Source organism: Schistocerca nitens, chromosome 2 (genome assembly GCF_023898315.1).
Source record: "Schistocerca nitens isolate TAMUIC-IGC-003100 chromosome 2, iqSchNite1.1, whole genome shotgun sequence".
Taxonomy (NCBI): Eukaryota; Metazoa; Arthropoda; class Insecta; order Orthoptera; family Acrididae; genus Schistocerca; species Schistocerca nitens.
In genome coordinates, this window is record NC_064615.1 from 839280931 (window position 1) to 839353019 (window position 72089).

General features: G+C 40.2%; 1 protein-coding gene across 1 annotated transcript; it reads right to left on the reverse strand.

The window, feature by feature from the left end:
- Positions 1 to 9986: 9986 nt before the first annotated feature.
- LOC126235380 (glutathione S-transferase D6-like) lies at positions 9987 to 45138 on the reverse strand. Its single transcript, XM_049944102.1, has 4 exons — positions 45092 to 45138; positions 17935 to 18073; positions 15129 to 15290; positions 9987 to 10133 (listed from the first exon to the last, which is right to left on the reverse strand). Exons 1-4 carry the CDS (start codon positions 45136 to 45138, stop codon positions 9987 to 9989), a joined length of 495 nt encoding a protein of 164 aa, XP_049800059.1.
- Between the last annotated feature and the right edge of the window lie 26951 nt (positions 45139 to 72089).

Sequence of the window (72089 nt, forward strand, 5' to 3'; positions counted from 1 at the left end):
GTGAAACGTCCCCTTTGAACAATTTTACAAGGACTGTGCTTAAGCTGAAACACAATATTTTTAGCGCAACGTAATCTGACTTTCAAAAATCTCTACAAAAGAATAGCCCTGACTAACATTAAACTATACCTTTCACAAATCACTAAATCACTTACCTCACAATAATCTTCGTTTCTCCCACTACTGCAATACAGCAAGCGCCACTACTGCCAGCTAAAAAAAGATTCCAACTACGGAAGGCACTAACTACTGATAGGGATAGTTAGCAAATGAAAGATATTAATAGAGAACAAACAATGTATTTACCTTCATGACAAATTTCAAAACTCCGCCGTCTCTCTCCCCACATCCACCACTGCTGGCGGCTCACCTCCAACTGCGCAACGCTATGCGCTGTTCACAGCCAGCTGCCTAACACTACAATGGCGAGTATTACAACAATGCAAAGCAGCCACAGACTGCACACAGCACAGCCAGTGATTTTCATACAGAGGTGGCGTTACCAATAAAAAAACCTAAACAGTCTACTTACATAGCCCCCATGCTCCCCACAAAAAATTTTTTTGGGCACTGGCCAATACATATTTGTTAAATTTTTTTTCACAATTACAATAACAAAGAAATCAAATGCACACACTTATTGATACAATGTTGGTCAAAAGCTAAAATTTTCTCACAGTCCATAAAGACAGTCCTGATCATTCATCACAATAACATTTCAGTGTTTTTCTCAAAGTCTGAGCAGTAACAGAAAATGCACACGGAAGTAGTGGATTTCCATGCAGTCTTGAAGAAGTAGCGTTGTCCTTCCAACGGAAAGACAGTGCTGACTCTTGACATGCTGACAGGTAATGGGCCACAACAGAGCAAACCCACAGCGGAGTCAGTCGAAGTTTTGAAGAGTATTGGTGGGTAGGTCATCACAGAGCAGACCCACTGTAGTCCTGGTAGAGATTACGGTATTGGTGGGCCACCAGAGGTGCAGACCCACTGCAGTCCTTGTAGAAATAACGGTACTGGTGAGTCAGCAAAGACGCAGACCCACTGTAGTCCTTGTAGAAATAATAGTATTGGTGGGTCATCAAAGATGCAGACCCACTGTAGTCCATGTAGAGACGGCCAGCAGCCATCTGTTGCGACTGTGCAGGTGCACAATCACCATTGAAGAGTCTTGCTGATAATATAGCAAGTCCATAAACCACCACTTGTCCACTCACGAAATTTTTGGAATTGTCCTTAGAACCAGCAATGCTGTTATCCAGTCCCTTGCTGAATTATTAACACACGTGCAAACACTATCAGTCCCTACTTCTCACATATTGTCCATATACTATGACCAACAGAAACGTGTGCAGTGAAATGATACTTAATTTGAAGAACTGGTGTCAATTACAATATTATAACATGAGAATACAATTAGTTTCAACTGTACCATATCGTGCAGGATGAATTAACGAACGAATCAAACAAATGAACTTTGGGTTCAAAATCATCTCGTTCCACTGCTAGCACACATCGTTCATGATTAGGACATGATTGCTGATCCACCACTACCGTCTACACAGTATTCTTTCTAGTGTGCGTTTGACGGAATACTTGAAGCGATGCAAGGTACTTCCTCAAATTTTGCTGCTTGCCTAATACGTTTGCTCATGTTAGTGTCATCTACCGCGTATGTACTGTAACTTTGCAAATTATTGCGAGTTGTCATCTTGCATTGAAAGCGTAACTTGCTGTGGATCCTGGATGAGGGCAGACGTTGGTTCCCACCCTGGCACAGCTGACGCTGTCTGCTGGGCAGAGTAAGCCTTGTACTCCTACTTGACGAACGCTGTGTGCAATCGTTCTATGAATCTGAAGAAGTACTATCATATATTAACCGATCTTTTTCAGATTTACTATACCACGTTCTATGGATAAATAAATCATACAGTAAAAATTTCAAACCAGTTACTTCAATACTTTCAGAGATAGAAAATTTTACCTAGAAGACATAATGACAGTACTGGGATTGTGAAAATGAAATAAGGACTGTAATGCATTCATCTATAGTAGCAACAAGAAATATAACCAAGAGGATAGGTTCATGTAATCTAATTTTCTGGAACTTTCTTTAGTTTCATTACCACAGTTTTCTGACGTAATGGAACATACGTTGGAAAATTATTATTTCACCGTGTTTTGGTTCTGTGAGTGTCTTTGAGAGACTGGAAGAGTATTTGGAAATTTCTGGTAAGGTCTTATGGCACCAAACTGCAGAGGTCATCGGTGCCTACGCACTACTTAATCTAACTTAAACTAACTTACATTATGGACAACACACACACTCACCTTTGCCCGAGGGAGGATTCCAACCTCCGACGGGGGAGAGGTGCACGGCCCGTGACAAGACGCCTCATACTGGAAGAGTGAATGGAGGATATACCTAAAGTAAGAATGTGATAATATGTTAAAACTAAGTGAATGTGTGGGTGAGAAAGTTGTTCTGCAATAGGGGAGTTTTTGACGTATGCCCGAGTGGGCTTGATTTTGTAAAAGACAGCCAGAACGGGTGTGGAGTATTAAATTTATTGGTAACTTATTTTTTTAACAGGAATCATGATTTATTTTCATTAAATTTTATTTATTTTTTAATTACGAGGTTTCTAGTCTAAATTACCTGTGTTAATCTGATTGGCTGCCATTAGAAATACCGGTAGAGATGATCTTATTGGTTGCTTAACACACTTGCCAGTAGGAATTCAGTATTTCCCGTAGGTCACTGTGCCTCAGCTCCATGAGTCGAGATAGTCGCTTGGGAGCAGTCTTCTGGTAAACCTCTATGTTAAATCGCGCTGATCAGATTTGCCTCAAAATGAAGAAATTCGTAGTTCTCGTGTAGCAGCCGGAAATAGGCTGCAGTGTTGAAAATTTTGTGAAAGTTTCAGGAATGTGAGTGGTTTATTTTATGAGATATTCGCGAGTGAACCTTTCATGTCGTATATAAACTCGCATGTCGTGTTTCGTGCAGATAACGAGACATTATGGCGAGCACTTCTTTACAAGAAGCCTACTGAACGAATGAATGTGTTAAGTCGCAAGCAGTCGTGGGTCAGTGGCTGTTTAGGATATTCAAAATATCTCGTTGGACTAAATATCTTCTCGTTGCTTTAGGGTGTGAACATGTTACAGAGACAGTCAGTAACATCGCATAATTGAGGCGGGATATTAAATACGGACTTGATAGCCATTTTTATTGTTTTCAATACAGTAAAACAACTAAAAGGAAATTTTTGACATTCTTTCAAACGACTCATGCATGAATCCTGAATGTTCAATAGTTTAACTTTCAGCTACTACCCATGGATTGGAGTTACGTGACATTTGCGTGGTAAGTATTTAGTCGAATTTTCGTCAACGCTGCTTATGTCGGCTAAACCACTACCATATCTACCACCGCAGACTGAAGGGGCAGACAACCTGAAGCTTATCCAGGTAGGTGGACAGATTGTTTAAAGAACTGTGAGAGAACAACTCACCCAGCCGCAGTACCTTTGATATAAATGTTAGCAGTACTATTTCACTTTTATTCTGAAAAATTTAAATTTGTACACAATGGGAGGATAAAGTCTGACAAAACTACTTACTTCAATAGTATTTTACGTCGAAAGATTAGTTCACGACACCAAGAATTTTCTAATTTCTCCTCTGCACTGTTGTATTCCTGCTGCGGATGCTTTGTGCTCGGCTCGGTACGCGATCTTATTAAATTAGTTTAAATATACATTTTTGTTTCATAGATCCATAGACTGGAGAACCTCGAGGCCGCAGCACAAAATAAGTCATACGCTAATGTCCTCCCATACAGATCATAAGTGAAATTCTCCTCTTCTATATGGAAAAAGTCAAAAGCTCTTAAACTAATTTACGTCTAAAAGGTAATAACAAATTCGTCATAAACCGAGTGCCGGTAAGCGGATCGTCAAAGACAAAATCAGTTAAAACAGGTATCTCAACATGTGTATACAAGTTTCTAAGGATGATTACGAATACTTCCTATTCTAAATTATAGTCAGAACGTCTGACAGGTAGGTCCTGAAAAGACTGCACCTTCATAAAAGTGTTGACTGCATTAATAACAGCTGTGTAGACTCTCAAGCTAGCCTAGATTGGCTGCTAAGTCAATTGCCGCAAATTGCCAGACTGGCCATTGGATTCTACGTGTAATCTGTAACTCTTATACAAACTAGTTTTAATGGAAATATGTTATGACCATCACATACCCAGGTTGCTTGATGCTTTCGACTTCGTGCAACTACACTACAGCCCATCAAAACTGCAATTCCATTAATTTGGGGTGCAATAAACGGCAATCCGACAAGTAGTGCACTACGTGGTTCGATATGCAGCTGATTACGAGTGCAGTCACACAAGGTACATCTACATTCACATCTACAGTTACATCTACGTGATTACTCTGCTATTCACAGGAAAGTTCCGGGCAGAGGGTTCAATGAACCACCTTGAAGCTCTTCCTCTACAGTTCTACTCTCGAACGGCGCGCGGGAAAAACGAGCACTTAATTTTTTCGGTGCGAGTCCTGATTTCTCTTATTTTATCGTGATCGTGTCTCCCTATGTAGGTGGGTGTGAAAAGAATTTTTTCGCAATTGGTGGAGAAAACTGGCGACTGATGTTTCATGAGAAGACCCTGTCGCAACGAAAATCACCTTTGTTTTAATGCTTGCCACTCCTATTCACGTATCATGTCTGTGACAATATCTCCCCTAGTTCGCGATAATACAAAAGGAGCTGCCCTTCTTTGAACTTTTCCAATGTCATGCGTCAATCCCACCTGATGCAAGTCCCACAACGCACGGCAATACTCCAGTATAGAGCGGACAAGCGTCGTGTAAACAGTCTCTTTAGTAGACCTGTTGCACCTTTTAAATGTTCTGTCAATGGATCGCAGTCCATTGGATCGCGGTTTGCTCTATTCACAACACTATCTATGTGATCGTTCCAATTTAGTTTACTTCTAATTGTAATCCATAAGTATTTAGTTGAATTTACAGCCTTCACGTTTGTGTGACTTATCGCGTAATCGAAATTTAGTGAATTTCTTTTAGTACTCATGTGAATAACTTCACACTTTTCTTTACTCAGTGTCAATTGCCACTTTTCGCACCATACATATATCGTATCTAGATGATTTTGCAATTCGATTTGGTCATCTGATGACTTTGCAAGGCGGTAAATGGAGCATCATCTGCAGACAATCTAAGAGGGCTGCTGAGATTGCCTCCTAGTTCGTTAATATATAACAGAAACAATATAGGGCCTATAACACTTCCTTGGGGAATGCCATATATTAATTCTGTTTTACTCGATGACGTTCCGTCTATTACTACGAACTGTGGCGTTTCGGACAGGAAATCACGAATCCAGTGCCACAACTGAGGCGATGTTCCATAGACACGCAGTGTGGTTAGAAGACGCTTGTGAGGAAGGGTGTCGAAACCCTTCTGGAAACCTAAAAATATGGAATCAATTTGATATCCCCTGTCGATAGCATTCTTCATGCATTACTTCATGAGTATAAAGAGTTAGTCGTGTTTCACAAAAACGATATTTTCTGAATCCGTGCTGACTATCTGTCAATAAATCGTTTTCTTCGAGGTAATTCGTAATGTTCGAACACAGTATATGTACCAAAACCATACTGAATATCGACGTTGATGATATGGGCCTGTAACTCAGCAGATTACTCCTATTTCCCTTTTTGCGTATTGATGTGACCTGAGCAATTTTCCCATCTTTAGGTACTGATCTTTCTGTGAGCGAGTGGTTGTACATAATTGCTAAATATGGAGCTATTGTATCAGCATACTCTAAAAGGAACCTGACTGGTATACAACCTGGAGTGGATGCCTTGCCTTTATTAAGTGATTTAAGCTGCTTTGCTACACCAAGGATAACTACTTCTATGTTTCTCATTTTGGCAGTTGTTCTTCATTGGAATTCAGGATTATTTACTTCGTCTTCTTTGGTGAAGGAGTCTCGGAAAACTGTTAGATACTGCTGAGACTGCCTCCCTTCACTTTATTTGAATAAAAGCTTTATGTAACACAATTCTGGCCTTTTGTTTCCTCTGGAAGATAGGACTTGGCCTAAGGAATCGAACAGCATTAGTAACGTTAACACATGTCAACATAGATTGTTCAACCCGCAACTTTTACAACTGATCGCATTAATTAATAAAAGATAAGATTCAAATGTTGAATTCTGAGACTTTCAAAACAATTTAAAACCAAATCAAATTAATAAATTCAAGCAATTAAATACAAACCATTAATTAAGAAAAAACTTTCATGACTTGAATAATCAAGCCTAATAAAGCTAATCAATGAGAAAGAGACTTTAATAACTTTAAACAAAATTTAAAAATAAATTCCTAAGGTTCTCCCGTGGGACGTAATACTAAATAACAGAAACTAACTCCCTGCTCCCCCCACAACTATGAAGGGTGGTTTAAATTTTACAAGCGTGAAAGACACATGTGGAGCAGCGTCAGTCCGACGTCACCTACGAAACTATCGGGACGCCTTACAACGAGGAGGGCAAGCTGGAGAGTACTGAGATCTCCGCCTTCCATAACACAAAACATATGATTTTAAACATCGGGAACATGATATTAGAACAGTTTAAGTTAGATTTCAGCCGAAAAGGGAGGGAACGGCAGAGGCGACGAAACCCAACTTAACCAAACACCATCAAAGAGGAAAACATAAGCAGTACACCTAAAACAATAGGTTAAGCTCCCCACGCGTGAACACACAGTGACTAAGGTGCTGCCTCACGATACCAAAGTTACAGTACACAACAACATGCTTTAATCGTGTAACAGACAAGAAGAATTTACGGTGCCACAATGAAACCCAGATTTACAAAATACCTCTTCACCAAAAATATGTGACTTGTAAAGAAAGATACTTCAGAACAAAATGTAAGCATTAGCATCACTTGACTACAAAAAAGTCTTAAAAGGCCAGGGCATACACAGTAATTAAGCTGAACTGTGCAGACATTAAAATGACAGGCTGAGCAGAGCACCAGTTTTAACAACTACTGCCTTAAGGGAAAAAGACAAAATTATGGCCGGCTAGAGGAAACAAAACAAACTGGTAAAAAGGTGATCCCAGGCGGTAAAAAAATGATCGGAACTCCAACATCAGAGATTCTCCACGCAGTTTGGTCATGTTGAAATTGGCTCACAAATCACAAAACGCTACTCAAAAACCAGCTCGCCATATAATAAGTGCTGGGGCCATTTTCAGACTCACAAATGTCAGCGAAAACACGAGCTGTGGCCGTAGCGGTAACCGACCAAAGACAGAGGCACAGTTGACAGCAAGAGAAGCGCGGCAGACAACGGCTGAAAACTCCAGCGGGGAGACGCTAGAGACGCGAGCCCCCTAGAGGAACTTCTCCTCGCGTACGTAAGAACGTGCCCCGTACGTCTCACCTTAGTAACGGACTCTGTACAAGCCACTGTCATCGCCTCACAACTCTATACAGAAGTTGCACCGCCGCAACCCCCTTGCCCCCCCGCCCCTGCCTCTAAGCCCCGCCAGCCACACACTGGCAGTCCGATCATACTTCCGCCTTCTTGGGCAAAGATGAAATTTAAAGACGTGATGCGACTGTCTATCGTGGCACAGCTCACTCTAATTACGAGTGCTATACAGCTTAAAAGTTCGGCGCGGAAAGGCAACTTCTCTCTGGCTGTGGATATCCTAAGATTGAACACTGCGAACTACTGTAAGACCTCGAATATAGACCAAGTCGGCCTTCGTACTACGGAAAAGTTGGAAAAGAAACCCAGAGACAAACAAGCTCAAAATCACGTCATCGGCGATAAGGTAACAGAGTGACTGTTGCAGGCTTGTAGTCTGAATACGACACAGACTTGTTGTCACTGTCTGGGAAGCTTTACCCCTCACTTAATACTATGGGCGGTGACGTTGTGGTAAGATCACAGCCTGCTGTGAATATGAGGCGCCGCCAGTTCTGAAAGTGAATCAATTGTCTCACTCTCTGAGTCGCTAGCTACTGCGAATATAAGTAACGCCTTCTACAGTCTCTACATAAGAAAAGATCACGCAACAGGTTTCTCATCCAGCAAACGTATCTGAATGTGAGTTACTTGTAAGAGACGTGTTATTCCTCATGTAAGAATGGAAACAATTTCCAACGAGTTTGGAAATTTGATAGCGCCGGCATCGAAGCCTATCGAGACAACAGTTTATCATTCCACAATTTTGTTGGTAGAGTTCGTCAGGGTCACACGTCATGTGGGTAGAGAACCGATAGGTTCAGGAGAGCCATACTAAACGCCACGCAGGATCAAGCGACCCAATACGACTAGCTCCAGAGATGACTGATATATTATTCCAAAAGTCACACATCTTCGTAGAAGCAAGTATCCACACAGTGTTACATCTATTGTGCTATGGACTGTCGGCTTGGCGATCTTTGTTGCAGATTTCTTTTATGCAGCTGCCCAGAGACAGTCTTGGGCACAAGAGTGACATAATTTCGTCTTTTCAGATGAATCCCTGCTGTGCACATAGTTGGTTTCTATACCTTACTGACTATGCGAAAGCAGCTGCTATGTTATTGACGTATAGAAGCTGCTGGTGGTGCCCAATGACTGAGGTCTCCGTGACGTTGATTTTCTGTAAGATACGGCAAGACTGCATATTGTTCAAACTGCTCTGACATACGTACGGAGGGCGGTCGACTGGTACCCTGGCCGCCACGTTCTCTTAGATCCCCAGCTCACTGAAAGCGTTTGGTCACAATTTGCCCAGATAGTAGCATGCAGCTACACGCCAACAACTACGATTGATTTACTACTCTACAGAGCTTGTCTGTCATCCAAGGACATTTAGACTCGATTACGAGCTTCGGTACAGGATTTGTTGCTGATAAAGATGAAAACCATATGTACTAATTTCGCACACTATATCACCCGAATCACCTAAGGAATTAATTATGTTCGTCGCATTACACTGTATCCGCACGCTAAGCAAAATTTCGCTCTTTGCTGTCCTTCCAGACGTAATTGTAACGTCTGGCTGTTTACATAACCAAGAAGGAAGTCTATTACTGGTGTTGACACCGCAGAAAGAGTGCATGGTTAGAGTTTAACGTAAGGACATTGGGAGTGGAACACTGATGAGTTGGACACGGGGTGTCTCGGAAGAAATTGGTCTATCTGTTGGGGAATTAAGTCAAGTTATAACAGATGAACATTAGGGAATTTACTTGTTAAAGTAGATAAACTGCACCTAATAACGGACGCTTGTAAAATCACAAGATTTTTATGTTCGCAATAGCAAGTGTGCACATATGCTTCTTACGTTAAATAGTTTGTACTGCCGCCATAAAAAGTTAAAAACTGAGGTATCTGATGGTTTAGGCGTGTATTGTACTGAGAGGTAGTAAGAAATTTTTCATCGTTTTGTGTTGAGGTCGTTGACGTGGCAATCGTAATTCGCTAGGGTTTGAAATGCTACCTAGAGATGATAAGCTACATAAAACGGAAGAAGGTACTAGAACAAGGGAATACCACGACTACTTTTAGCCATCGACTTAAATACATCATGCAGATGTCGTTTGAAGTGAAAGTGTAGGTACCGTCAAGTATTTCTGTACAAATCGGCGCAGGATTCTAGCTGGTGTGCAGCTCAGTCTACCTCGAGAACAGTAGCACAGTTTCTATTTTAAACACATTTTAATACGAAGTTATTTATTAACGAGTGAAACCATTAACCATTGATTGTTTATCACCAAGTACTGCTATTAAACTACAGCATACTTTCGCCTAAAAAAGTTTATAAGGACAGATTCAGGATTTTAATTAATTAATTAACTCTTAATACAATTTTTTTTGTTTAAATGTATGCAACACAGTGGTTGGTACATATATTATAAATTTTGTTTTTATTTAGGCTTTTCTAGAAAAGCTTGCATGGCTTCACGGAACACTTTCACCTCTTCTACATATGTTTGATTACAACTCTCAATTCGTGAAAGCCACTCAGCTGTATTTTTGTACTTGTATGGATTAAATTCCGTTTTTGGAATAACCTGTAACAGAGAATAACACAATAGATTATTACTGAGTAAATGAACAATTTCACATTTATGTTGGAGACTTTCAAAACAGAATTCCGTAGCATTGCCTCAATGTATTTACAGGGTGAAGAAGCTCAGATAGGGAACATTAAAATCATTCAGACCTAGTTAACATAACGACGTAAAGTTTTCGCTAAGTTGAAACACATGCCTCTGTAGCGAATTTTCTAACGTATACATGTAATTTTAACATCTTTAGCTCTCGAATTGTCACCAACGTTCTGTGAACGTGGAGAAACCTTTATAAGAGGACTTCGACAACTCATCATGTGCGCAACTTGACCAAAGATTAACAAGATGGAACCAGAATGAGATTTTCACTCTGCAGCGGAGTGTGCGCTGATATGAAACTTCCTAGCAGATTAAAACTGTGTGCAGGACCGAGACTCGAACTCAGGACCTTTGCCTTTCGCGGGCAAGTGCTCTACCAACTGAGCTACCCAAGCACGATTCACGCCCCTTCCTCACAGCTTCACTTCTGCCAGTACAAGATGGAAGCTTGTAAATCGCCTTCCCGTCGTGAGGCGATGCCCCATAAACCTCTTCCCTGCTGTACCGAAAGTATTCAGACATGTAACTCGTATGTTTAATATAATGACTATCATAACATGTGCTCGAAGTGTTGACCTTGAGCACATACATTCTACTAAGCTATTATAGGTATAAGTGCTACACCTTGAAGTTTATCTGGAATTATGGTAGCACAAACCTATGTCATATGCCGTTTCTTGTCTTAGGGAGTCGACCAGATTTCTCATGTCTGTTGAGGTTGCAAGATGAACGATGTATCAAACGATATCAAATTATCTGTGTAGTTATGTCTGGCGTGGTCGGAACATCCTTCTTGGGTTGCTTAAGCCCAATGTAAAGTCTTACAATAACTACGGTAGTTTTTCTGTTGCAAACTGTATTTGCTTGTGGCTGTTAGTGTTCCCATTAGTCTTGAAAGAACGCACTAAATGATGAGAGATTGAATTTTCAATTGACGCTTTATTCAGAAATAAAGTATTGCACAGAAACGACGCATAATTTGGCAGTTTTTGTAGACAATATTCGGAAACTGATTTTAAAAATCATTGCAATGTAGCTGTTGATGGAGGAAAATTTGGAAAAAATGAAATGCATTACACTATAGTATTCGCAGGCTTGTATTGTATGTTAACCGGGGGCCTAGTAACGACAGACAGGCTCCATCCCCGCCGCATCCGCAGTGGTCCATAATCACACGACGACTACCGCAGTCCACTTCACCCCTCCGCCGCCCCACACCACACCAGCCCCGGTGGAACCCCCCCCCCCGGAAACGTCTCACACCAGACGAGTGTAACCACTACGTTTGTGTAGTAGAGTAATGGTGGTGTAAGCGCACGTGGAGAATGCCGACATAGTGTAGCTGAGGCGGAATAAGGGGAACCCGCCTGCATTCGCCGAAGCAGATGGAAAACCGACTGAAAACCATCCACAGACTGGCCGGCTCACCGAACCTCGACACAAGTCCGCCGGGCGGATTCGTGCCGGGGACCGGGCGCTCTTTCCTAATCCGGAAAGCCGTGCGTTGGACCGCACAGCTAAACGGGCGGGACGTATTCGCAGGCTTACTCCATCGTTGTTCGGGGATGCTTACCGGAGTCCCTAGGCGTCGATTAAGCCTAGTTACGCCCCTAAGAGGCAGCAGGGTACAGGCACTCGTCGGCATTGTGTGTTGCCTATCGTCCAGTCATCTGCTCTGCTTGGAAGACGGTATGCCGCGGAAGATCAAAGTTCCTGATTCACTTCAAAAAAAATTTTTTTCACCGTTTGGAGACATTGTTATGGATTTTTCGTTGAAAACCACTATATAAATTTACTGGGTTCGTAGTACGCCGGGCATCAGTTTAGTAGACTTTGTTAGTTCCGTGAATTCTTGTTATCCTAGGGCCGTCAGGTACTGAAGTATAACTAGCGTTGCTGTGATTTATCAATCCTAGACGATTCTCGCAAGGAATTTGAAACGTGCTGTGAGATCAGACTTAAAGTACTAAAAACAAAATATACCTATTGTAGATACTTAAGACTGAGTCCTAGAATGATAATGATCGCATTTAATGAAAGGCTGACTGATTTATATACTACTACAGTGCCACGCTAGACGCTCATCTCTTGAATCATAATGCTTATGTCGACGACGAAAACTGTATTCGAGTATAAACTGAGCTCTCTTTCCCCCGTTAAATTTTAGTTTTTTAAGTTATTAGGAATTGTATAAGAAATGACATATTACAAAAAACATAAACACGTGAAACAAGAAGTAGAATCTTATAATATAATTAGTGGAAACCAAAGCATTTACATTGATTCAGAAGAAACGTAAATGAGGGAACTCATAGCAGTAAAGAGGATTCTGTCTTAAGAGGCGTAATCTAATACAGTAAATCAAGAGGAATGAGGTGGATCTAGCAGTGTCAACATGGCAATTTCAATTCTCTTATAACAACCATGACATTAAAGTATTACCTATTGTACAGTCCAGTCACATAACGTGACCACCTATCAAACGCCCGAATGAGCATCTTTTTCAAGACGTACCGTTGCGAGACCTGCAGGAAGATTGTCAATGAGCCTTGGATGGTAGCGACAGGGATGTGGAGCCATGCCCGTTTCGGGCTCTTCGGTTGAGGATTCAGGGCGAAAACAGTTGATCGAGGTGGTAGCTTAGATTCTAGACTGAGCTGAAACCTGGGAAGCTCAGTGGCAGGGAGGTACGGTAACTTCACCCTGGTGCTCTTCGGAACGTGCACATAACTCCGAACTATGTAGCACGTTACGTTGTTCTACTGGTGGGTGCCATTGTGCCGAGGAACAAACTGCATGTAGGGATTGACATGCTCCCCAAGGATAGCTGTATATGTGTGTTGATCCATTGTGCCTTCCAGAATGACGAGAGGACCCACGGAATGCCACAAAAACATTCCCCAGACTATTGCACACTCTTCCTCTGATAATTGGTGCAGGGTCTTTGATTTCAGACATTTCCTCCGCAGACTCCAGCACCCATCTGTCCGATGGAACATAAAACGGAACTCTCCTAGAAAGGCTAGCTGTCACCAGTATGTGGACGTCCAGTTGCGGCACTGGTTTGCAAATTCCTGCCTTCGTCCCCAATGAACAGCAGTAATCAGGAGTGCATGAACCAGGTAGTTGTTGTGGAGACCCATACGCAGTAACGTTCGCTAAATGGTCGTTGAGAAGACACTTTGGTAGCCTCTTGGTTCACCTGAGCAGTCAGTTGCTCCGTCTAGTAGCACGTCTAGTCGCCTGTACACCTATTCCCAACCGTCGTCCACCCCTGTCATCTATGGCCCGCGGTGCACTACAGTTGCCTCCGCGCCAGTTTGGATAGTGCTATTTTGCCTTCCATGATGTACTTTAAACACGACGGATTAGAAACAGCCGTCTCGGAAATGCTTCCATGTTTGGCCTGAAAGTCAATGATCAGCCGTTTTTGACATCAGATAAATCGCTCCGTTTCTGCACTGCGACAACAACATGCTTTGTGTATCCTCCGCTGAGTAACACCCCAATTATAGAACACACAATGAACGCCATTTTGTTGCAAAAAGAAATAGATAAATCACTCATCCTGACAGTGATGACAGCTACTGACAACAAAATTTACACTCTTGACAGTTTGATTAACAAAAATGTTTTTTCACGATAAAGGATGACAACCAAAACAGTTGCAGGATAAAAATTTATTAATATTCTTGACCAAGGTTTCGGTACATATAAATATACCTTCATCAGAAGTAAAAAATCTACAGTTACATCATGCAATGGAGATTAGTAAAACAATTGTGCCAAAGGCGTCGTCAATAATTAAGACATCTTCTCCATTTGTACAACATGACCATGGGCACGGGGTCAATGCGAACAGTTTATCACCAGGACATTGCCTATGAACTATCGAGATACTTGATATATGTGACAGAAAAATAACTCGTGTGATTTCTGATTTGTAATGGGACTTAGCCTTCGTGATACTTAATAGTCACGAACATCAAAGGACACAAAAAGAGACTCATCATCGAGATAAACTCAATTATTAGACTTGAGTAGGCAACAGATAAACGCAATCACGAAGAACTTACAATTGCGCCGTGTTGTCAGAAGCTATCGTCAAAGTCAGTGAAAAGTGATTTAGTGACAATTTAACTGTCAACAGCAATAAGTGTACATCGAAATACGACGCATTCTCAACATTGCCCAATGGTATGTTATCTCTGGAATTACGTCGTGTAGTAGTTGAATACGCGATGCCTTGAAGAAGGAATAAAAATCAACAACTCAATATCCTCACTAAATCATGATGTGGCATCGGCTTGGATGAGGGATTGATGATTCAAGACATTATATTTTCAACGTTTGAATACCCATTCTCAAACCGGGCATAAGAACTACAGTCAGCAAGTTCGCGTAAACTGAAAAGTCTGTCGCAAACACCCAAAGGACTTTTTGTTATCATTTAAGATCAAGGGAGTCATCGCGTTATCGAGTGGTGCAGTCGCTATATTTATAAGTGGAGAAGATCGTTAGACATCGAACACCATTGCTTTAATTACAAGCAAGGGCGACGCACACACTCCGGCGTGCTGCTTCGTCGAAACGTTGATATCAGTTTTGAGAGACAGTATCTGAAAAATAACCAAACCGTGCGAGTAGTTTGTTTTTATAATAGTTACAGATTGGTGTTGTCGTGATCGACAGACGCCTTTCCAAATCTCGACTGGGATAACTATCACCATCGAGCCGAGACAAAACGTCACAGCTGCTAGTGCCGTCACCTGCCGTCTGTAACTGGTTGTTGTACTTTGACGTCGAAAATAGTCGGCGGTCATATGAATGTGACTGGACCTTTTACTTTTGCGTTCACTAATAGAGACTAATTGCGCCTAAACAAAACAACATTACCTGAGTTGTTGTCACGACTACAGCAGCAGAGTAATCAGCCAGAGTCACATCCTCCCCGGCGAGCCATTGATTTCCTTCAAGCATTTTGTTCCAAGTTTCTAGCCCATCGTTTATTTTATCCACATGTGTCTGTCCTGGTGGTTTTCCAGACATAACTGAAACCTGAAGGCAAAAAATTATTCACAGATCTTAATTAGTAATTATAGAGGCAAATTTAAGTGAAAAGCTTCTCATTATGACAAAAACGTGAAAAATAAGTGAAATTGTACATTACATTTTTATAGTTTGATAAACTGGAGCTACTTTGCACCAGTTTTCTTACATATGGTTAGAACATTAATAAAGAGACTCATTTCAGATCTTATCTGCCACAGGTAGGAAGATGGACAACTAATTACAAAACATTCATTCTGTTACGCGTTGTAAAAATCAGCAGTATCTCAGTGAATAATATTGGCTCAGAAACGTGAATATCAGCATTCACCCTTTCAAGAAAGTGTCTAGCATAAATTCGTCAAACAAAAAGAAAAATAGCTTGCCATCATGCTCAGACATTCGATCAAGAGCTGGATAAGACTTCTTGGAGATTTTTAGGTGCATTACTCTAGACAATACACGTCCAAGTTAATCTTCAAAATTTTGTAGTGTCATCTTCACACCTTCGGATTTAAGTTGTCCTCTCCCGTCTAGTAAAATAACAAACAACTTCCTCCCTACACCCCTTAACCACTCACTTGACAAACGGTTCTGCCCGTCATATAGATTACATTAAAATCGTTGCTGAGACTTCCAATCCAGACTGTCGCCTGAAACATTTGTTTCCTTTCTCTCCCAGAAATTCCTACAGTGCCTATCTACATTATCCAGTGGGCAATTCTGTTTTATAAAATTGATTCAAATGTTTGAAATGGCTCTGAGCACTATGGGACTTAACATCTTATGTCATCAGTCCCCTAGAACTTAGAACTACTTAAACCTAACTAAACCTAACTAACCTAAGGACATCACACACATCCTTGCCCGAGGCAGGATTCGAACCTGTAACCGTAGCGGTCGCGTGGTTCCTTGAAAACTGACGTACTGCGAACTGGTAGTGCGCAACCTCTAATTCATTACAGTACTGCAGTGCACGTGACGTTAGGAAGAACGATACGATGCTCCTCCGAACATACATGCATGTCCGAGGAAATACTGCAACATTCTTCTTATCAATACAGGTACTGCTACATCCCATTCATCTGCCGATACCAGGCAGTGACTTTCAGTGTTCTATCCTGTATTACATAATGCGTGTACAAGTACAGACGCAGGAACAGACGCAGGAACTAGAAACATGGAATTTTGGGTCTGGTCGTGGCTCGTACACGGATAGCCAAAGCAGCCGGCACGGTAGCTATCCTCTGTACCAAAAAAAAAAAAAACCCTGAATGAAGTATTCAATATTCAATAATGAACTTGAAGGGGTGTCATGTGACGTCCACCCAGACCAAATGATTTGAATAATTACGAAAAAAAAAAGATGCAGTTAAGGCGGCTGCTCGCGTAAAGTAGTATATCCTGGTTCAAGTCCTGGTCCGACACTAAGTTTCATTGCTCTCATTCCCTTATACAAACTATACAACTGATGGTTGTTCGAATTCACAACTGCGAATACATTTCAAGCACTTAATATGTTTTTCTATTTGCTTGTTTAGTCACCTATCGCCTACGTATATTTCAATTAATCACTTTACCGATTTAAGCTTAGCTGTTATCTTCATATGTGTTTAATTCATTTAAAAAAGCTTCGTACTGATGTATAAACATATATAGTTAAGCTCTTTAAATATCATGAAGTCATTTAACGTATTTCTATGAATCTACATATCACAATGGTAAAAAAGACTGAATTCAGAATACCACATTGTGCTATTATATAGAACGTGAGGGAGGGTGTACAGGAGAATGAGAAAGGCGGTGGGAGAAAGAGGAGGAAGACATAGACCAAATGGGTGAACAACAACGCACTATGCCTCTACTTATTTTACTGTGGTCAGTCATGTAAAACTGGTATTTTTAAAAATATAGGCAAGAGCGCAAATGATTAAAGACAGGAAACTTTTAAAAAATCGTAAATACTGAAAATGATAAATTTTTGAAAAACTATGTAATAAATTAAAGGCTTATGCACACGTCAGCGGCTACAGTGGAACCGTAAAAAGTATATACCCCTTTTTCGCGTCATTTAGCATTCTAAGCATATATTCTAGGAAATGTTACACTAAAATCAGTGCTCATATTAAAACACAAACATGTGTGTAAACAAATAATTGACAAAAGTGTGGAGAAGTACATTTTAAATGAACATTTGTCATTCATGAAAAAACAGAGCGGGTAACCTCTTAGGAGATATAGAAGATGAAGATAAGGGAATGAATTTCTCAGTTGACTTGATAGTTACTGATGAAACAGCGCTGTATCGAAGCAATTAACTGCTATAATTCGCAATAATTGGGATAGCCTGTGGGAGATATGTAAATAATTAAAACAAAACCATTGAAAATTACAATTTCTATTATCGATTCCTAGCTCATCACCTGTTAGCATGCGGTATGGTTTCAGGCTAGTGTTTGCGTTCCTTCGTTGTGTTTGAAACTTGCATTACATAGTATTGGACAGTGTAACACCAGACGAGGTGCAAGCAGACAGAAATCAGTAACGGCAGTAAAAAAAATAATGAAACTGTGAATTAACAGGTTTTCATTAACATGTATGAGCTTTTCACATACTACAACATTATTGTAGCTAGAACCATCGCAACACTTACCCAGATATTTTCCACAGCTCCATAAATATCAAAGTCAAAAAACAACTTCTGATCAACAAGAGCTCGCTTTTGAGGCTCCCTTGGGTATAGAGAATCGTCCTTCCCGTATTTTGATGTCAGATACATTGCAATGGCATGGCTGTAAAAATAAAATAATAATAATAACGTCCAGAAAACAGAACAGCCATGGAGAGTATTATAAAAATCATCAAGCACTAAGAGACAAAATATAATAAGTAAGTGGTAGGAGTGATGAGACGATACTAAAGTCAGATTATCTGAACTGCAATATATTAACTGCAGAAATACAAGACAAAAGAACTAATAGTACAATCCCACTATTCATTGTTATAAGCCTATATTTGGGACTGCTCACATATTTGGATGCAATCTGGAAGACAGTTTAGCAGTCCTATCTTAGCTACATTTCTGAAGTGTGCTCAATACTAAAATTTCGCTATTGGGTCAGAGTAGTGTTCCTTCCCGATGACCAAAATTCTGTGAAGGCACAGACTGAGAAATGCTGACGTTTCCCGGAGTGACAATAGACACTTCTCCGGCAGATTTGGAACTTGTGGAAGTGGAGTGACATTAAAAGATTGTAAGAAATTTTTACCTTGTTGTGTCTATATTGCACGAAATCTGGAGAATCTTTGGTGTGATGATCTAAAGAGATACCGAGTGGGTTCATTAAACGAGACCATGGTCACATTATTTCTTTCTTCATTCTTATGCTCTTGCTTTAATAACTTCGATATCAACGGCACGTTGAATTCCAATCTTATTTGCGTTAGCTAGATTCACAACACAATTTCTTAACTGCTGTGTATAATCTGCGAGGCAGCCTCTTATGCCGTGTTGGAGTATCATCTACTCATTTAATGCTTCTGCATGAAACGATCCCATGGCATCAACGGCCAGGTGGCCCAGGCTGGGATTATTCAGGATCCTGATGCAAGTCTTTCTGTTTCACACCACTTCGGCGACTTGCGCCTCCTTCTGATGCAGATGATATGAAATGATTGGGACAGACACCTAGTCCCCAAGCGAAGAAAATCTTCGACCCGGCCGGGAAATGTACTCAGGACCCTACAATCTATGACGCAAACCACTACTCTACACCACAAGCTGCATGTGATTTTTACATGAGTTAACAACGCTACAAGTTGCTCTCGTTATCATACAGTGAGATGGTTAATTTACTGTGGTGGTCGTTACGCACAAGTTCATGTAGAAACTTTTCATATACTCTTCTTTCAACAGCTCCCTCCAACATATTTTATGCTTCGACTACAGCTGTACGAGTAATCTAATTCATCTTGAAAACAGTTTTACAGTAAGCCCGATTTAAAAAGGGCATACGGCACGGGTAGAGTCTCTTCTACTGTTCAACCTGTAGATCGGAGAAGCAGTGACAGCAATTAAAGAAAGGTTAGGAAGTAGAATCGAAACTTAGGATGAATGGATGTGAAGAATAATATTCTCTGATGACATTGCTATGTTCAGTGAAAGTAATGAAAGGCTGCAGGAGCTGCTGATTGAAATGAAAATATCCTGAAAACTGAATACGAATTGAGAATAAGCCAAAATAAAATGAAATTAGTGATAAATTTAACACTGAAATTGGGGACCACGTAGCAGACAAAGTATAGGAATTGTGGTATTTTGGATGCGAAACAACTCGTGACGGAAGAGGCAAGGACGATATAACTACCAGACCAATCAGACTAAATACGGCTAAAAACAGCATTCATTACTGAAGAGGTTTACCAATAGAGCTTTATTTCGGCCAGTAAGAGCCGAAACGCCGTACTCACAAGGGAACCTCCCCATCGCACCCCCCTCAGATTTAGTTATAAGTTGGCAGAGTGGATAGGCCTTGGAAAACTGAACACAGATCAATCGAGAAAACAGGAAGAAGTTGTGTGGAACTATGAAAAAAATTAGCAAAATATACGAACTGAGTAGTCCACGTGCAACATATGCAACTTCAAGGGTGGTATGCGTGACTAGCTGCGGAATAAGAGGTCCACGGTTTAAGTCTTCTCGCGGCTGAAAATTTTAATTTTTTGTTTTCAGACAATTATTATCTGTCCGTCTGTCTTTTGGGAGTGATAATCACATCCACAAGAAAACCTAAATCGGGCAAGGTAGAAGAATCTTTTTACCCATTCGCCAAGCGTGCAAGTTAGGTGGGTCGACAACATATTACTGTCATGTGACGCACATGCCGTCAACAGTATCGTATAGAATATATCAGACGTGTTTTTCTGTGGAGGAATCGGTTGATCTATGACCTTGCGATGAAATGTTTTCAGTTCCCATTGGAGAGGCACGTCCTTTCGTCTACTAATCGCACGGTTTTGCGGTGCACTCGCAAAACACAGAAACTAAACTTATTATAGTGAACAGAGACGTCAATGAACGATCGGACAGATCATAACTTTGCGAAAATAAAGAAAGTAAATTTTTAACTCGGGGGAGGACTTGAACCGTGGACTTCTTGTTCCGCAGCTAGTCACGCTAACCACAAGACCACGGCGCTCCTGGCTGCATGTTAACCTTGAAGTTGCATATGTTGCACGTGGACTACTCAGTTCGTATATTTTGCTAATTTTTTTCATAGTTCCACACAACTTCTTCCTGTTTTCTCGATTGATCTGTGTTCAGTTTTTCAAGGCCTATCCACTGTTCCAACTTATAGCTAAATCTGAGGGGGGTGCGATGGGGAGGTTCCCTTGTCAGCTCCAGAGATTTAATAAAATGGAGCACGTCTGCAGAAGCCTCCTCTTGCTAAGGCCCCCCTCCCCCCCACCACGCTCCCTTTTTCCCATTGTGGAAGTCAATTTACTGGACACACGTTCACCTAGCAGCTACAATGAAATGTTGTGGTTTTATTGTTTTGATTATAAAAAATTATCTTTCACATATTTCAATTCCAGAACAGTATTTTGTGAAAAAACTGATTTCTCGTTGTAAGTTTTATCACAAGTTTCCAAAAATCGATATTTGTGATTTTTATGGCTGTTGGTGGGGCGAGTGGTGAAGTTATATGATTGAAGTGATGAATTCTGACATCTAAAAGTTTAGAAATTAAGCATTAATATCCTATTCAGGAATCGATTTGAGGAAGTAATTTCGAAATTTGTGGTAAGTTCCTATGGCTACCCCACGCGGGAGGAAGTAATTATTGAAAATGTACGTCTGGAGCACAGTATTGTATGTACTGTGGGGAAACCGGAAAAAAAGAGAATATAGGCGTTTGAGACATGATATTACAGAAGAATCTTTAATACTGAACGGACTAATAACATCAGAAATTAGGAGATTCCCCGCGAAAGAATAAATGAAAAACTCTGACAAGAATAAGGGACAGCTTGATGCGACATACGTTAAGACTTCAGGGAATAACTTCCGCGATACTAGAGGGAGACGTAGAGGACAAAATGTTGTGGAGAGATAGAGTATAGACTATAGCCAACAAATAATTTAGAACCTCGTGGTGTAAATGCTGCTCTGCAAAGACGAGCTTGGCGGTGGAGGGTAATGTGGTAGTCCACATGAAACCAGTTACGAGAATGAAAGTTGATGACAACAGAAAATTAACTTTGTACCAACTTAAATGCAATAATGCCTTTCAAACACATATACACAGTTTTACATTCAAAGTATGTTATAACGACTCATTATCATGCAGGTACAACAACATACGACAAACAAATTGTCACTGCAATGTGCAGAATGGCTGATTTCGGGGAGGTCACCAAACAGCGATGTCGCCGGTGCCATGGGATTAAGGAAGGATGGGGAAGGAAGTCGGCCGTGCCTTTCAAAGGAACCATCCTGATATTTGCCTGAAGCGATTAAGGGAAATCACGGAAAAATGTTCTAATGTGTGTGAAATCTTATGGGACTTAACTGCTGAGGTCATCAGTCCCTAAGCTTACACACTACTTAACCTAAATTATCCTAAGGACAAACACACACACCCAAGCCCGAGGGAGAACTCGAACCTCCGCCGGGACAAGCCGCACAGTCCATGACTGCAGCGCCCCAGACCGCTCGGCTAATCCCGCGCGGCAATCACGGAAAACCTAAATCAGGATGTGGCTAAGCCATGTCTCCGCAATATCCTTTCTTCCAGGAGTGCTAGTTCTGCATGGTTTGCAGAAGAGCTTCTGTAAAGTTTGGAAATAAGAGACGAGGAACTGGCAAAACTGAAGCTCTGAAGTGGGGACGTGAGTCGTGCTTGGGTAGTTCAGATGGTTGAGCACTTTCCCGCGAAAGGCAAAGGCCCCGAGTTCGAGTCTCGGTCCGGGACACAGTTTCCATATGTCAGGAGGTTTTTAAATCAGGATGGCCAGACGCGGGTTTGAACTATCGTTCTCCCGAATGCGAGTCCAGTGTGCTAATCATTGCGCCACCTCTCTCGGTAAATCAGAATGTCACTCTCATCTATGACGTTATGAAACACAGAAATTTTCTCTTTTTCCATATGGTAAACATAGTGAGAAAAAATAAAAAAAATTAGTTATAAAACCCAAATTTTGGTGAATGAGTAGCCTGTGAGGTATGAAAACCCTCGATCGAATTTAGAACTAAATTCTCTTATTTTCCCTTTCCTTTCCCCCCCCTTTCCCCCCCTTTCCCCCCCTTCCCCCCCCTGTAAAAACTGAGTCTTACTATGATTTAACGTTAGTTTATTTTCTACAAGCCATGAACTGAGGTCATGTACTGCTCTACTTGAAACGAGTCAATGTTGCACCCAACATCCTTTACTACCAAGCTAGTGTCATCAGCAAACAGAAATATTTTAGAGTTACCCATAATACTAGAGGGCATATCATTTATATAAATAAGGAACAGGAGCGGCCCCAACACTGATCCCTGGGGCACCCCCCACTTGACAGTACCCCACTCAGATCCCACATCACAGCCGTTATCAACATTGTGAATAATGACCTTCTGCTGCCTGTTGCTAAAGTAAGAGGTGAACCAATTGTGAGCTACTCCACTTATTCCATAATGGTTCAACTTCTGGAGCAATATTGTGTGATCAACACAGTGAAATGCCTTTGTTAAATCAAAAAATAGGCCAAGCGTTCGAAACGTTTTGTTTAGCCCATCCAGTACCTTACAGAGAAAAGAGAATATAGCATTTTCAGTTGTCAAACGACTTCTAAAGCCGAACTGTACATTTGATAGCAAATCGTGTGATGTAAAATGATCAATTAACCTTACATACACAGCCTTTTCGATAACTTTTGCAAACACTGATGGCATATAAAAAGGTCTAAAATTATCTACATTATCCCTTTGTCCCTTTTTATAAAGTGGCTTTACTACTGAGTACTTTAATCGCTTAGGAAACTGACCATTCCTAAAGGAAAAATTACAAATATGGCTAAATACAGGGCTAACATGTGCAGCTAACATGTGCAGCACAGTACTTTAATATTCTACTAGACACTCCATCATAACCATGAGAGTCCTTAGTCTTCAGTGATTTGATTATTGTCTCAATCTCCCTCTTGTCTGTATCACAGAGTAGTATTTCAGACGTCAATTTCGAAAAGGCATTTGCTAAGAAATTTATATGGTTTCCTGTAGATACTAAATTTTTATTTAATTCACCAGCAATGCTCAGAAAATGGTTGTTAAATACTGTACATATATCTGATTTGTCAGTAACAGAAATATTATTACTGCAAACTGACTTTATATCGTCAAACTTGTGCTGCTGACCAGACACTTCCTTCACAACTGACCATATGGATTTAATTTTATCCTGTGAATTAGCTATTCTATATGCATACCACATACTTTTTGCCTTGCTAATAACATTTTTAAGCACCTTACAATACTGTTTGTAATGGGCTACTGTAGATTGATTGTGACTACTTCTAACATTTTGATATAATTCCCACTTTGTTCTACATGATATCCTTATCCCACTAGTCAGCCAACCGGGCTGTCCATTACTGCTAGTACCCCGTTTAGAATGTTCTAATGGAAAGCAACTCTCAAAGAGCATGAGAAATGTGTTATGGAAAGCATTGTATTTATCATCCATATTGTCGGCACTATAAACATCTTGCCACTCTTGTTCCTTGACAAGTTTTGAAAAACTCTCTATTGCTGTTGGATTAACTTTCCTACGTAGTTTGTAATTAAATACATTGGTTAGAGTACAAATACCTTTTAGTGTTAAAATTTGTGCATCATGGTCTGAAAGGCCATTCACCCTTTTACTAACAGAATGCCCATCTAGTAATGAACAATGAATAAAAATATTGTCTATGACTGTGCTACTATTCCCCTGCACCCTAGTTGGAAAAAACACAGTTTGCATCAGATCATATGAATTTAGGGGATCTACCAACATCCTTTTTCTTGCACAATCATGTACAAAATTAATATTGAAGTCACCACATAGAATTACTTTCTGGTACTTTCTACAAAGTGAATCAAGAACCCTCTCTAGCTTAAGCAAAAATGCTCTGAAGTCGGAGTTAGGGGACCTATAAACAACAGCAATTAGAAGTTTAGTTTCACTAAATTCAACTAATGCTGCACAACATTCAAATATCTGTTCAGTGCAGTATCATGATACGTCTATGGTCTCAAATGAAATACTGTTTTTTACGTACAGAGCCACTCCCCCACCCCGCAAGGAACTCCTTGAGAAACAGCCAGTTAATCTGTAGCCTGGTAAAGGAAGCCTCTGAATTATCAAATTATTTAAGTGGTGCTCAGATATACCAATAATTTCAGAGTTAGAATCTATTAGCAGTTCACTAACTTTATCTCTAATACCTCTTATATTTTGATGAAATATGCTAATTCCTTCTCTACTTGGAAATATTATATTCTCTGGAGGTGAGCCCTTAGTTAGAGGCACTTCCTTTAAGCAGGTGTACTTATCAGCTGACTTCAGTCTACAAAAGGTGCAGCTCTAACTACTATAGGAATTTTTCCATGAGTGATACCACCACCACCACCACCACCACCACCACCACCCACACCACCACCACCCACTACACTGTCACCTATAAGCTTAGCCAGCCTCCCCTTCCCATACCTATTGAGGTGCAGGCCATGCCTAGTGAAACCCCATCTACTGATAGACCCAACTGGCACCACTGAGAGGTGATCCATGCCCTCCGCCATCAGTGCCCTCCCCAGCCCCACATTAACGCGCCGAACAGCCACATTAAGGTGAGGCCAATCATGACGCTGAAACAGTTGCACGAAATGCACATTAGTACCACCAGTTTGAGTAGCTATCTGAACCAAGTCACCACTGACATCATATTCCCCGTCTGTATCGAGGCTGTTCCCTGCACCACCCACTATCATTACCTGATCCTCTTTCGTAAAATTCTTACATAACTCCCCCATGCTTTCAGACGCCTGAGCCAACCCTGCACTAGGCTTCACAATGCTGGTGACCTGGTACTCACTCCCCAACACTTCCTGCAACTGCTGGCACACACCTCTACCGTGGGAACTACCTAGCAGCAGAACCTTCTTTCTGCTAGACTTTGCAACTAACCTAGGCCTCCTAATAGCCGAGGACTGCTGCAAGTTACCTACATCTACGGCTACACGAGGCTTCTCTCCACTCAGCTCTGACAGTTGGTCGTATCTATTGCAGGTATGCAAAGTAAAACTGTCTGAGTGCCTCCTCTTCCTAGCTACCTTCTTGCTAACTGCCAGTTCCCATTCCCCACCACCCTTCACCCTCCTCAACCCACCTAATTCCTTCTTTGCGCATTGTAACTGCACCTGAAGGGCACAGATCTTACGCTCCTGCTCCTCTATTAACTTGTTTCTACTACAGATTCTACATTCCCAGGAAAGGATCTCCCTAAAATGACCACTGGCTTCCCCACTGCATTCCCCCCAATGAAAATACTTTGAACAAATCCCACACCGTAATCCACTACTTACAAACCTACGACAGAGCCCACACTTTTCACTCATGGTAAATTTTACAGTTACTGAAAAAAAACTATACGTCTAAGTTACCAAAGTTCAGTTACACCAGTAGAACTATTTAAGAACTAACAATAATGGTCTCGAAATTCTCTGCCTACTAAGAAAGCAGCTACTTGTATTAATACTACTACAACACAGCCAATACCAATACCAGCAAAACTTCACAAAATTATTAGCTACAAACAATAAATTAAAACTACCACTGTAACACTAAGCGAAGTTAAAACACTATATGAAAATTTTACTGAAATATTTCACTAGAAAGAATAATAAACGTCAGTTGAAAACTAAAGCTGTAGGTAGGCTGTTTATGTTTTCTTATTGGCAACGTTACGTAGCGCTCTATATGAAAATCACTGGCTGTGCTGTGTGCAGTCTGTGGCTAGTTTGCATTGTTGTCTGCCATTGTAGTGTTGGGCAGCGACAGCTGGATGTTAACAGCGCGTAGCGTTGCGCAGTTGGAGGTGAGCCGCCAGCAGTGGTGGATGTGGGGAGAGAGATGGCGGAGTTTTGAAATTTGTAAGACTGGATGTTATGAACTACTATATATATATGATGACTTTTGATGACTATTAAGGTAAATACATTGTTTGTTCTCTAGTAAAATCTTTCATTTGCTAACTATGCCTATCAGTAGTTAGTGCCTTCCGTAGTTTGAATCTTTTATTTAGCTGGCAGTAGTGGCGCTCGCTGTATTGCAGTAGTTCGAGTAACGAAGATTTTTGTGAGGTAAGTGATTTGTGAAACGTATAGGTTAATGTTAGTCAGGGCCATTCTTTTGTAGGGATTCTTGAAAGTCAGATTGCGTTGCGCTAAAAATATTGTGTGTCAGTGTAAGCACAGTCTTGTATAATTGTTCTAAGGGGACGATTCAAAGCATGAAAATTACTAACGACTTCAACACACTGAAAACTCTCTAAAACACAGCGAGCGAACGATACAAACGGTTATTAAGTCGTTATTTCGCCACAAATGGCACGCAACATCGCTGAAATCTATTAAATTTAATAACTGTATTACAGAGCACAAATAAGTTTGTCAGTACATAGCTTATAACCGCTACAGCTGCAGTGCACGCCGCAAAATGTAAACACACTACTGAGGCGCGAGGCTTAGACGAACGACGAAAGCAGACTCACAAGTAACAGACCACTCGAGTCAATAACACAGGAAGAAAGAATGAGATTAATGAAAATCCACTAATAAGTTACTTTTACGCAAGTATTAAAACAAATTAACTTTAAAATAAGTAAATGAAGTCTAAAATTTATAAAATATTAACGAGCTATTTCAACAGCAGTGAAGCACACGTGACGTCACACCAAATGTCTTTAGTATGTCCGTCGATAGGGTCTCGCCGCTCTTTTCAGTTCTGAACGCATAATGGGCATGTAAAGATTTCTGGAAAACAGCGCAGCCCTCGTAGATGACGCCTGTAACACATTTCGCGTTTGTGTTACCTTCCTCATGATAGTTCTCGGCCACAAACTGTAGGGACAGTGAGATCACTCCTGCAGCGTTTTCGACGGAAAGTGTTTGATCACCCATAATACAACCAGGCCTTGGCCACCTCTGATATTCATCGCTGCTCACATGAACTGCTCGCTATGAAAACAACGTTTTGACACAAACAGCAAGCTGCAGATCAACGCAGAGACTTGGCAGAAAGAAGAGGCGGCTGCCTTCTACGACGAGGGTGCTGGAAAGTTGGTACACTGTGGTTTGCATTTCGCGACCAATCGGATCTTGCTTTCCGAATAGCCCTCGTACTTACACATAACGACATGAACATTTAAAGATTATGATCTGACATGAAAAGAGATAGCCGCGCGCATTAGTTAGCCTCTTCAGGGATTCGGGGATGTGTGTCAGCCGCGGATCGAACACACCTGGCGGATTAACGATGGCCCGCATCTCGTGGTCGTGCGGTAGCGTTCTCTCTTCCCACGCACGGGTTCCCGGGTTCGATTCCCGGCGGGGTCAGGGATTTTCTCTGCCTCGTGATGGCTGGGTGTTGTGTGATGTCCTTAGGTTAGTTAGGTTTAAGTAGTTCTAAGTTCTAGGGGACTGATGACCATAGATGTTAAGTCCCATAGTGCTCAGAGCCATTTTAACCATTTTTTTTTTTATTAACGATGGAGGCCGGAGTACCAGCGAGACCGAGTGCGGATTCTAGGCGGTTTCCCACATCGGACTAGGTGAATACCAGCTTAGAAACCATGTTCCTCCTCAGTAACATGATTCGCAGACGCTTCGAAAACGTTCACACACATTCACATTGGATAACACTAGACCTTACCTAAGGGGAAAGGTGTGGCACCAGGAAAGGTGTCCAGCCACCATCTTCTACAAACATTGCCAAATCTAGGTTAACATGCCGATTCTTTGACGATACGGAGTAAGGCCAGAGAAAAGAAGGTGAGAAGAAGGGATGGTAACTGGAGTTCTACAAGTGAAAGATTCAAAACCCAGTGAAGTTAGACGCGGGTTAATATGCTTTGGGTAGTTAGGAATGACGTATCATGGCCACACTATCAGTTTAAATTATTGGTTACGCTCTGAATCACATACTCATCAGTGAAAAACAGAGAACACATTCTCCTGGGAATCAAAGCAACAACCCGACCAGCGCAGTTTTCAGTCGTTACCAACACAGAAGCTGACGATTTTTAATAACGAGTCAATCTGATACAGTGCTTATTGTTTTGTTGGATTCCATTAGTTTTCTGGTTCTAGAAATTCTGCTGGCCACGAGATAATAAGGCATTTAACATCAAAATAATCATTTACGCGACGTCAAGATACCAGCAGGAAACAAGAACATACCGTACACAGAAGCGACGCCCTTTGGAGACAACAACTCTGAACAGCTACGGCGGCGCGATGTGTGTATGGGCATTTCAGCCAGCAGTCCTTATCTTGTATGCGGTAGATAGCTCGCAGAATGGCAGACAAGTCAGCAACGACTGTTACGCTAAGCCAGACTACATCACACATACTCATAAACTTCATTGCGGAGTGCCATCGTGATTTCAAAAAGAAACAGCTCGTGACATGCTCTCTGTTTCTAATTTAGCACCCACAGAATTGTGTTAAGACAAAACTTCGTATTAGTAAAATCCCGAAGTTTATTTGGGGTAAGATGCTAAACACCTGTTCTCTAGCCACACCGATTGACGTAATTGATGATTCTAATGTATCCGCAATACCTATAATTTCTACTTTATTTCAAACAGTCTGTGATTTCGCATGTCCAAGTTCGCGAAAGTTGTACCGTGTGCCCCTGGGAATGTCAATTAGTAAAATAATTAAATAAAGATTAGTAACTATGAGTAATAATGAAAAATGTAAAAAGACATTCTGCAATTACGTTGTCGACAAAGTGTGGCAGCGAATCTTATTTACAAATGTACATTTTTTACAGCAAGTTGCTTAAAAACTGCTTTACAGCTTCCTGCACGAGATACGGCTCCGAGTACGACATATACGTAATCTACAAATAAATTTCAAATATAGCAATAACAGTTGTTGTAAAAATATCAAGAAATTCAACCAGAACTACAGTTCAGTGATTTCTTTAAGCCGCTTCTCGGCCGATCTTTTACTAATACCTTTTGAAGCATTAAAGAGAAAGACCACTAAACAAAGAAATATTAACAGTTGCATACAATATTCACAACGCGACTCCACGATAATTTCTCATGCTTTCCATCTGTGATAAATCCCTGAGGTAATAATTCTATTTGTTATATTGTTACGTACGTAGTTACGAAGCATACACCTAGATGCTTCACACTGAATCGTAAATAATAAGAAAGATGTATTGATCGTGAACAGTATCTAAAAGAGCCCAATTCACATTATTCCATTTACTGATGTATAGATACGAACACAATATAAAAAACAGCTAACAAAAAGTACTTCATACACATTTGAGTTTCGTTCTGACTGCACGCTACAATGAAACTACGTAGCACTTTAGTGCTGGTATCTGACCCGGCCTCGGGCAGAGACCTTTGATCTGTTTCTCCCGAAAGGGTTAGAAACTGACAGCTTCACATAATTTTAAACGACGAATTATTTGCTTAATGCAACTTAAGGATTCTAGTAGCATAGGTATCTCCATAACTGTAAGAAACTGCATTCTCCGCGTTATCTAGTAAAAAGTTTGCGAAGATATCTGGAAATCTGTTGAATCTGTGTTCAAAGACTGACTGCACCTGCTTGACAGGTACTGCTGCCACTTTCCGCAGAGTAATGACTCAATGACGAAGTGTCGTAATACAACGGGCGTGTAAGAATTCTTTGAAGTGCAGGATTACAGAAAAGCACAGATATGTCTCAAACTGTTCGCTGTTAACGTATTCTCGATCTGCAGTGACAGTTCTGGCAACTTTCCTATCCTCATTTGTAAGAATGTAATCTTTTTATGTACTACTTCCTTGTGTATTTGTCGTGGGAAAGGATTCACCTCAGATGAAATTGTCCGCAGCCCGTGGTCTAGTGGCTAGCGTTGGTGCCTCTAGATCACGGGGTCCCGGATTCGATTCCCTGCCGAGTTGGAGATTTTCTCTGTCCAGGAAGTGGGTGTTTGTGTCGTTCTCATCATTTCATCATCATTATTGTCAATCGTGACATTGGCTGCATTGGATTATGTAAAAAAAAACTGGACTGTGTAAAACTTGGGACATTGTACGGGCGCTGATGACCACGCGGTCGAGCGCCCCACCAACCTAACATCATCAGATGAAATTATATCTACCGAAGCATAAGTCGTTTCCTTAACCGAACTTCTTCGGGTTATCGACATTGAAATGACTAACCACTTTAATATTTGCCTCCTTTTTGTAACAGGTGTTTCAAATTGTTCTACCTACTGAATGTTTTTAGTTCGTAATTTATTAAGTGTATGAACAGCAGTGAGGTGCTAAGCAGTTCTGTTATGTCTTCATTCTATGCAGAAGCCTCCTAATGTCTGCAGTTTTTTATAAGTAACGTTGGAGAACCGCTCTAAACACGTACTAAAGTGTGCGTCTCTTACGAGGGCTATTCCGAAAGTAAGGTCCGATCGGTCACGAAATGGAAACGACTATGAAAATCCGATAAAGCTTTGCACAGATGTGTTGGGTAGTGTCTCTAGTATAACCCCAGTTAGCATCACGTCGCTCTTCTCATTTCTGAGCTCGCAGTGAGTGCGTAAAGATGTCTAGAAAATAGTGTCTGCCGCCAAGTACGGGGGCCTGGTGAGAAATTTCCCCTGAAGCTATGCAGCTAACATTACATAACTGTCGTGCTGTTTCGTCTTCAAGACAATTCTCAGCCGCATTCTGCAGGGGCAATGAAGATGCTCCTGCATCGTTTTCAAATGGAAATGTGAGATTACCCACAATACAGCCCGTAATTGTCTCCCTCTGAGTTTCAGCTCAGGTCACATGAACCGCTGGTTATGAAGACAACATTTCGGCACAAGACAACGAGCCGTAGGCCAGCGTAGAGAATTGGCGGAGAGCACTGGCGGCTGCCTTCTATAGCGAGGGTATGGGAAAGTTGGTACAACGCTACGATACACGTCTAAGTCGGGTCGGCGACTATGGAGATAAGTAGCTGCAAGGTGTATCTAACTGTTGCAAATAAAACATTTTTGATTTTTACCGTGGTTTCCATTTCGCGACCTATCGGACCTCACTTTCGGAATAGCCCTCGTATGACGGCGGCCGAGTTTAGGTTCGTTCTGCGCATCTGACGTCACAAAACACAGTCAGCCAATGAACAGAGAACGACGTTGCCAGAACTCGACTGCAGTGCAGAGCACGGACGAGTGTCTTCAGTTTTCGAAACGTTCAGTCATAAATAAAGTAATAGAACAAAAGCAATGTCTTGATAGCAGACTTTCTTTTATAGAAAGTTTGGAAAAAGCGTTCTTTATACCAATTGCTTCATATTCTATTAATTAATTAAACCAAACAAGCAATAAGCCTCCTAATTCAGGCGATAGCAAGGAAAAGTGTTTGTATCCTTCTCACTAACTGCTTTTTCGCAATAAAGAACAGCGGTAATTGTTTATTTCCTATTGTACTTCATAATCATACCAACAGTGTTGTCGGTATTTTGCGTAATATTTTAAAGTCCTCTGGGAGATATATTGAACGACAAGTTGTGTTAGCGTAATTGTTACAGGTTGTGGCTGCTGAGTGAAAGGTTTTGAGTTCAAACCTTGCTTGTTGCTTAATATTTTCTTTATTTTAAAAACAATATCGAAGTGTCTTACTTCATGAATTTTATTCGTTTGAATGTAATTTTTTGAAATTTCTAGTGGCAACTAAAATCGACCATTCGGAAAGTATACGCTATGGACTTTTAACTTTGCAAATTCTTCAAAATTTCGTGCAATGGTTTACCACATCTAATGCTGCACAATAACTGAACATCGAAATAAAATTAAGTGCTTTATGGGGGGAAGGTATCAGTCAAGAAGATGTGAAAAAATCAAATTTTTTGGCCAAATAGTTTTTGTGAAATCGAATGATAAAGTGTGTCAAAGCAGTCGAAACACCGTGTGTCTGCACAGGCGAGCAGTGCAGTGATGACAAAATCGCACACAGCGCGGAATGCGGGGAGCACGTCTCTGTAGCAGCGAAAGGGTTAATGCGGCCGTGGTGGCTTTACTTCATTAACTGCGCCCCCCCCCCCCCCCCTCGCTAAACGTAAGTTTGCGAACTATACTATGGCGCTGCTTCTCTTGGTGCGTACAACTGGCAACGCAGCAATCTCCCGCGTTTGGACGGGCATGCGCGAACCGCCAAGATAAATCAATTGAACTATAGTGTGGGAGGACAACTTGCTTTTAAGAAAGCTGTCCATGTGAAGCGAACCGTCAAGGCTAGAAGGCTCGTTTTCGCAAATCAATCCTATGTACATTACAAAACAGAGGAACCACAATGATCGTAGGAACATTGTGGTTCCTCTGTTTTGTATTGTACATACAATTGATTTGCGAAAACCAGCCTTCGAATCGAACACTGATGGTAGATTCCATGTACCTCTCTTTGAGGCCATTGCGCCAACACCATTTTAATCCTATAATTTCTGAAAAAGCTGACAATATTCGTAGGAACATTGTCGTTCCATCAGTGTTCGATTCGAAAGCTGGTTTTCGCAAATCAGTTGTATGTACAATACAAAACAGATGAACCACAATGTTCCTACGAACATTGTCAGCTTTTGCAGAAATTATAGGAGTAAAGTGATGTTGGCGCAATGGACTCAAAGAGAGGTACATGGAATCTGCAACCAGTGTTCGATTCGACGAACTATGTCAGTGCTATAAATTGGTCCAAAATGCATAATGGTGAATGAAAACTGAAATTAGCTCACTTTGAATTATGGAGGAGACCTGCCACCTTGATACACAAGCACTAAGAACATCTCATATGGTAACGAGCGTACTAATTAGTCGTATGAACGAAATAAGTTCATGTTAATGTTTTGTAAGTGCTGAAATACGTTATTTTAGTTGTCGTCTTGTAGAAATGATGATGGCTGTAAAGCCCAAATCGCTTATCTTTTCAAATAAAATTAAATCTGATCTACACTGTGAATTCTACGATTTATTTCAACAGAAGTAACAGCAATGAAACCTGATAATTGACTGAAAATATTTTTGGCGTAGATTAACTGAATTTGTCTTGGTGTTTGACAGACTGTGACGTGAAGCCATATTTTCTGATTTGTTATTTTGATTGACAGTAGCTATACAGAAGTTGTTTCACTTATAAAATTATCATATGATAAGATTTTTATGCCACTGGCTAGTGTGTACGCAGCTTCTATTTTAGATAATTCCACGAACTGCAGCCTTTGGTCACTACTGGCACTTAAAATTGCTGCACCAAGAAGAAATGCAGATGGGAAACGGGTATTCATTGGACAAATATATTTATACTAGAACTGACATGTGATTACATTTTCACGCAATTTGGGTGCGTAGATCCGGAGAAATCAGTACCCAGAACAACCACCTCTGGCCGTAATAACGGCCTTGATACGCCTGGGTATTGAGTCAAACAGAGCTTGGATGGCGCGTACAGGTACAGCTTCCCATGCAGCTTCAATACGATACCACAGCTCATCAAGAGTAGTGACTGGCGTATTGTGACGAGCCAGTTGCTCGGCCACCATTGACCAGACGTTTTCAATTGGGGAGAGATCTGGAGAATGTGCTGGCCAGTACAGCAGTCGAACATTTTCTGTATCCAGAAAGGCCCGTACAGGAGCTGCAACATGCGGTTGTGCAATATCCTGATGAAATGTAAGGTTTCGCAGGGATAAAATTAAGGGTAGAGCCACGGTAGTAAAACATCTGAAATGTAACATCCACTGTTCAAAGTGCCGTCAATGCGAACAAGAGATGACCGAGACGTGTAACTAGTGGCACCCCATACCATCACGCCGGGTGATACGCCGGTACGGCGATGACGAATACACGCTTCCATTGTGCGTTCACCGCGATGTCGCCAAACATGGATGCGACCATCATGATGCTGTAAACAGAACCTAGAGTCATCCGAAAAAATGACGTCTTGCCATTCGTGCACCCAGGTTCGTCGTTGAGTACACCATTGCAATCGCTCCTGTCTGTCATGCGGCGTCAAGGATAACCGCAGCCATGGTCTCCATGCTGCTGCAAACGTCGTTGACCTGTTCGTGCAGATAGTTGTTGTCTTTCAAACGTCCCCATCTGTTGACTCGGGGATCGAGACGTGGCTGCACGATCCGTTACAGCCATGCGGATAAGATGCCTGTCATCTCGACTGCTAGTGATACGAGGCCGTTAGGATCCAGCACGGCGTTCCGTATTACCCTCCTGAACCCACCGATTCCATATTCTGCTAACAATCATTGGATCTCGACCAACGCGAGCAGCAGTGTCGCGATACGATAAACCGCAATCGCGATAGGCTACAATCCGACCTTTACCAAGTCTGAAACGTGATGGTACGCATTTCTCCTCCTTACACATCACAACAATGTTTCACTAGGCAGCGCCGGGCAACTGCTATTTGTGTATGAGAAATCGGTTGGAAAGTTTCCTCATGTCAGCACGTTGTAGGTGTCGCCACCGGCGCCAACCTTGTGTGAATGCTCTGAAAGTTAATCATTTGCATATCACAGCATCTTCTTCCTGTCGGTTAAATTTCGCGTCTGTAGCACGTGTAGCAATGTTAATGGCCAATAGTGTATTACAACGGTCAACAGTAACTGAAGACCTCAAGTAAGTAGTCTTTTTCTGGTACGTCTCACGGTTGCAGTATCAGTCAGTCATATTCTTATTGGGAAATTGTTAGCAGCCAGAACAATTTCCTAAAATTCAGAGAGCTTGAATTCCTATTCTAGTCAAAAAAGGTAACCTATATCTGGCATAACACGAATGTTAAATTAAACGAATCCGGGCGAATGCAAATGGTACTGACACTTTCTTCACACTTACCATTCACAAACGGAACGTGACAGGAGCCAGACTGTACAGTGGCTTAAGGAGTACAGAGCTAGATGTAGTACAACTTGGAAACGCTAATAGTGTGTTACAGAATTCACGCCACGCAAAATGACGCCCTCAGTAGTATCGGATTCAGACACTACACCGCCCAACATACGTTAGTAAGTCACTTGTACTTAAACTTTCGTAGCAAGCAAACGCAAGAGTGAAGCTGCATTTCTTTCTTCATCGACTACATCTGCCGACTGAAGATCCCACTGTTAATTTGAAAAAGTGGTACCATCTGGAAGGAGGAAGTGTTTTTTTCATCTGCCGGTGATAAACTGAGGAAAGACCGATTTTTACATTCACCCCTGTCAAAGGATCCCGCCTGGTAACGTCAACATTTAAAAAACATCGTTTACCTCACCATATCCTTTTTCATGTCGCCCTCACACATATACGTAATAGAGCAGCATGCATTACTACGTTACACACAGAAATCAAAATGCTACTGAGCAGTGAAACATAGCAAACTAAAATTAGGCTAATTAAGCAAAAATCCGCTGCATGTGGTTTCCAACTCGCACTCACAAACAAAATTTTCAAGAAAGTCATGAAACGGATAGAGGAAGCAAAAATAAGAACACGAAACAAACTCACATCGATAAGGTATGAATTATATACTTTGGTGCGATTTTACATATATTTGCTGCTGTTTTCAGACCACAAAAAGTAAGTTTCGTTTCCCAGTAGGCTTCATCACAACATAACAACTAACAAAGAAAAATATTCTAAGAGGGGATCGACAATATAAAACATATCGAGTGTCCAGTCGAGTGTGTGCGCAGACTGGACGAAGTTTCCGAACCAGATTTAAGGAACATATAAATCTATTTAGGTTCAACAACCCGAACAAAAGTGCCTTAGCTTTCTGCGTAATGATCCAAGGCATGTGTTCACTTCATAAAAGACACGAAAACCACGAAATGAATACCTTTCAAGGTTTCGAAATTTTCATTCATATTGATAGAATGTACTCGATGAGATGGTGACGAATATTAGAAGCTTCTCGATCATATTAGGCGACACACAGTAAATTCCTTTTACTCCCATCTCCTCCTCAATTATTCCAGTTAAGAAAAAATATCTGTTTCACAGAGGAAGACTGCACTGTAGTTCCTTCTCTAGATTGTCGCACAGATGACAAAATGGTAGATATCGAAATAAACGACAGAGAAATAGAGAAACAATTAAAATCGCTCAAAAGAGGAAAGGCCGCTGGACCTGATGGGATACCAATTCGATTTTACACGGAGAACGCGAAGGAACTTTCCCCCCTTCTTGCAGGGGTGTACCGTAGGTCTCTAGAAGAGCGTAGCGTTCCAAAGAATTGGAAAAGGGCACAGGTCATCCCCGTTTTCAAGAAGGGACGTCGAACAGATGTGCAGAACTATAGACCCATATCTCTAACGTCGATCAGTTGTAGAATTTTGGAACACGTATTATGTTCAAGTATAATGACTTTTTCTCGAGACTAGAAATCTACTCTGTAGGAATCAGCATGGGTTTCGAAAAAGACGATCGTGTGAAACCCAGCTCGCGCTATTCGTCCACGAGACTCAGACGGCCATAGACACGGGTTCCCAGGTAGATGCCGTATTTCTTGACTTCCGCAAGGCGTTCGATACTGTTCCCCACAATCGTTTCATGAACAAAGTAAGAGCATATGGACTATCAGATCAATTGTGTGATTGGATTGACGCCTTCCTAGATAACAGAACGCAGCATGTCATTCTCAGTGGAGAGAAGTCTTCCGAAGTAAGAGTGATTTCAGGTGTGCCGCAGGGGGGTGTCGTAGGACTGTTAGTAGTGTAGGTTACAGTACACTTGTTCGCCCACTGCTTGAATACGGCTCACCAGTGTGGGATCCGTACCAGATTGGGTTGATAGAAGAGATAGAGAAGATCCAACGGAGAGCAGCGCGCTTCGTTACAGGATTATTTAGTAATCGCGAAAGCGTTACGGAGATGATAGATTAACTCCAGTGGAAGACTCTGCAGGAGAGACGCTCAGTAGCTCGGTACGGGCTTTTGTTAAAGTTTCGAGAACATACCTTCACCGAAGAGTCAAGCAGTATATTGCTCCCTCCTACGTATATCTCGCGAAGAGACAATGAGGATAAAATCAGAGAGATTAGCTCACACACAGAGGCATACCGACAATTCTTCTTTCCACGAACAATACTAGATTGGAATAGAAGGGAGAACCGATAGAGGTACTCAAGGTACCCTCCGCCACACACCGTCAGGTGGCTTGCGGAGTGTGTATGTAGATGTAGATGTAGATCAGGATGATAGGACGATGATGGGGACAGCACAACGCCCAGTCGCTGGGCGGAGAAAATTCCCCGACCCAGCCGGGAGTCGAACCCGGGCCCAGAGGATTGACAATCTGTCAAGTTGACCATTCAGCAACCGGGGGCCGACGAATGTAAGTTGGTAATGTTATTTGACATTCAAGGCACTGTACGACGTCTGGTATGTCTTTGTTTTGTATTTACGTTCAACATTGAGTGAAACAAATGTGTATGTAAAATGATCTACAACGTGTTTTTCGCCGGAACATATTGTAGCTTTGTTATACATATATTTATGATCAACGATTCACATGAAAACTGGGCATAAGCCACTAAACCGTGTCGTGCAAGAATATAAAAGTTATTAGCTATATCTTGTCTGTTAATAATACCCAACATGAATATGGGAGACGGACCACTTTTCCGAAGATTGTGATATGTTGTCATTGCTGCATAGACGGACTTGAGATGTTGATTAGTTAATCTTTCAGCTGATTTTAAGATGCGTTATTGATTATCTATATCTTTCACAAGAGTCTGTTGTATCCATACCTAGCTGATAGGAAACAAAACGACGAAGAAACAGATGTACGGAGGAAACAGTATCAACGCATCTGGCTGCCATAGTAAGGATCCGGGTACAATTCCAGGTACTGTCGGAGGTTTCTTTTTGACGGAAGGACTGTGAAGTGTTGTCCCCAGTCTCAGTAGACTATTTGAGAAATTAGTTGAATGACGAGTGGCGGCTCCAAGTCTGAGAAACCGACAAACAGCCGGGCGAGCGTTCTGCTGATCCCACACCATGTCGCAACCAAATGACACCAATGACAGATGATGGCACCGCTACCAGTAGACATTGAGAGCTTCGTCAGGGCCGGACATGAAACTGGTAAGCTGTAAGGGGCGATCAAACAGTTTCCGTTTGAGGGCGTTGCTGGAGCGTATACGTATCTTGGCGCGACTGCGATGCGGGTATATAAGCACCGACATGAAGATAAGAAATTAGTGTAGTACGAGTATTCGCGTCTTTCCAACAGGCGTGCGGTGAACACGGAAACGTGAACTATCGCATCGTTATTACCAAATGCGGCCAAACAGGACCAACGTGCAGCTAGTCTTTTCTTGGCTGCCAAAGGTCAACCACCGGTAGACATCTGTCGGAGAAGGAAGAACGTATATGGGTCATATATGGTTCACCATGTTTGTCAAAAACCAGCGTTGTGGAATGGTGCGCCAAGTTCCATGTTGGCCGTAATTCGACGCAAGATGCTGGCCGAGCCGCAGAGACAACCTGATCCGTTGCAGACCAACTCAAGTGGGATCTACTAGAGCACCCACTCTATGATTCTCATGTCTCCCGATGCGATTATCACTCTTTTGGCTCCTTAAAAAGGGCCTGGAAGGGTCGACGATTCCTGTCAGACAAGGTGTTTTACCATATTGGTATCTTCAAACCGATACGTCGATGGGATGATTGCCTCAGTGCTCATGGCGATATTGCCTAAATGGCATACCAATTCCGAACTTTGAACGAAAACTTTTTGATCGCCTCTTATATGCTCTGGTTTCTTAATTATATCTATTTTCCGTAGTTTCTTAGTTACTTCAAAATTCATGGAGATGTACACGGTGTTTATAAATGAATATCGAAGTTTTAACGATTTATAATATTTATTACATTAAACTTCCAGTTATAAATGATATGTCAAATGAAAGAGCAAGTCAAAGTTGTGTTTGGCACCAGTGCACATGCGTAGTGATAAATGTTTCCTCCGCAATCCGCTAGACAGCGGTAGTAGCGGAGATAGCGACTAGTGAACAGAAAGCGTTTTGTGTTTTGCAGTTTGTAAAGACCGAATCTGTAGTTACTATGCAATGTGCATTCCGGGTGAAGTTCAGTTGTGATCCTCCAAGTGATGATAACATTCGTAGATTGTATCATCAGTTTAAAGGTACCGGCTGCCTTTGTAAACGGAAGAGCGCAGGACGACCAAGAGTTAACGAAGAGACTGTTGAGCGAGCCCAAAGAAATCAGTCCGGAAGGCTAGTCGTGAATTATAAGTTCCCATGTTGACTGTTTGGAAAGTTTTAAGAAAACGCGTACAACTGCGTCCTTACCGTTTACAGTTATTACAGGTTTTAAAGCTGGCATACCATGGATTATGTGCCAGCTTCGTAAACGATACGTTGCGTCGGGACAATGAACTTTTTCTGGATCATGTTGTCTTCAGTGATGAATCGACCTTTCACCTTAGTGGGCATGTTAACATTCACAATGTGCGCATCTGGGGCTCAGAAAAACCTCACGAGGTGGTACAAATGCAATGAGATTCCCATAAAGTAACTGTGTTTGTGCCGTATCCCGGCGGAAAAATTTATGGGCCTTCCTACTGTAGCTGACACTTCTTAACTTGATACACTAGAGCAATGAATCTTCCCTGAGATGGAAGAAGATGAGTCACAGAACTTCATTTTCCAGCAAGATGTTGCGCCACCTCACTGTCATAGCGAAGTATGCGATTGGTTGAACTTCACTGTACCCAAGCACTGGATAGGCTGCAAGGAGCCCAATGACAGGGCTTGCTTTGCATGGCGTCCACGTTCACCCGACCTAACGCCATGCGATTTTTTCCTTTGGGGCTTCATCAAGGATCGTGTGTACGTGCCTCCGCTACCAGCAGACCTCCCTTAATTAAGAAACCGGCTTGAAGCAGCTGTTGCTACAATCACTGAAGACACACTTATCAACGTTTGGGAAGAACTCAGCTATAGGCTTGATGTGTGCTCACATTGAACGTTTATAAGGTTCTTGGTAAAACTGTTTCAGTTGCTCTTTCATTTGACATATGATTTATAAGTTTAATATAGTAAATATTATAAAACGTTAAAACCCCGATATTTATTTACAAACAGCCTGTATTTGCGACTAAAACAAAACTAACTAAACTAAAAAAATAGTATCAAAGACTAAATACCTCTCCATGAATATAATGTATTTCATCTACAAAAGCATTTAGTACGTTTCGATAATGCTGCTAGATAGTTGACTAAAATATTTACTAGATTGCGTGCAGAAATTAGATCTTTCCGTTCCAGGAGTGATAGTACCTATAAAGCTGAAAGTTAAGATTGGAATACGAGTGTGATAGAAATCTTTAATTTGCTACAAAATTTCATTCTGGCGTAAACTCTGCTGTCGAGTCACGTTTCATATGGTTTTTGTCTTCGAAAATTATGTCATGGCCCCGACTCACGTCGAACATTGCAATAAGACGTACACTGTACGTAGTGCGGCCCAGATACTGTCATTACTTACATTACACTGGGTGAAGATTGCACCACTATAATATTTTACTCGCGTATCAAGTCTCACAGCCGTACTGGTTCTTGACCGAAGCGGTCAGAGCAGCCTTTAGCGCACGATAAGCTCGTTAAATAGTAATGGTGACAAACAATTTCTTTGCAGAATCGGTGAGAACATCTGTTGTGCGTGATGAACTGTCTGCAATCACAGTGAATCGTCTGAGAGCATGGATTACGCAGCACAGAATGACACGGCAGTCTGTGTCGGCCTAGCGACAGCAACAAGAGATAACGGCCGAGCTGAGGTAGGAAGCGCTCCACTGAGCTGTTTATGAATAAACCACTTCGTTCCAGCGGTGCTGTGTACAGTAATCAACATCGAGAAGCGTCGTCTGTGTTAACAATAAGTGTGTTCCTTGCCTGCTATTATTTTATACGTATAGTTATTATGTTCACAATATGTCAATAACGAGTTCTTCCTCGTGAATTCTTTCCTAGTTATTTTTCTTCTATGGCTCATACTGCGAAATTCCCACGTTTATACAGATGTCAAATCTGACCCTCGATTCTTTAACAGTCCTCTGCAAATAAATTTTTATTCGTCATTGATGTCTTTTCACTTATTATTCTTTGTGTCCATGAGATGTGTAGGCACTCTTCTCCAACACTATCAGTCAAAACCATGTAGTCTACTTTTGTTCTGTTTTTTCACTAGCAATAGGAAGGCAATCCTGGCGTTTAAGCTAACAGTGTTCGACATTAGTATAGAAGTTAGCAGGCTTGGAGGGAGTTAAATTGTAATCCCACCCTAGTATCTCTATAAATGGATGAATGCTCATCCTCCAGTACAAAGTACACTTAAAGGGAACAGCATCTGTATCGTCTTGATGTCAGCGTCCAATTACTTGGTTGCTTCGACGCTTGCTAGTCGATAGCGGGTGAAGGTGACGTGCCAACAGAACTTCTACGCTACGTAGTTTCTATGAGCGCCTCAACCACTGATATAGCAGTGCGTATGGTTGTCTTAGCACCTAAGGATACTGTAGCCCTGCTGCTCCGCTTTCGCTACTACACGCCGTAAACTCTTAACAGCTTAGAGAGGGAGGTGGCTAGCCACACGATAATACAACTTAAAACGTATGGTGATTCAAAGTAGATGAACAAATACTAAATTTTCCACCTTCCATTTGTGTAACAGGTATGCTGACTATAAACCGCCAATCGTATTCAGAAATCAGTTGCTGTCACATAACCCATTTCCAAGACCCTGTGACCCTGGATCGCTCCCTAACATATAGAAAAGACCTAACTGAAACAGCCTCAAAAATAAGGGCCAGAAACAACATATTACACAAATTATCTGTAACAAGGTGGGGAGCTAAGCCGTCGGTTCTGTAAACAACTGCCCTCTCACTTGTGTAATCAGTTGGTGAACATCGCTGCCAGTATTGTTGAATAGTGATCATACAGACATGGTTAATACACAACTGAATATGGCCTTGAGAAGTATGTCTGCAAAATAAAATCTGTACCCAGTGAACGGCCACCTGCTCTGTCTAATATCGAACCACTGAAGATACGACGTCAAACTGCATTGAAAATGGAGTGGGGGAAATTTTCCAGAAATACGGAGCTGCTGCTACACCGGGCCTGTGATGCCACTCAAAGGCAACGACTTGGGTGTAGGAAGCCCTTCTGGATTTCAGCCAGAAACACTGTGGGCGGTATTTGTGGTTCGCAGCCAATCCTCAGTGTGAAGATCACATTGTCGACACTACACAAGCCTGTATCCCCACTACCCAGGAGGTTGTGGAAGAATCTAAATCGCATACAAACCGAGCACGGAAGATGCCAGAATTTGAAGCACAAGTGAGGAATCGTTGAAAGTGCTAAATGTGACTGCGGACACGGCGACGAACAATACACCACACAGTCACAAAATGTTCTCTGAGGAAATATGCTGGAACCCAGTTCAGCATACATGAGGTCTCTGAGGATGCAGGCTCCTGGATGGATTCAGCTATAACAGATTCCCTGAAAATGTGTCAAGAACTTTCCTGTCTATTACTATCTTAAACTTAGATTGTCTATTGTGTTTATAAAAATTAACTTTATTTTTTATGTGTAATTCATCCAAATGTTTTTTTTAATTTATTGTATTCACATGGATAATGCTGTCTTATCGACTTAATCTAAGACTTTCCTAATTAAGAATGAATGTAATTTATTTTATCTGTACTTAATGTAAATTATATTACCATTAACACCACCGCTGTTCAATCTAAGTAATGTATTACCGTTAACACCACTGCTGTTCAATCTATGTAATGTACCCTTGATGCAATATTGTAGGAAGCAGCCTACTCACGCCATATAAAATCCATATGCTTCCCATTGTGTGTCAGCCTAGTCTGCTGTAACCAGCAATGACGTCACGAATGTTGCACAATACCTTAAAAATAAAGTAAATAATTTGAAAAGCTAATAGCATGTCAGGAGTGATGCTAAAATAATAATGTGTCAAGCTTCAGTTTATTAACTTTAACAGTTTTCGAAATTTGGACGTTTTACGTTAAAATCATCGACGCAACAGGAAGGAGCTAGAAACTTCAAAATTTATATTCAGATTACTTTTTCATTGTAATTTAATGGAAACAGCATACCAGATCTCAAAAATTAATATTTTGGTTTTAAATTCATGATTTTCAGTTTTTGTGTCCAGAAAGTTTGGAAGCAAGATTGATTAAGTAAGTGATGAGATAAAGCTAGGATGTTTAGATTTAGGTAGAATGGAGATATGCTATAATAACAAAGATGACAAAAAGGTAGCTATAAAACTATAGCTGTAGGGTCTCTCCAAAGGGCAAGTCCAGAGCTCAGTTATTGCGTTCAGTACAACTAAAATAATTCTCTCGCCAAAAGTATTTAACCTAGCCACATTAGAATTTTATTATAGATACTTACCTGTGTGCTGATTGCAAATTAAAACGAGAGCTTCATTGGCCATCAGCGAATGAAGCAATTAATTATTTAGTAAATTGAAGTGGTGTTTTCCTAGCCCAGCGGCTAGTCAGTAAGGCAAATGTTGTCCGCTGGATGCCCTATTATGTAACTCGATATGCACATAACAGTGAGTTCGCATTGGGGTAAAGAGTTAACGGAATGACTCCATTGATTTATTCTCAGTTTACGTATGTCGTATTTTCACGTGTCGCTGCAAGACAGACTTTCTACCGTTACTAGCGTGGCGTTTGATGAATATTAACGTCAAATTTTGGCGAGCATTCACTTTCAACATTTATATCGTTAACGATTATTGAACAGTTTCGTTATCTAGGGATCATAGGATCAGCGCAGTAGATTCTGAACACCTCTGATAGTACAATAACTGATATGGGTAATCATTTTTCTGGAATGTTACGCTTTAAGTTTTAAGAATATAGTGAAAATTGTTATAGTAAAGCTCATTTTCTATTAATCCCAGACATCATCCTAAATCCTCAGAATAATGAATTTCAATAATCAATAACTTTTTTTTCCTCCATCAGAGTGGGTACAGTGAACTCTAATTACAGGCATCACGTATTTGTTAATCACTTTCTGGTTGCCAACATGGTAGTCAGAGAGCCTTTTTGAGAATGGCAACAAATAATAGAAATAATTTTTTTTATTTTCACGCACTGCCCCACAACGAAAGAAAAAGAAGTAAAAAAACAGCAGAAATTATGAGGCATATACTCACTAGGAAGAAACTATCCAGACGTTAGCCAGAATTTGACTGAAAGCGTTCTACTATAAGAACTGTGAGCTTAAAAGGTATAAAACTGAACTATAGTATTAAACGGCAAATCGCACTGCCTTACGGATTGTTAATCAAAGCTTCAAAACGAAACTCTTGCTCACCTGAAGATCCTAAAACTGGACAGAGGGTCGGGACTTAATACTTTCTCACGTGAACATTTGGTCATAGGCGTGAGCGAAGAATGAAGCAAATATGAAAATGTGTCAGAATCACTTACCCATTACCATGTACCAGGATCTTGGCTAGAGAACGCGGACCTATCATCGTTGTAGATAACTTTACAATAAAAATTAATTTACAAAAAAAGAATTCAGAAGTCACTGTCTATAAGACAGATTACTATCGTGTAACTTTTAGAAAATAGCTATCTCTATCTATTATGAAGCTACTTCGAACACTCGTAACGCGTCCAAAAAGCCTTAATGATTATGTAAGTACTTTGTTAACTCATAGACTAGCGTTCTTGCGGAGTGATAATATACGCGACCTTACTCCATTAAGGAGACAGGGTACTTAGAAATGGTGGAAAAATCTATTTTTTTATAATTTTATTAAATTCTATAGTCTTTCCTGATTACATTCAGATATACATTACAGGGTTTCAAATGAAAAGTGACATATATATACCAAATTTTAAAGTTACGTCCCTTTATTTCTGTTACTGAAACCAGTATTATTTCGAAAAGAACTGTGAACTTTCTGTTTCCAGCGATTATAGGTATGATACATTGTATATGTTGGTAACAGTATAGGTTTCTAGTGTCTGTAAATGGTTGTCTTTGCTAGTATTTACTTTTATTTCGCTGAAGCAGTTTGTTCACGTGTTACTGAATGTTAGTTGCCCAAGTGCTACTTATATTTGTGGAAGTACATATCCTCTAATGTGTAATAAATACGAACTATGCCACGCATCAAGAATTTCAATAAAAGGAAATTCCGTGGTAACCAGTTTACAAACAAAGCAAGCTACACTGTTGAAAGTAACCTACGTATCAGTTCTTCAGGGGAGAAACTCCCAAATGGTATGCCTCAAGGCGATTCAAATTTTCGTGTAAAAAATGACCCTGTTTGCAGTGGATTTGTTGTTGTTGATGTGGGCATCTTATCTTCTTTGATAAAGGAAGTGGCGAAATGTAAACAATGTAGTAGGCTGTCTGGAAATAACGGAACAAGAAAGTAGCAGGAAGGCTTCAGCGTCAAAATTAGTTGTTTTGTGTAGATCCTGCAATAAATCTACCTCTAAAATGACTTTGAACATGGTGCATAATTCATATGACGTGAATTTGAATTTAGTGCATGCAATGCGTGCAATAGGAAAAGGAAAAATGGCTGCTCAAACGTTTTGTGGTTTGAGGTACCTTCTTCTTCCTCCCAGAAGGTTCAGCAAGTACATAAAAACACTTTTAGATGCCTTGACGGTTGTGCCTAAGACATCTATGAAGAACCTGTAAATATTAGTGGAACCAGGGACATTGCTGTTGCACTTGATGGGACATGGCAATGTCGAGGACATCGCTCCTTGAATGGTGTTGTAAGTGCTACTTCTCTGGAGAATAGAAAAGTTGTTGATGTTGAGTGCTTATCTATGTACTGCCACCAGTGCCACGGTAACACTGAAGAACAAATTGAACATCAGTGTATTAATAATTATGATGGCTACAGTGGAGGTATGGAGTGTGATGGAGCTCTAAAAATAGTTCAGGGGTCGGTGTCCACTTGTAACGTTAGATAAACGAAGTACCTAGACGGTGGGGACTCTAAAAGTTTTCAATACAATTAATGACTTCAATGTTTATGGTGATACCTTTGTAACAAAAGTGGAGTGTTGTACACATGTGCAAAAGCTGATGGGTGCTAGATTGAGGAATCTACGAAGAGAAATGAAAGGAAAGTTGGTATCTGATGGAAAATCTCTGTTTGGACGAGGCACATCGACAAAAACTGAAATAGACTTCTTCAGAGTAATTATGGACCGGCCATTAGACAAACTGCACCTCTGAATGATGTTGCAGCAATGAGAAAATCTATATGGGCCACCTACTTTCATAAGTTGCCCACAGATGACCACCCTGTTTACGGATTTAGCCCTAAGAGAGCAGATTCTTGGTGTCGTTACCAAGAAGCAAGAGAAAGTGGTCAAATATACCATCATAAACATTCTCTACCTGAACCTGTTATGAATGAAATAAAACCAATTTTAGATACCTGAGTGACCCTGTTTTGCTTAGTGAATGTCTTCATGGCGGCACTCAAAAGTACAAATTAAAGTTTCAACTATTCCATATGGGAAAGATTACCCAAGAATGTTTTTCTAGGACTAAATACATTAAAAGTTGCTGCACTAATGCAGTGATATGTTTCAGTGAGGGAGTGATAGGAAGGTTGGAAGTCCTGAGAAATTTAGGCATAAAATGTGGCTCTAATATGGAAGATCAATTACTTGCGTGTGACGGACAACGGATGCATGAAGTCGAAATATTCGCTCTTCAAGTTACCACAGAAGCAAGAAGTGCTAAAAGAAATGCCAAGAGGAAGCTTGAAGAGGAAGAAATGCTGCAGGAAGAAGACTACGCTTCAGGAATGTTCTGAAGCACAGTTTAATTGGACTCATATCTTCATTCGCAATTTCCCACAAGTTGTATTTTTCAGAATTTAGGTATAAATATTTCCTAAAGTTTATAAATCATTGCTTTAATTCTTTTCTGTAACTTGCAACAGTCCCTTCTTATGTAGTAGACCTAAGCGTTATTGCAGATTCAACAAATTATAGAAAAAATAACATTTTTACTAAGATAAAAATTATAAAAATTGAAATGTAAGATGTGATATTTTTTATCCGTCTGATATACATAACATGTGGAATTAAACAGGTCTAGTACCTCAGCCATCATGTTATGCATATCTGGTAAAAATTTCGTCTCCTTCAAATGTACAATATTGGATTAAATGGTACCTCAATTTAAGGAAGCATTTTGGAAAAATAATTGCGTCAATTTCATTGTAATTTTTGTGATAACACTAAGCAGGTTCAAAAATATTCAAAATATTTCTAATTATTTTAGACAGTGTGCTTCATTACCTGATATCAACAAAAAATCTGTAAAATATTTACATTATAACAGTGCCTGAAAGAAATCGTTCATTTTTACTTAATATTGACTCGGAAAAGTACCCTGTATCCTTAACTTCCGGTTGTGTGCCCTCGCCAAGAGCGCACCAATGCTTAAACCGTCGCCCTTCCCCACCTTCTGCGCCATAACACACATCAGCCAACTGTAATGTATCCTCGGTATTGATTTTTGTAATTTTTAAATACATATTACTAAATTCCGTCCAAATAGGTCTCGAAAGACCCGAACGGTACTGAACGACCGCCATGTCATCCTCAAAAAAAAAGAGGTGGAGCCCCTCCACGTCCACACCGGCATGATGGCCAACACAAAATATCTGCTATCTCTGCGTAAGGGTTAGTTTTCATTAAAGTGAGGTTTCGCAGGACGTGGGTACTGTGATGTTTGCGTACGTCTGGTTAAGGTTAACCATTAATACGCGCTCATCTGGAGATAGATTGGGTCAAATTTGAACGTAGTAAAGCAGTTTAAAGGGCAGAGGGGTAAAAAGTGCCAAACCAAGAGCACGGGAAAAAAACCTCTGCGATAGTTGGGTCGGATTGTAAGAGCAGTAGCGGTTTTCTTGCTGCCTGCGACAGGTCATGAAAGGGCAGGCTTTGTTAGTAGTGGGTTATATGAAAATGTGCGGTTGTGTTTGTTAGTCAGTGGCTGCTGCTGTGTGCCGGTGTTGGATTCTCGGTCAGCGTCAGCATACCTGTAACAGGTTCATCATCGTTTAGTCTCCGGTAGGTCATATATCGGATGCAGTGTGGGGTAGTGTTGCCGATTTGTAAGTGCGTTAGTGTGTGAGCTTGTCGGGTTCCCTGGCCTATTGGCCTAGTAGCAGTTGGCATATCCAGTCAATGTTGCTCATTTGCAAGGGCTTGCCAATGTTGACGCTTTTGGATGTACACTAAGTGATCAAAAGAACCCGGAAAACCCCCAAAACATACGTTTTCCATATTAGATGCATTGTGCTGCCACCTACTGCCAGGTACTCCATATCAGCGACCTCAGTAGTCATTAAATATCATGAGAGTGCAGAATGGGGCGCTACTCGGAACTCATGAACTTCGAACCTGGTCAGGTGATTGGGTGTAACTTGTGTCATACGTCTGTACGCGAGGGTTTCGCACTCCTAAACATCCCTAGGTCCATTGTTTACGTTGTGATAGTGAAGTAGATGCGTGAAGGGACACACACAACACAAAAGCGTACAGGTCGACCTAGTCTGTTGGCTGACAGAGACCGCCGACAGTTGAAGAAGGTCGAAATGTGTAATAGGCAGACATCTATCCAGACCATCACACAAGAATTCCAAACTGCTTCAGGATCCACTGCAAGTGCTGTGGCAGTTAGGCGGGAGGTAGGAAAACTTGGATTTCCTGGTCGAGCGGCTGTTCATAAGCCACACATCACTCCGGTAATTGCAAACGACGTCTCGTTTGGTGTAAGGAGATTAAACATTGAACGACTGAACAGTGGAAAATCGTTCTGTGGAGTAACGAATCATGGTACACAATGTGGCGATCCGATGGCAGGGTGTGGGTTGGCGGATGCCCGGTGAACGTCATCTGCCGGCGTGTGTAATGCCAACAGTAAAATTCGGTGGCAGTAGTGTTATGGTGTGGTCGTATTTTTCATGGGAGGGGGGGGGGGCGCTTGCATCCCTTGTTGTTTTGCGTGGCACTGTCACAGCACAGACCTACAATGATGTTTTAAGCACCTTCTTGCTTTCCACTGTCGAAGAACAGTTCAGGGATGGCGATTGTAGCCTTCAACAGGATTGAGCACCTGTACACAATGCACAGCTTGTGGCTGAGTGGTTACACATACTTGTAATGGACTGGCCTACACAAAGTTATGGTCTGAATCCTATAGAACACCTTTTGGATGTCTGGAACGCCGACTTCGTGCCAGGCCTTACCGACCGACATCGATAGCTCTCCTCAGTGCAGCACTCCGTGAATAATGGGCTGCCATTCCCCAAAACACCTTCCAGCACCTGATTGCATGTATGCCTGCGAGAGTGGAAGCAGTCATTAAGGCTAAGGGTGGGCCAACACCATATTTAATTCCAGCGTTACCGGCGGAGGGCGTCACTAACTTGTAAGTCATTTTCAGTCAGCTGTCCGGATACGTTTGATCACAGTGTATGTTTGCTGCCATAAGTTGTTATGCCGTAGCTACGACAGCCTTTGGCCGCTTATGTTTCCACCTATAGTTGTGATCATATCCCCAGACGGGAGGTGCGTACGTCATCAGAGGTCTAATTAGTCATGTGTATGGACTTTGACACCTTCCCATTCAGTGTCCTTTCCCTGTTGAGCAGTGGTAGAGTTGTTTGAGTCTCACGTGCGCTCTGTTTGCAACGTATTCAGTGTGATGCCCCCACGTAAGTTTCCGATCCAGATAGACACCGAGACATCCGACTTTCTCTCGGAAACGTATTGGGAGTGTAGGCTACAGGTCTCACTGGATTCGGATATGGAGGGGCCTGAGGTCAGCACGATCTCTAGGCCGCTGTCAACTTTCGTGACCGGAGCCGCTACTTCTCAATTAAGTAGTTTCTGAATTTGAGTGACAAGGGCTGAGTGCACCTCGCTGCCAACAGCGCTCGGCAGACCAGACCAGATGGTCACCCATCCAAGTGCTAGTGAAGCCCAACGGCGCTTAACTTCGGTGATCTGACGGGCGTTACATAGGTGAGAGTAAAATGCTACCGAAGAACGGATGCAGCTCATTCCCAGTAAGAACGAAAACAAATAATTACAAAATTAGAAAAAAGTTACATGTTTCCTCAATCTGTTACTCAACCGAATCTCATTTCATTATCACAGAATAGTTAGCTGCAGGCCAAAATGTCGCTGGAAAGCAGCGAGCTTGGTGACGCAAGACCGTGTTATTGTTAATTGTCGATGCAGTGAAATAGTTTGAGTGATAACAAAAGTAGCAAGCGATCTTTGTTAAAAACATATACTGTTAGCTGGACTTAGGAATATCGAAATGGGAAAAACGATAGCGCGCTTATAGCGCCCGATCGTTGCGTCGCCAAACTGAAAACTTCCAACTAATTTACTAGCCGATAGTTAAAAGAATACGCTTCATTAGTACAGGAATGAAAGGTTTCGTATTAAACTACCAAAAACAGAGAGAAAATAGTCCAAATAACATCATTATTTAACACAAAATACAAGTTACAGGAATGATACAATCTTACATTATTGATTATTTTAACAAAAAAGTATGGAAAATATGCCTTTCACAGATACTTAAGGTTCAAAAATTAACTTGATTCTCTGCTTAAAATAAAATGTTTTACTACACAATCTGGATAAGTGAATCTATATTAAATACTTTTTTTGGAAACCATATAATTAGGCTTTGTCCTCTCTTCCCTGCTTTATTATTAAACGATTAGCTGAAAACTCAAGGGATAATAAACTATTGGAACTGCTTTGTGACAAAAACAGTATTTCGATTTATCGCACAGTAGACCTCATTCAAGCATTCTCCTCCGACAGAGTTGTTTCGCGCGTTTCTCGTGCACAGCGGGTCTACATACGGTAAGAAACACCTAGAAAATCTCGATAAATACTGATTTCCTGCTCATCGGAAATTCACATCACATCCGACCAATTGTGATAGTGAAGTCTTGCTTGCCTGTAGTGATTTATACTCCTCAATATGTAACATTTGTAATTATGCCTGCGTAATGTCAGATCCTGTGCTCGTTACTGCTTTAATATCTTTGTGAAGCGTTTAATTGATTGCATTGTTAACAGAAATTATTAACTACAATTTTGAAACAAAAAAGAAGAGATAAGGGGAGACCTTTACACAATACTGGTAACGTACTTGCTATGTTACAAGTAGGTTCTTTTCCGGAATGATTGCTTTTTTAGTTGACGAAATTCTTCATTTAATCTCCTGGTACGATCCTCCATCCTTCGTTATTCTGTGCTGTGGATCAGTTAACGTGTTTCAGGTTCCCTCCATACAGATTTACTTTCGTGTCGGTCGATACTTCGTACATACCAAGCTTCTCAGTTTTTCCGTTTTATGTTACATGTTTTCTGGAAAGTTCTTGTCCATGTCTTCTAGGACCTCTTGAAGTCTGTATTGAGATTGGGCTTAAATACCTCTATTGCCTAAAAATTTGATTTTTTTCAGCATGCTCAGCTATTCCCATACCACATCTCCACATCCGTATATTACCTATTCGTTGGAAATATTTAATAGTGATAAAATTTGTTCATCATCATATACAGTTCGTGCGCCTTGGTTTCATTTCAGTGAGACATCAGGCAGCTAGTCAGATACGAATTACATCAAACAGTTACAACTTTGTATCAACAAAACATAGTACAAGACTTACATGAAGTTGTTCTGAAATAAAAAACTTACTAACATAAACCGGTACATAATATTTACGCAAGATCATGAACAAATTGTTAATTATTTGAATACATTAAATAGATCAGCTGTTTTATTGGAAATCCGTTTTCCTGTTCTTTTAGTCTTGTAGGTCTGTTTATTGTCCATCAACCCACATGTTAACTTATATTGATTTAAATTATAATCTTTTACTCTCGTCTGTACGGAAGTCTAATAAATGTCGATTTCCACTATATCCACCAGATGAGTGTCTTTGTAAGGCTAAGTTTCAACATTAGCACTGCACAGTTTAAATCAGTAACAGTCACGCGTCCAGCATTTCATGGTGACAGTCAGGTAGAGAGTAGACTGTACTGTCTCCTACAGTGAGCGCAGATACAATGGCGCTTTATTATTCCCTCACACTGACCTCGTGTGCGCTTTTTTACGTAAATCAGTTCATCAAATTAGTCTGAAGCTGAAGTCTCTCACTGTACCACGAATGTGAACACATCTTAGCACGAACTCCAGTAAGGAGAGTGAGAAATTACAGTATATTTATTTATACACTGGACCTGCCAACACTTGTTAACATCACTCAGATGAGTGTCTGAACTGTTCGGTTTGCAAAGCTTAAATACAGGCACTTATACATAAAATTCGTAACAACAACAGTCTTTCATATCTCATTTTCTGTAATCAGATATTTTAATATTGTCACATTGATCATATCTCATGATACACAGTACAACCAAATTTATTTACATTGTACTTACACGTTTTATAGGAAACAAGAACTCTAATCAACAATGATTCACTTATCTATAAGACTGTGGCATCTTGACCTGAACTTTACAGATATGCGCACCGTCGCAAACATATTACACACTATCGGGGTATGAAATAATTACACTCACAGATCAACAGCTCAAGCGGTTAAGAGGTACCAGGTACCAAGCGATGCTGAAACACCCATATTACTACGTGCTGTAGCCTCCGTTGGCGGCAATGCAGGACATGTCTCTGGCATCCAGTCGATCGTATAGATGGGGAATACTGTCCTGGAATACGTTATGCCCTGCCTGCTCCACCTGAACAGGTAGTTCTGTAAAAGTTGTTGGTTGACGAATCGCACGAAACACTTCTCGTTCAATCACATCCCACATGTGCTCGCTTGGAGACCCCATAGCCCCACTCCTAGTAAATTGTTCGCAGATTTTCAGATTGACGTGTCTGGTGTCACAAGCCATCTTATCTGTGCTATGGTAGATGTACGATCTGCCACTGCTACCCTTACAAAACGACGACCCTGCTGGACACTCATGCTGCGTGGACGTCCAGATCCTCGGCTACAGGTGTGAGAATGTCCACGTAACCACTGTTACAAGCATCGCTGCACAACAGACGCAGCACGTCCAACTTCTGTGGCAATTCTCGGAAAGGGCCATCCCGCCACTTGGAAGGCAACAATTCGGCCCCTTTCAAACTTGTTCATTTGGCTGCAGGAGTTACGAGTGCGTCTCCGTGGTGTAGTTGCCTGGTTGCTTCACACGTTTGCACCACTCTAAGCTTTCTGGGTGGACACAGACAGCGCTCTGGCAGCTATGCCTCTACGCCGTCTGCTGGCGGGCGACGTTGAAACCATTATCAAAACATCTACTACCCGCTAGGTGGCATATGCCGTCATCGTATCAAAATAGACGTAATCGTTTCAGGCATACTAACTTTTTTTCCGAAAGTGTATGTACTCAAGGTTGTTCATTTTCAAAAGTATGGGTATCTGCACCTATATCTGAATACGAGAAAGAGACTTCATTTAGTATGAAGATAAAAGCAAACTTGGGCTCAAGAATGAGTAAATTAAGCAATTGCTGACTATGATCTAGTGTCAGTTCGACAATACGTATTAATTATTACGCTTACTCACACACTTATTACGTATTTCTTTGCGTAAATCATGAAATTAGGTATTTCTTCCATGTTATAAAGCAGCCAACTCATGTATAACTTAGTTCGTCTATGTGTATAAAACTTAAAATTATTTTATATACTAGTTTAAGTCCTGGTGAGGGTACAACGCTTAATCTTGTTTGATTCTAGGTAAGCTAATAGGTAGCTCTCTTCATGAAGTATCGTAACGATTTTAAATGAACCTTGTAAGACGTATGCGTAGCCGGCGATGGGCGAGGCATGACAGAGTCTCTGACCAGAGAGTAGTATGTCGTTAGTTGTTGCTTGTCGCTAGTCTGCGCTTGTCTGCGCGTGTCGACGGTAGTCTTGAGTAGTCTGTGTGAGTCGGCGGGAGTCGGCGCGTGTCGGCTGTCTGCTCTGCTCGGGACTCTGGTCAGGACTCTGCAGGATGAGTATTGTTGTAGAAGGTAAAGAAGCAGCCTTGCGCATATCTAGTAATGTATATTAATTGTCATTTAATTTCTTTAAAAAAAATGCCCCAATAATAATTTTTATAATATAAAGTAACTTTTTAAAGAAAAGCATTCATTTTAATTTAAAGAATATTTCCAATGCATGATCATTCCTGCCAAGAATCCAAAAAATATATATACGCCAGCATTGCACGAAGCTGTGTCGAAAAATTTCTACATAAGAGCAGATATATTTGCAGTTTTTATTAATGTAAGAATTTTTCCTTTTTTTTTATTCAGAATACAGGGCCGAAGAGCAGCGCTGCTGTCCTCATAAAACTTACCGGGTTACTGAATATTTTTTGTTATTTCCGGATTTACGAATTGAATTTTGTGGTTACATTAAATGTGAATGCATTTCTGTACGGAGACTATAAATGGGAACTAATTTTGTTCAGATGTTACAATATTTTTAAAAAAAATTCATTTTTTTTTTTTTTGTGGGGACTTGGTTAATGGTTTCATATAAAAATTTTGTGGGGAGGTTACACTTGGCGACATCCGGCCAGGATCGTATTTCTTTGTGAATCTTCTGAGAAGTGGTCATATATCTGCTCTTATTTACTTAAATGTAGTTTGCATCTGGCGCACCACATTTACTAATTTGTCACTCTTTCTTTCACAGATCATCGGCAAGTTGTTGCTCTTTGTTGTAATTGTGTTTGTAGCATTTTGCATTGTCCTTGTTTCATTTGTGCTTAATTTTGATTAGTGAAAATGCCGCGAAAAACTGTTAACAGTACATCGCGAATAATGTAATGAATGAAATAACCGACTCGAATAATTTGACCGATAATATTTGCGACACTCAGTGTAATGATGACAATCAGTACGTACCGACCACTAGTAATGATTTTGATCCTAATGATGAACAAATAAATTCAAATGTGTGCTCTGTTAATTTAACGACAATTGATGACGCGGGACGTTCCCTTACAATGAACGCTGCCGTTTGACACACCCGGTAGTTTGCAAAATTTACGTAACGAACAGACAAATTTTTCTAACGAAAATGAACAGTGTACTCAAAGTACGACAGATTTATTTGATTCCGAGGTAGTAACTAACAGTGCACATCCGATTGGCAAACCTTTTCAACAATTACAGAATGACCAAATGGTTATAGAAAAAGCGACAAAAGCAGATACACTATCACACAGCACAGAGAATACAGTAGCTAATTTTGGGAAGGAACGAGTCATAGCACTAATGCTACAACTTAACGAAAATCTCAAACAACAACTTAATGAAAACAATGATAAGCAAGACAACAATTTCAGACAACTTAATGAAAAACAAGACAATCTTAATGAAAATTTCAAACAACTTAATGAAAAACAAGACAACCTTAATGAAAATTTCAAACAACTTAATGAAAAACATGACAACCTTAATGAAAAATTAGGCAACAATTCCAGACAGCTTAGTGAACGGATTACAGCCGTTGCCGCGCAGTTTCATGATACTAAGGAACAATTACATGAGGAAATTAAGGCTTGTGCTAGAAACAGTAGTGAAGAAATTAGATCTGTGGCACAAGAATTGAATAATAGACATGCAGATACAACTAAATTACTTAGAGACGAAATTAATGCAGTCGGTAAACAATGCTCTGAAAACGCAACACAGTTACGCGACGAATTTAAATTAATGTCAGCAGAACTTTCGCGCACACTGGATGCAAAGGTAGACGCGAAATTCGACCAACAGAACAGCCAAATTGACGAACGTTTTAATCACCACCTACAAAACAGTGAAACGCGTTACCGTAAATTAATACAGGAACAAAATAAAGTAAAACGACAAGTCATGGAAACAATTACCGCACAGAGACAGGATGATAAACGTAAATTGTTTACGAAAGCAAAAACATTCGTAGACAACAATATTGCTACAGTATCAGACGAAATTAATACTATCAAACAGTTGAACACCGAATTGCGTGATGAAATTTCCGATCTTAAATCAAAAACACACACACACACAGTAGACTTTCAGACAGTGACCGACAGACTTGGACAATTAGAACTAATACAGGATCCCGATGTCATCAAAGCAGACGTTAAAAAATTGAACGAAACCACACGTAAAATACAAAAACAGATTAATGCTTATGACACTAAAAACGATGATCAGGTAAAAATACTGACTGAAAAATATTATGAATGGGCCAGTCGTATTGACGTTATTGAAAGTAATAATGACAACAAATCAGACGATAGTTCACCGATTTCGTTTAATCAAACACCTGAATTCCAAAATTTACAGCAGACCATCAGTGAGATAGATTGGTCGAATAATACATTACGTAGAAAATTGTCAACTTTACAGCAAGAAGTGACAGAGATGAAAAATGTTTCAGTCAATAACACGTCACAGCATACGGCACATTCCGAACATTTGTCACACTCACACAGCCAGTATAATTTAGGTAATTTACAGAGAGTACGTGACTTTGATTCCGAACAATCACAGACAAACAGATTCTCATTCAATCCTGAACCTGTTCACACATTCAGAGACGATAACGTTGATTACGAGCAATTTTTATCCTTAAAAAAATCTAAGGTATTTAAAAATGACAGAGCACAGGTATACGCTTTGAACTGGATACGTCGATTTATTTTTGTACTTTCACCGCCATTGCGTGTAATGCAGAAACTAGCATTGGCTTGTATACAACAATTTGCTTTCTAATTTTCACCGGCATTGTCTGTAACACAAAAGCTAAAATTTATTTGTAGCGCGTAATAGACCTCAGGGGATTCATTATGCTTTAATGAATATGTGCCGTAGCGTGCACAGGGCCCCGAGCCGTAGTAGTGCTATTTCATCTTTAGTTTTCTGCACTGCTGCCTTCTCTTCTGCTATACTTTATATCTATTAAAACAGCTCTTCAACTATCGCTCTATCTAGGATTATGAATGAGTAAAGAAAACCCGATAAGACAAGTTTTACCGAAAGTGACAATTTTTCATTAGACACTCCCGAAATGACAACTACCAGCCTAATTTTAATATTAGAGAAAATTTTAATCATCAGTATGTACAAAATTTTCGGCAGTCGCAAACACATTTTGGTAATAACAGACGTTTTTCTCCGCAACAGCATGAAAGCCAACCGGTTAGCATACCTAACCAACAATGTAATGTACAAGGTCAACCAAGCTTTAATGTTTCGCCACGTGCACGTATAGCATCAGCTCCAACAAATAGTAACGCACAGCAACAAGGGAATCAGTATGTACAGAAAACACACTATTTCAATTCCTATCGAAGTGCACCGTATAGAAATGACTATCATGACAGACGTAAAAATAATGAGCACAATTATCAGTGTACATTCAATAACAGTCGGTCTTATTAGCAGCAAGAACATCAGCAACAACATATTATCATGAATGAACCAGACAGTAGATATCATCCCGAACGTAATACGTCAGGAAGAAATAACAGAACAGTACAAATAGTGGAAATGCCACAGCATCCTCCCGAAAATAATAGCACATCAGATAGAATTTGACTAAATACAGTACAGGTTGCATCTTCCAGTAACGTAAGCAATACTTCAGATACGCAGAATCTTGTTCACGAGAATGTTATTACTTTTGACGACATCCGAGACACTCTTTTGCAGGAAAGACCACTTGTTCAAAAAAATCATTTCACACCCTGTCATCGAAGTTAAAATTGGATCATCGAAATTTTCAGCAGTAATCGATTCTGGATCACCTATGTCAGTTATAAATGAAGAAACTTTCAACGAGTGTAACAAAGAGAATACCTACCCTACGTTACCATTAGGCAAAACGAAAGTAAAAGGAGCAGTATCTAGTAAAGGAGTAGATGTAAAATTACAGACACATTTATCATTTTGTATTGCAGGTCATACATTTCACTCAAATTTTTGGATTGTTCCCTTATTGACAACATACGTTATTTTAGGTACGAATTTACTGGTACAACACGATGCAATTATTGACTTACAAACCTCCTATTTAATGTTAAAGGATGAAAATGTACAACTGGCTTTAGAATTTCAGCACTCTTTATCTGCAGAAGAACAAACAACTAATCGTACAGAGGTCATTTCCGCATCACGGAACATAGACTGTCATTCCACATTGTTTACAGATACGTATGTACACAACCATAATACTCCAGACGAAGCCGACTATGACATTATACAGATGATTTCTGATAAATTTAAACAGAGCAGTGCAAACACAGACGACGAACGCACACAACTAGGCAAAATTCTTTTACAGCAAGCTCCAGTTTTTGGCAACGTTCCTGGTACTATGTCCGGTTTTATGTATGAATTTCAAGTTAAGCAGCACAACACATTTAAAGCCAAAGATTATCCCATTCCGTATATTTACAGAGAACAAGTTAAGAAAGAATTGCAAGCTATGCTTGACCAAGGAATTATTGAACCGGCAGTTAGTCCGTACATAAACCCGCTCCATATTGTTAAGGAAAAGGATGGTTCACTTCGACTCGTGCTTGATGCGCGTCACATCAATGACATTATTATTAATGAAACAGATCGCCCACAGACACTAGAAGAACTTCTACAGAAATTTCATGGTACTGCTATTTATTCCACATTAGATTTGAAATCGGGATTTTGGCAAATTCAACTCCATCGGAAATGCAGAAAGTACACGGCTTTTCTCTGTTTTGGTGACTGTTATCAATTTTGTAAATTACCATTCGGTTTAACTATTTCTTCAGCAGCTTTTATTCGCGGTTTGAATACAATACTTCCGACAGAACTGAAAGACAGAATCACAACGTACGTAGACGACATTCTTAATGTAGAAGCTAACTGGTCTGAACACAATCTGATTCTTGAACAACTGTTACAAACTTTTCGTGCACAAGGACTCACAGTTAATCTCAGTAAATCGCTCTTTGGTAAAACTTCTATAAAATTACTTGGACATGTAATTTCAGCAGGGGGCATTACGCCTGACCCGGAAAAACTTCAAACTTTACGTGACATTACTGTTCCAACGACGAAGAAACAACTACGCAGTTTTTTTGGGTTTAATTAACTTTTTTCGTAAATTTATTCATTACTCTGCTTTGGACAACCCTAGATTATGTCAATTGACAGGTAAAAACACTATTTGGTCCTGGTATAGGCAAGCACATTCTGAATTTGTGAACCTGAAAGAAGCCTTGTTGAATGCACCACTTTTATCGCACCCAGATCTTACCAGAAATTTTTCCATTGCCACCGACAGTTCTAACATCGCTTTAGGCGTACATATTTTTCAGGCAATTGAAAAAGATGGTTGTACAGTAATTAAAAACATCGCTTTTGCAAGTCGCATTCTGTCACCTGCTGAACGCAATTATTCTGTCACAGAACTTGAAACATTATGTGTTGTATGGGCATTTACCAGACTTAGGCATTTTCTTTATGGAAGACATACTACCGTTTACACAGACCATAGAGCGATACAGTTTTTACTTTCGGTTAAATTTACACACGACAGATTAAGTAGATGGAAACTTTATTTGCAGGAATTTAATTTTACAATTGTTCACATTCCCGGCACACAAAATATTGTAGCAGATGCACTATCCCGTTCTCTTAGCAACAATCAGCAAGACATCGCAACCAACTTCTGTAAAGCAAATTTCAGCGTCATGTACATTCAACAAGTTGCATTTGAGAATTTCATTTCGTCGTCATTACAAGACATAGCACAAGAGCAGAGTAAAGACAACGTGTGGAAAGAAATTAAACACCTTTGGCAAGATAGGAACAATGTTACCATTAGAAACCATTACACTGTATGCAATAATATTCTGTTTCGCCGCTCTCATCCTGACGGCAACAATTGGTTATTATGCATTCCTGACGAACTTGTTAACAAATTAATCTGGTATACTCATTTAAGTTACGTACATTACGGAGCCAGAAAATGTTTTCTTATACTGAGACAGAACTGTTATTTTGCCAACATAGAGAAACGTATTCGACGAGTTTTAGCGTCATGTAAAATCTGCCAGAAAGCTAAGTCAGATACGACTTCACATATTCCTCCATTACATCCCATTGTACCTATTAAATTGAGACACATGGCCGCTGTAGACATTTTTGGTCCGATTCCCAGAACTAATAGACGTTTTTGCTACATCTTTGTCGCTGTTGAACTCACTTCAAAATTTGGTACCTTCACTCCGTTACGCAAAGCTACTGCTAAAACTGTTTCGAAAGCATTTGTAAAACATTTTTTATTTCATGTAGGGCATATGTTGAAAGTAATTTCCGACAATGGATCACAGTTTCGATCTGCTATATGGGCACGTATTTTGCGAGCTAGAAACATTTCTCCGATCTATATATCCAGGTACCATGCTTCTTCGAACCCTTGTGATTAATGAAAGAAATTGTAAACTGTATAGAATATACTGCCATAAAAAACATATTGATTGGGACACATACATACTCTCATTCCAGGATGTGTTTAATTCCATACCAAATGAATGTACTATGCTATCTCCGTCTGTTATACTGAAAAATGTTGAACCACCTAACAAAATTAAAGAATTAGTAACTTTTCCTACATCTCGTCGACTACGACACCATGAAATAATTGACATTGCGCTGAACAACATCAAACGTGCCGCAGAGCGCCGGAGAAGACAGCAAAAACAGGTTTGTATACGCCGTGACTTTCACATTGGACAGAAGGTATTAGTACGTACACACTATTTATCCAACAGAGGAAAGAGTAGATGCAGTAAATTTGAGCTTCTATACGCAGGTCCATATTGAATTCGCAGCATTCCTCACCCCAATGTAGTACACGCCGAAACTTTGAGAACCAGAAAAACCAAAGGAAACCACCACGTCTCCAACGTCAAACCTTTTATTGAATGAACATACTTTATGATTTATCACACTGTAATGCCATTTCCTAATTTTTTTATGACCACTTATGCAGTTATATTCACATGAACACTTACTGATGATTATCGTATTTCTTCTTGGCAAGTGCCCGGCAAGGTAAGGTTAGCAGGTCGCTTTTCTTGTCGTTATACATCAGACCGTGCATATTTTTCCAGATGAACTTACACATTTTATGACCACTTATGCAATTATATTTATGTGACTACTTACTGATGATTATCGTATTTCTTCTTGGCAAGTGCCCGGCAAGGTAAGGTTAGCAGGTCGCTTTTCTTGTCGTTACAAATCAGACCGTGCATATTTTTCCAGATGAACTTACACATTTTATGACCACTTATGCACTTATATTTATGTGACTACTTATTGATGATTATCGTACTTTTTCTTGGCAAGTGCCCGGCAAGGTAAGGTTAGCAGGTCGCTTTTCTTGTCGTTACACATCATACCGTGCACATTTTTCCAGACAAACTTACGTATCTTATGAATAATTATGCAATTCTATCTAGAGACATATTAATTTTATTAAATTCTCTCTCCATTAAAGTCTACAATTCTCGCCTCTATTAACTACACAACATACAAGCTGAACACAAAGAAAGTCTTTTCTTGTCGTTATATATCAGACTGTATACATATTTTCCATTTTTCATGTATGTATGATTGTTTCCCTGTTTTGTTTGAATGCTCTATCAAATATTTAAGATATAAGAAACACCAGTTGACTTTAACATTTTGCCTTATGATAGCTCAACATCGTTACTATTTTACATTTTTTTTTTTTTTTTTTGCTGCTACATTGTGATATTCTGTCCACATTTTTTGCACCTGCACACTGTCTTTGTTTTTGACGTATTACGTTTTCTGTCATGCTATGCTGTATGCTCAATTATGTTACTATAAACCAGTTTTTATTTAGTGGGTATATGATGTAAATGCTAGACATTAATCTTTGTTCATCATTTTCAGAAAGAAATAACGTGTAAAAGAAATAAATTAAACAGAAATGGGAATTTCACCTTCGGAATGAACGATAGAAGATGCAATACCTCGTCACGAAGAGTAAATGGATCAGAATTAACAAGCATTAACAAGAATATACTATACACATCGTAGAATAGCAGTCTTAACTAATTTTTTTCTTTCAGAATACGAGGCTATTGATGCAGGCTGTCAGACAGAACTACACATCTTAGTTTTAGTGATGAAATATGCTAGAAATAAGGAATAGTTGTATAATGAATAATGAAGTGACTTTTTTGCAGATGATAATGAATGGTGATGAATAATGATGAAGAATATGCTAATATGGATAATGAAGTTTTTCTTTATAGGTGATGATAATAATAGAGTTATGATGATATGGATAATGAAGCTTTTCTTTGCAGATGAGGATAATGTTGAAGTTTATGTATTTATGCTATGTAGTTATTTAAGTATTTGTTGCAGTTCATTTTGAGAGTATGTCTTATGTCGCATGGTATGATGACTGAAGGTTTTTGAAAGGACAGCTAGAGAACATATATATTTTATACACATTTCACTACCTGTTAATTCGAAGTTCACTACTTTTCAGCATAATATGCGTTTCTTCTTTCAGTTTAATAATCCATTTTGTATTTTTTGCAGGAGAAATTATTCATGAAATTAATGTGCTATAAGCAGTTGGTCATTAAACCTGTGTCATTCATAAATGTGATCACATATACTCTATTTGTTTCATAACCTTGCTACAGCTGACTCATGACGAATGACGTTACACATATTCATTTGCAGCAATAACTCAAAAGCAAATATTGTTATGCCCAGTAATTAATTATCGATCTCAACGCAATGCATTGCTAGCACAAAAAAAAGGAGAGAGTTCTGAGTAATTCTGAGTAATGTTTCTAGTCACAGACGTTGAATAATAGTTACAGTATGTTACATTTTCAATATGTTCTATGTCACTGGAATTATCAGTTCTGAGTAATTTGTCATTTTAATTATGAATTCTGAGTAATACTGAATAATGTTTTCTAGTCACAGACCTTGAATAATAGTTACAGTATGTTACATTTTCAATATGTCCTATGTCACTGGAGTGATCAGTTCTGCGTAATACTGAATGATGCTTTGTAATAATGCATAAATACTATGCCCATAATTTCTGTAAATAATATTTTGTTATACTCTATAAATGCTATGCCAATAATTGACTCTCATTTTGAATGATAACTTCTGAATAATACTGAATAAGGTTTTATAAAAATATAACAATACTTTGTAACTGGTCAATGAGTGCCAATTATTATTTTAAATATGTCGCATGTCACTTGAATGATGAAAAACGTTTTGTACTATTCAATACTTGCTGTATGTTTTGTAACTGGCCAATGAGTGCCAATGATTACTATAACTAAGTGAATTTGGTTAATACTATGCCACTCATTAGCTCCTGTTTTGAATGATGATTTCTGATGGTTTGTAACTGGTCAATGAATGCCAATAATTATTTCAAATATGTCGCATGTCACTTGAATGATGAAAAATGTTTCGTACTATTCAATACTTGCTATATGTTTTGTAACTGGCCAATGAGTGCCAATGATTACTATAACTAAGTGAATTATGTTAATACTATGCCATTCATTAGCTCCTGTTTTGAATGATGACTTCTAATGGTTTGTAACTGGTCAATGAATGCCAATAATTATTTTAAATATGTCGTATGTCACTTCAATGATGAAAAATGTTTTGTACTATTCAATACTTGCTATATGTTTTGTAACTGGCCAATGAGTGCCAATGATTACTATAACTAAGTGAATTATATTAATACTATGCCATTCATTAGCTCCTGTTTTGAATGAGGACTTCTGATGGTTTCTAACTGGCCAATGAGTGCCAATGTTCTCTGTACACAGATTATTTATGAACATTATTCTGTAATACTTCATACATGGTACAGAAATGTTCAGTAACTGGGCGATGAGTGCCACCAATTACTCAAATCAGTTGTTAGACTAGTGTAATTCTCAATGAAGACTAGTATGTGACTTAATGTCCTTCACCTTCTGACCTAATTACCAGAAATTACTGCAATATCCGTTTGTCCTGTCTATCCTCATGATCATGGAGCACTATATTTGGTTTTTGCACTAATTCTACGTTGGTGTACCTTACAAGAACGTGGTGTGACATGACATGCTGTCCACCAACTTGAGCGATGGAGATGTTATTATGGTCCCACTGTTTGGTGTACCTAATGTACTACCAAAATGATAACATGGAATATTATTACGACATTTCAGTGTCTTGGCTACACTGATTAATACTTCAAGGAAAAGAACTTCAGATTGTCTCACTTGGTGTTGTGCTTCTGTAGAAAGATATGGACTTTCAGTGCAGCTGCGTGCAACCTAATGTGCTACAACCATGATGCAATCCTTCCCATTCCTTTCCTAGTTCTCGTAAAATGGTAAACACTTATACAATGCGTTTAAATTCTTGTAAAATGATAAAGACATATACAGTGCGTGTGCACTTCATTTCATTTGTTAACAAGATCAGTTTTCCTAAATATGCTAAAGACTTATACAGTGCGTGTGCACTTTATTTCACTCAATGATATGTTACGTAAAAATGCTAAAGACTTATACAGTGCGTGTGCACTTTATTTCACTCCTCAATATGTTTATTTGTTGTAAAAATGCTAAAGAGTTCTACAGTGCGTGTGCACTTTATGTCATTTGTTAATATGATTTCTACTCATTCCATATACATTTTGTGATTTGCTGATATGTTCTGAACTACAGTGCGTGTGCACTTTTGTCATTTGTCAATATGATTTGTACTCATTGCCTATTCATTTGTGATTTCCTGATATGTTCAGTGCTACAGTGCGTTTGCACTTTGCCATTTGTTAATATGTTTTGTATTCATTGTGTATACATTTTGTCATTGCCTGATATGTTCTGTACTCAGTGCATGTGCACTATATTTTATTTCATGTTCTGCACATATATATATATATATATATATATATATATATATATATATATATATATATATATATATATATATCTGTGATAGTAAAGTTAGTTAATTAAGAAAAATTTGTTGCTCATAGCAAGTCCAATTGACTCAGCATCGCAGCCAAATTTTTGCCCCCCCCCCACCCCAGTGGAGGGTTATGTAAGACGTATGCGTTGCCGGCGATGGGCGAGGCATGACAGAGTCTCTGACCAGAGAGTTGTATGTCGTTAGTTGTTGCTTGTCGCTAGTCTGCGCTTGTCTGCGCGTGTCGACGGTAGTCTTCAGTAGTCTGTGTGAGTCGGCGGGAGTCGGCGCGTGTCGGCTGTCTGCTCTGCTCGGGACTCTGGTCAGGACTCTGGAAGATGAGTATTGTTGTAGAAGGTAAAGAAGCAGCCTTGCGCATATCTAGTAATGTATATTAATTGTCATTTAATTTCTTTCAAAAAAACGCCCCAATAATAATTTTTATAATATAAAGTAACTTTTTTAGAGAAAAGCATTCATTTTAATTTAAAGAATATTTCCAATGCATGATCATTCCTTCCAAGAATCCAAAAAAAAAATATACGCCAGCATTGCACGAAGCTGTGTCGAAAAATTTCTACATAAGAGCAGATATATTTGCAGTTTTTATTAATGTAAGAATTTTTCCTTTTTTTTTTTATTCAGAATACAGGGCCGAAGGGCAGCGCTGCTGTCCTCATAAAACTTATCAGGTTACTGTATATTTTTTGTTATTTCCGGATTTACGAATTGAATTTTGTGGTTACATTAAATGTGAATGCATTTCTGCACGGAGACTATAAATGGGAATTAATTTTGTTCAGAGGTTACAATATTAAAAAAAAATTCATTTTATTATTATTTTTGTGGGGACGTTACACTTGGTTAATGGTTTCACATAAAATTTTGTGGGGAGGTTACAACCAGAATACAATAGATGTCGTTTCCGGTTTTCGCTTGAAAGATAATCGCTTTGGACATGTCCCCAGAAGTATTTTGACCCCAACTGGAGTTATTGAGTGTGGGTAAACTGTCATAATATGCTTTCCTTATTTGAGCGTTTTCTGTTCCATAATCAGTGTTTGTCTTATTTCGCAGGAGCTTCCCTTCCTCGGGATTTGGCGAAGTAGATCTATCCAGTAGTTCCTTCCTGGTACCTAAGCAATAATTCAGCTGTCACGCACTAAGAAAATATGAATGGTAGATTATTGAATTGTTCGAAAGGCCCAAGGTACTCAACACACGGTGTTTGCTGATTCGTAGCATAGGTACAGATGAAGCCTCTAAATTGTCTAAAAACTCCTACCACAATGTTTGTTTCTAGTTGAAGTCTTGAAATTAATGTCTCCTTAATTTTACGTTTCACTAGGAATCTTTTCCACTATGCGCTAGTAAAGATAGAAGCATTGTTTGATATTATTGTAGCAGTCTTATCAGTCCTTGGGATGTAGTCATTTGCTATCCTTTTAATGACGCATACTGCAGAGCGTAATCTTACCCTCCCACAAATCACCATTTAAGTCACATTTCTTGCACAACTCTTGAAAATTACGAGAGGAGTAAGATTACAAAAGAAGAACTTCTTTATTTATCTTCATCATCTCGTTGTTGCTGACGCTGCTCAAAATCTTGTCTCGGAATACTTTCTTGCAGCTAAAAATTTCGATTTCTTAGGTTCGTGTTGACAAAACAACTGTTGAAGAGTTGCTTATTGCTATGAATATCATTTATTTGATCCCACTCTTTTAAATCGCACTGACCTTACAACTTCCACGTTCAAAAAACCAACAATTACCTTGTTGTTGACAAGTTTAACAAAATACGTGCGTTTCCATCAGCGGCATGGCCACCACTACTTTCATTCTGCCGTCCTCACTATATTCCAAAGAGTTAACAAAGCAAAAGAGTTTACAAAACAAAAGACGAATCATCGCTAAAATAAATCATTATTTTATAAATTAATCCAGAAATGAATTTAATAATTAGCGTTAGATTGTGTAATTGATAATATGACCTTTAAGTATACCAGAAATTTCTTAGTTTCAATTATTCTTAAAACAAGAGTAATTTTAACCATTAGTACTTATCAACTGTAACACATTAATTCTTTTTAATACATTTTAGCTTGAAATATAACACATCGTATACAAAATCATATGAATTCTTTTAATGAAACAGCTGAGATAATTTTAACCTATGCGAGATTCGAGGTTATACATGGTATCGGTTCTCTCTATATAAAAAAAAGGTTATGTTAGAGGAGGATGATTCATTACAAGAGGTAGTTTTTGTTGCATACCACATGATATATTTAGGAAAAGTACAGCATTTTAGTACACACTGAGCTTGAGTCAGTGTGCAGAGACATCAATGGACACAATTCGTAGCTGTTTAATAGGCAATATTGGATGTACACTCGATTGACAGCATATGTTCAATGATTTGGTATCCTGACAGATTATGAAGACACTTTTGTAGTATCACTAATTCTGTTGAATAAATTATTAGACATCACATTGGCAGCAGCAGCTTCAGTATCTAGTATAGCTGTAGTTATATTTCCCACTACAGTGTTCACAAGCACCTGAACTAGGTAATCATTCTGCTCATGACACATGTTAATTTAAGCACACATCTCATCTCTATGACCTACTCCATCATTGTATGACAACAGGTTACCAGAACCGAAATTGTTGGCCTCTTGTGTACATTATCAGAACGTAGCAATGAAGATTAATCATTTCTTGAACATTTTGCACCACCAAAATGCCCCAATCTATGACAGACTTTGATTCTGTTGCACAAGGCTGTTGATTTGAGGTCCCACCAGTGTCACTAAGCAGCTGTTGCAGCAATCGATTTTTCTCCCTTCATTTGCGATGTGGTACCTGGCAGAGTGGACTGTCCAGCGCTGTTAATACCATTTGTTTTACAATACTCACGTATCAAATAGGTTGAGTCAAATATGAACATGAAATCTTCTAAGTTAGTTTCAGGAACATGTACTACTTTAGCTTTGGTATCTAGTGGTAGTTAAGCTTCAGAAGTATGCAGCATATTGTGATACTTCTGCCCGGAGCCTGCTTCGCCGACTGACACCGCCAGTGCCCCAAGAGAAAGTATGCCGCTTCTCTCCCGAGAAGCGGACATTGGAGCAATTCTGCAATCACACATGGTATAGCAAGGCGGATGCCCTTGCCTTGCGTAAGAATGGACAAGTTGCGAAGACCCTGGTGGACAATGAGAAGCGTGCCAAAAACTTATAGAACCCTGCAGCTATTAGGATGGAACGTCAAGAATGCACACGTGAAAGCATGTGAACTCTTCTGGTCTGGCGCAGTCGTTTCAAGTGTCTTATAAAGCAAGAACGCATGGACAATTCCTGCACCCTACAGGCACTGGGAAGAATGTACACAGAGCGCAAAAAATTCGCACAGGGAGGCGTGTGAGATTTTTTTCTGGGCAGTAAGGTCATTCCTTATAAATCACATACGCCAGCAAACTCTGAGACGGAGCCCAAACATGAGTCTGTCCAGGCCTCGCGCAGAGGCAACGGTAACAAAGAAGTGCTGTACGGCTGCTCTCACAAATTGGGATTGATGGAAAACATCGGAAAAACTTGCCATCAGCGCAGGTGAAAAGTGAGAAAGACTCAAATTCCCGAGTCACACATCATCCCACACAAGATAGGAAATTTCCACCCTCCACGGAGAGGAGTGTTCATTAAACGGCGAACAGTCATTGAGCGGCATTGTAAATTGAGTCCGCCAATGAAAACGCAGTGAGAGTAGAAAATTTCGAGGAACCGTTGAGCTGAGAAATTGACGAGAAGCGAAAGCAAGAGAATATAGGGTCTCTTCCATCCAGCTCCTGCATCCATCTATCGACACCGTGACGTCACAACTTTCGACAACCAAAGACTAGCAGACAACGCGAGGATCATTCCTGGGCTTCGCCGCAAAGCCGCGATTAGCGATGAGAACAGCTGACTCGCACCGTATAGCACGGAGGCGACGCGCCGTACCGACACAGAGCCTGCCGCCGACAGCACTACACGACGAATAATGGTGAGACGATTCGTCTCCCCTCCTTCCCCTTAGTAACTGAGTTATATCCATGGCCAGTCAAATCGGCCCTGAGATTTGTAATTCTGTTTTAATTTGTGTAAACCGAACAGAAATACATTTCTTCATGTTTTAATCATCTAAGCAATCAGTTCCAGTCACACCTAAGCAGTCAGTTCCATTCATACATCAACCCCGTAATCTCATAACCTCCTGCGTTTGGTTCAGTTTAACTACTGACTCCACTTTGTTGTTGGTTCCCTGCGTAGGGCGAGCTCATCGTAATTTTCATGTTATATGACGTTACAAACAATTTCTCGAGCTAACAACATATTTGGCGCCCAGCATGGGACGATCTCGTTGGTAATTTTCATGCTATATGATGTCACGAACTATTTTTCGAGCTCACAGCTCCGACAGGCACTGGTGCAAGAATGGGAGGCTGTACCACAGCAAGGACACCCGCTCGTCCCAGTTTCAGATTTTGTTCAAATCTTTTACTAAGTATTTACGTTAACTACCTGGTAGTTATGTAGAGGCTTTGGATTGAAAACTTCTTACATGAACCTTTCCTGTATACATGTAGACCAATAGTTTGATAAGAAAGTCTTCTGAAATGGTTCATATGACCGACGGCACTCGGCAGTTTGTCTTTACATAGTGCTACTTCAGCCTCCATATATCCTGTAGGAAATTGTATTTCCTCCAAAACAGTCCCTGACTTAGGTACATGATTTTATGAAAACTGGGTACATGCTCATTTTATCAGGTGAGAAGATGTGGAACTGACTATGCCTCGACTTATGACCTCAGCAGTTGAGTCCCATAGTGCTTAGAGCCATTTGACTATGCCTCAGCAGACTTTCCTCTAAACGAATAGATAACAAAGTAAAAGCTGTCCCCATCCCACACTCAGAACCTACGTTTCCATTAATCTCTGCCTCTTTCTCAAATTCCCATGTTGTAAATTCATGAGAAACATTCTGGCTTTGTGGGTAAAAGTTGCTGAACAATTTGTTTTAGGGAGAACCCACTTCGTCTGTTAACATACTATACGAATGTCGTTGTAAGCACTTTTAATTCTGAGATTTCGGGTTTCAGAGCATCCTGAATAGATTAAAATCCTGTTTTAATTATATGTGATGGAAATTTGCATTCACCATGGGTTTCAAATTTTTATCCAACTACAATATGCCTGGATTGTGGAATGAAGTTCTCTCCTTCAGCTAGTGATTCTATCTCGCCAGTTGAATGTCCTACATTACCAAATCCCAGATCGGCACGTTCGCTGTCATTGGCATGAGATTAAATATCACTGTCTTCTATAGGTTCCATATTTATAATTTCTCCTAATTTAACCATACCACATTTGGCTGAAACCATGCCACAGTTGGCTGAAACTGGTGTAATAAATTTTGTTTCTGTTTAAACAGCAGTATGAAATTAATACTGACTCAAAGTGTGAATTCTCAACAGGAAGTTAACGATCCAAAGAAATAAGAGAGTATTGCCCATACTGCTCATGAAGTAAGCCATCTTGTTCCCGCAGTATTATCAATATTGTAATTTATTAACAAATTTGAAAAACGAGATATGACATAGATTATAGGCTCTGAACTACACTCATGCTCATAAATTAAGTATAATTGCAGAATGTGGTGACACACAATGTGGCACAACACAAATCTGGAGCTAATAGCATAGGCACATAGGGAACACACACGACACGCATCTGTAAGTCTACAGTACTGGTAATAAGTTGAGGAAACTGTCCTGAAGCACATGTGCTCAAAAGCAGCTGCTGGGGTATAGCCTCCCATTCTTGCACCAGTGCCTGTCGGAGCTCCTGAAGTGTCGCAGGCGTTTGAAGACTTGCAGCGCTACGTCGACCGAGAGCATCCCAAACGTGCTCCATGGGGTTTAGGTCTGGAGAACAGGCAGGCCACTCCATTCACCTGATATCTTCTGTTTAAAGGGTACTCCTCCACGATGGCAGCTCGGTGGGGCCGTGTGTTATCTTCCATCAGGAGGAAGGAGGGACCCACTGCACCCCTGAAAAGGCGGACATACTGGTGCAAAATGAGGTCCCAATACACGTGACCTGTTACAGTTCCTCTGTGAATGACATGCAGGGGTGTACGTGCACCAATCATACTCCCACCCCACACCACCAAACCACAACCTCCATACTGCACCCCTGAAAAGGCGGACATACTGGTGCAAAATGAGGTCCCAATACACGTGACCTGTTACAGTTCCTCTGTGAATGACGTGCAGGGGTGTACATGCACCAA

Bases quoted from the DNA above. Each gene is read 5' to 3' on its own strand.
- LOC126235380 (XM_049944102.1), bottom strand. From the start codon at position 45,138: ATGATAGGTCCGCGTTCTCTAGCCAAGATCCTGGTACATGGTAATGG. The intron at 18,074-45,091 runs GTAAGTGATTCT...TTATTTTTACAG, and splicing joins ATCCTGGTACATGGTAATGG to CCATGCCATTGCAATGTATC. The intron at 10,134-15,128 runs GTAATGTTGTTT...TCTCTGTTACAG, and splicing joins TAGTCGTGACAACAACTCAG to GTTATTCCAAAAACGGAATT.